Raw genomic sequence first — 53848 nt, forward strand, 5'->3', positions numbered from 1 at the left:
CTAGTCATCTCAGAATAGTTCTCCAAACTCTAAAGGATAGAGAGTTCTATGCTAAGTTTTTGAAATGTGATTTTTGGCTTAAGTTTGTGGCATTTTTAGGCCACATTGTTTCCGGTGATGGAATTAGAGTGGATACCCAGAAAATAGAGGTAGTGCAGAATTGGCCTAGACCCACATCTCCAACCGATATTAGGAGTTTCTTGGGTTTGGCTGGTTATTATAGAAGGTTCATAGATGGGTTCTCATCTATTTTCATCCCCTTTTGACCAAGTTGACTCAGAAAATAGTGAAGTTTCAATGGTCTGAAGCTTGTGAGAAAAATTGTCAGGAATTGAAAAAGAGGTTGACTACTGCCCCAGTGTTGGCCTTACCAGAAGGTACATAAGGTTTCGTCGTGTATTGTGATGCGTCCAGAGTTGGTTTGGGTTATGTATTAATGCAGAATGACAAGGTTATAGCTTATGCCTTCAGACAGTTGAAAGTTCATGAGAAGAACTACCCAACCATGATCTAGAGTTGGCTGCCGTAGTATTTGCTTTGAAAATATGGCGCCATTATCTTTATGGTGTTCATGTGGATGTGTTCACCGATCACAAGAGTCTTCAGTATGTGTTTACTCAGAAAAAGCTTAATCACAAACAAAGGAGGTGGTTAGAATTACTCAAGGATTATGACATGAGTATTCATTATCACCCAGGTTAGGCTAATATTGTTGTTGATGCCTTGATCAGGTTGTCAATGAGTAGTGCCACCCATTTTAAGGAAGATAAGAAAGAGTTGGCGAAAGATGTGCACAGACTTGCACTCTTGGGAGTTTGACTAATGGATTCCACAGAGGGAGGAGTAGTGGTGATGAATGGGGTTGATTATGGGTAACTAAACTTCACAACTAGCGTTGTGGGAACCATGATCAATTAACAAAGTATGAATAGTAAATAAGCAATTCTTGAATAGTGTGGTGCATGCATTGATAATTGCCCATGGTTCCCACAAGCCTAGTTGTGGAGTTTAGTTACGCACAATCAATTTTTGTATTGTTGATTGAATGAATTAAGAAAAGAAAATACAGTATGAAGCAACATAAGCACTTATCCAAAAACATTTTCATGTTGCGAAGAAGACTTAATTAGTTATGAATAATTTTTTTATGAGATTAATTAGTCTAGATTTTAAAAAGCAAAAAGTCATCATTGATGATTGTCTCAAATTGCTTTAATGGTGTTGATGGAGAACGAGGTGAGAATAATGAGGACAAGAAAGTGGTGAAACAACCCTTCTTCTTTTTTTGGCAATCAAATAAGAATCCTAAACAAACTCGTATAATTAATTTATAGTTCAACTTACCATATAATACCCTTTTTAATTATTTTTATTTAAATAGTAATAATTCGTAAATATATTAAGAGAATGAAGTATTTTTAAAAATAAATTGACGGTGAAATTTTCTTGTCCACCGTAAATGGAGAGAAGTTAATCTCAATAGGATATACATAAGAAGAATTCACTCATATTTTCGCTCTTAACAATGAAATTCACATGCACATATAATGAAATTTACAATTATTATGCAAATTTTTCTTTTTCATATTTTTTGTCATATCACTAAGAAGTTCATGGACTTTAATACGTAAAAAATCGAGAAAATTATCTAATTCCTATTGAATGGTCCTTAAATGCTAAAAAATGGTGTGGATCATGATGATGCTTTATGAATTGTTCTTCAATCCTTACGGATGATTCTATAAAGATTTCGAAAAATAATACTCAGAAGCCATATTACCAAAACATTTATAAACATTACACACGAATAACTGAAAAATCGTCATATCATATTGCAAGGCAACTTCAAGAAATAGGGAAATAAGATTGATTACTATTTGCATGCTACTCCCATGTAATACTCATTTTGGATCTGTACAAGTAGACACTTAAGTTTGTATAAAGTTGAATATATAAATACACATGTCCTACATGGCATCTTACATGGAAATTTTTGTCCTACATGGTGTCCTACATGTATTATGTCACGTAGGACTCATGTGTCTACTTGTTAAACTTTATACAAGTTAAGTTGTCTACTTGTGCACACCCAAAGTTGAAAGGCGTGAATTTAAAATGAGATCAAGTGAAAGGCGCACATTTATGTATTATGACTTTTGATATATTGTACACACTTTTAATTTAGGCGTAATACATGAATATGTCATTTAACTTGGTTTTAGCTGACATCGTTTATGCCCTCCAACTTTGAATATGCACAAGTAGATACTTAACTATGTATAAAATTGAACAAGTAGACACACATGTATACGTGACATAATACACGTATTAGGACGTCACATAGGACACAAATATGTCATGTAGAATGCATGCAGGACGAATGTGTCTTTTGTGCAATTTTATACAAGTTCAAGTGTCTACTTGTGCACACCCAAAGTTAGAGGGCATAATTGTTAGTTGATGCCAAAATTAAAGGGCACATTTATGTATTATGTCTTTAATTTAAGGTCACAAGATTCAATTTTTTTTTAACTTTATTAAAATTTGTGTCAAATTTAAATAGGACAAACAAATTAAAATGAAAGATTACTGTAGCATTTGTAATTAGCTCTTTCCATGCCATTTTCAATTGATGAATATGTAGACACGTAATTTTTAATTGAACATAAGATTTTACACTATTTTTTATTTCTTAAATATTTATTTTATGTTTAAGTTAGATATTTTGATTTTGTCTTATTTTAGTAAGTTTATTTTAAAATAACAAAAAAGGATATGTTTTATTTTAATATTTCTTAATTATAATTTATTACTAGCTACTTAATTTTGTTAGTTTAAAAAATAATTAAATAATATTCTTATTATTATATTATATGATATGATATATATTAATTATTAAAAAATAATAGTAATAAACAAACCCACTAACCTACCCCACACTCCCACTCCCTCACGTCCTCATCACACACCCCACACCTATATCCACCACACAACACATACCCTATCCCTACATAACTATACTTACTCTGCAACACAACTAATATAGAGCAAGAGGACAAATTCACGTAGAGACTCACTCATTTTTATGTTCGTGTTTTACTAACTTGAATAAATTCTTTGTTTAATTGGATTTAGAAAAGTGTTAAGTTATTTTTATGCTATAATATGTGTGTTGCCTTGATCTTTTAGGGGCTAACAAAAATAATAATTAGACAATTTTAATCGATTTACTAACTACTATATGCATGTTTATAATGAAATATTATTATCATTATTATTTTAAATAACGAGATATTGATAATATTATTTCGAAATAACAAAAGATCGATAAATTTTGATTGAACGATTTTAGTTCGGCACCACTTGATTCACACTTAAAAAATTAACAAACGAATTTTGATAGGCAAATAAATATTGACATACATCTTTTTTTTGAGACACTAACATAAATTCAAGGATGCACTCGAGAGAAGAAATCAGTTATGCTTCTAAGCTATTGTATGTCAAAATCGAGAATACAGTTATGCATCTGGTTTAAGACTAGTAAAATTCAACAATAAAAAATATGAGCAAACTATGGCCTACAACACAAATTATCCAAATAATATTAATAATAATATAAATCAAGTATAAGTTAATAAAAGTGATCGTGCTAAAATCACGAGACTCAAGAAATGCCTAATATCTTCCCTCAATTTCAAGTGACGACTCTGAAAAATAAAATAATTCCTAATCAATACTGTCACTTAAATTGGAAAGACCTTATCCGTGATGGAAAAAAAAGAGGTGTGACAGAATACACACAAGAACTCAATATATATGTAAAAACTGCCCTTAGTATATTGAACAATAAATTTGTTCAATATATATGTACATTATGTTTGTATGTGTTCAAGTTATATTAATATGTTTGTATTTAAGTTATGTTAAAAACTACCCTTAGTATATTGAACAATAAGTTTAATATAGAACAATATAAGGTTAGATTATCTAATAGAAATAATATCTAGACTAGAATATAAATTCGTTACACAGTTAAAATCAAGACAGAGATAATATATGAAAAAACATCCTTTTGCTAACCAACTACCACTAAGATATTGGTATTTATACAGAGAAATACAAATAAAATCAGAGTGGTTAAAATTAAGACAAGCATTAAGCTTATATTTAAAAGTACTAGAAACAAGAGACTTAGTAGACAGAATATGTAATCACGGAGGCCTATACGCATTATATAGACCAACACTAGTCAACCCAGAATTGTTAAGTGCTCTAAAGTGGGAATTACATAGCATCGATAGTGATATCCAATCCGCAAATAATAGAATAAAATTTCATAGGAAAAGTATTAGTAAAATAGATTTCCCGCTAGGCTAAAATAGCAAATATAGATCCATTAAAACAATTAGAATACTTAGACTTAAGAATTTATCCTGAAAAGAAATACAGAATATTAAAAGAAAAGTCAGTAATAAGGTGCAACTTCAGTCAAGGAGAACACCTTTTACATTCAGAAGATAAGCAATATAATACTATAATAGACCTTATAATAAACTTTAGTGAAAAAACACAGGAAAAAAGAAAAGAATATAGTAAGATTACTAGAGACATTAGAAATAACTCAAAATAAACATAAGAAGATATTAGAAAGGTTAGAACAAAACCTTGATTTCTTAAAATCACAAGAACAAGAACTAGATAGAAGAATTCAATACTTGAACAATAAGTTTAATAGAGAACAAATACCTACAAAGGTTGAAATAGGAAAGCTAATAAAGACCAAACAGAAAAGCCTAAAGAATTAGAAATAAAAACAACTGAATTAATTGAAAAAATTACAAAACAAGTAGAAACAGTAACTACCGAAGTTAGTGAATTAAAAAAGATAATACAACAACTAGAAAACAAACTCCTTTCATGAACGACTTATGCCAAGATCCATCATACACTAAAGCCTTAAAATTTACAGCAAGCATCCAACCAGATCCACAAGGACTGCCTGATCACCAACCTGCAAGTAAATCAGATCAAGTAATTATTAAACAAAACAACACTATAATAGCACTACTGTTAGAATTAAATAAAAAACTCGACAACATAATTAAAGAAAAAGAGGTTATAAAAGAACAACCTAAGCACTCTAAAATAGAAGAATTAATAACTCAATTAAAAAATATTGAAATTACTCCACCTAAAGAAAGACCAACACTAGTTAGAAAATCTCAAAAATGAACTTTCTTTCAGGTAGAAGAACAACAGTCGAAGAAAGACCACGAGTAAGTTTTTATGATAATCGAATAGGAAATAGCCTTATATCAAGAATATTAACACGAAATAAACAAGAAGATAAACAAATCCAGGAGTTAAACCAAGTAATAGATATAGATAAAGACCCAAAAATATTCCAACAGAATCAGTTGAACTTACTTAACCCAAAGATATTATATGATACAGGATATTTTGCAAGAAATAATCAACTATATAGACATTATAGAGAAGAACAAATTTCAGCAATAGGAAAAAAGAAATAGCTACTATGAATCTAGTAAACCAAGAATCCCTACGAGGAATAATACATAACATATTGACATTAATGCACATGGGTTTAATAGTAGTAGGATTAAAAGGATTAACTACAAAGAATCTAGGAACTAAAGTATTAATAGTAATATACGATGATAGGTGGTCTGAATTAAAGAAATCCATCATAGGATTAACAGAAGTAGATATGACCAATAATGGAGGAATATTTTATATTAGCCCGGATTTTATGATTAATTTAGGAAAATTTGAAAAGCATATAAAAATAGGAATAAAGACTAAAGGCTACGAAGAAATGAGTAGCGGAAATAATCTACTTATGTGTATAGGTTTCATTGGAAAAGTTGCATCTAGAAGTAATACAAGGTTTAGACTAAAAGTAGAAGATGCAGTAGAGGTAATGGGAAACAAAGGCATAAAGTTAATAAAACCAATAAAAATAAATTCAGAAGAATATACAGGATTAGAATGGACCCTAGAACAATTTAATAAAAAGAAGGTACTCACACCAGAATCTCATCTAATGTACACTAATACAAAAGGAGAAACGTCTATAAGATTCACCAATTATAATTACTCTAATCAAACTAACTTAGAAGAAGAATTAGAATTAGAAGAAGAAAAAGAGTTTACGAATGTCGAAATAATACAAGAAGGATTTGAAGTAGATGAAGCCTTGCAAGAAGCTGAAAGAAGATATAGTAATAATAATGATATAACCTTTAAATGTAAAGGATGTAAGACAGGAAATATGGGTATATTTGAGGTAGACAAACATTTTAAAACATGCAAATTCAGAACAGATAATCTAGGATATAGAGAAGAGTACAATAACCAAGAAAAATTAGAAAAGCCTTGAAAAGATAATAGAAAATATATATAGAAAGCGAAGATGAAATAGAAAGAAATTACTATAATAAGTCAAAAAGAACTAATGGAATCCACTAGTTCAAGTGCTAGTCCATTCCAACGAACTGCCCAACCACATACGATAGACACAAGTAAAGGAAATGTACTAAGAAGAAGAGTATTTAGAGTAAATCCAGACACTGTAACTGAAAATGTAAGACCAATGGGTAGAAGGATGCCTATAGAAGAACCTATTAGGTTACAAGAAAGGGGAAGTAAAGGAAAAATATTAAACATAGCGGCACATGATCCTCAAATGTGGAATGCAGTAATAGACTTATAGAAAGGAATAGTAGTAGCATACTTTATAAAAACATACCAAGATGCAGACGCAGAAACAATGTATAAATACATGGAAACCTTCCTAGGAGAATCTGCAAAAGCCTTATGGGAAGCATATAAATCTAACTTCCCACAAGAATTCCAAGCGTTGGTAAATATGAGAGCAAACTCATATAATTTTACAAATAAAATACATAGTCTAATTACAGGGGAAGACCCAAATAGTGGTTTAGTAGTACTACAAAGAAATGCTTTAATAAAACTGAAACAATTAAGCATTACATGTTGGTTCCACATAAAGAACTTTCTAAAAGATTATTATTATTACTGCACAATTAGTGGAAATTCTTTTGATGAAGAACTAGGAAAGAAGTTATTTAATAAATTACCAGGAGCTTTAGGTAGAGAAATAGAAGAAAGATGGTATAAAGGAGACGGAGTAATACAAAATCCAAACGGTAAATGGTCTATAGGACATAAAGTACAACATATAAAGGAAATATTAACAGAGAAATGTACGAATACAAAAAAAATTAAAGCAGAATGAAATGGGTTTCTGTAAAAATGTTATATATACGACCCAAAGTTATGATAAAGAACAAAGTAAATTAAAGAAAAGATACAAGAAGCATCGACCCTACTATAATCAGCAGTATAATAATAATAAAAGATAATATTTAAGAAGGTCTTCAGCCAGGAAGCCATATCTAAATAAAGATAGACATGTTAGAAAATATAGAAATGATAGGAACTATAAAAATAAGCTAGAATGCTTCACATGTGGAAGTATAGAACACTTAGCAAATGTATGTCCTAAAAGAAATAATAGTAGAACTAGAAACTCGCAACTAATAGAAGATTTTCAGGAAATGTTGATTAAAACATGTCAGATAATGAAAACATATATTCAATAGTAAGTGTAGAAATAGAAGAAACAACACGGTCTGATGAGTCAGATTCAGCTAATGAAGAACTAACAAATGAAATAGGGTTAGAATTAAAAAATATAGACTTAGAAGAATTACAAATAAGTACAATGATGAATATTTCACAAGGATGTACTCATGAGTTTGAAAGAAATAAAGGAATAGATAGTAACCAATATATTCTATGTAGATGGTATCCAAGCAGAGAAAAAAAGGGCAAAATGTAAGTTTTGCTATGCTGAAGGATGTATCACATGCATAGAAAATCTATTAAAAATAAAAGTAAAAGAAGGACGTGAAAATAGAGATATAAGTAATGATACAATAAACTTAAGAATAATAACATTAGAAAGTAGGATAAATGAACTAGAACAAAAGGTAATGTTGTTAGAAAAAGGAAAACAAAAACTTGAAGAAAATATGACGAAATTAGTACAAAGAACAGAAGAATGGGGGATGTGCAAAACATATGCCCAAGAAGCAGAATTAATGAATATAGAAACTATGGTAAATCATTATGAGAATTTAATATGTAATGAAGATAAAAAATTCACTACTGTTAAAGTACTAGCTAGACTTAGAATACAGGATATTGAGTTAGAAACCTTAGCATTAGTAGACACAAGATGTACAGGTAGTATAATAAACAAAAATATTTTACCACAAAAATTAATAAAAAACCTTAGACAAGCCAATTGCAGCAATGCAAATGGATGGAACGTATAATACATACCAACATTATATAGGAAAGATGCAGGTAAGTTTTATTAATACATGTAATGAATTTTATAAACCAATGTACACACTTGATAGGATATGGGTATGAGACCTTAACATAAATGTAGATTTTGTACTAGGATTAAAATTTATGATACAAAATAATGGAGGAACATTAATTACAAAAGACTTAATGATAAAACTAGAACATATGCATATAAATTACCAGATAAAAATGAATTAATCATTTGAATTAAAAAAAAAAGGGTATTTAGTAAATTTGATTGCAAATCAGGATATTGACAGGTAAAAATGCATGACGAAAGTATAGAATGGACATCATTCACTTGCTCTGAAGGACATTTTGAATGGTTAGCTATGCCATTTGGACTAAAAACTGCCCCGCCAATATTTCAAAGAAAAATGGATAATATATTTGGAGACTACAAACGATTTGTCTTAGTATATGTCGATGATTTCTTAGTATTTAGTAAAGATATTAAAGATCATTTAGGACATCTACAGACAGTGTTTCGATTATTTGTGAAAAATGGAATAATAGTAAGTAAAAAAAATGGAATTATGTAAGAACCATATAAATTTTTTAGGAGTAACATTAGGAGAGGAAAAAATTAAATTACAACCACATATAGCGATAAAAGTATTAGATATGCCTGATAAATTAGACAATACAAAAGATTTACAAATTTTTTTAGGATTGGTAAATTATGCTAGAAACTTTATTAAAGACTTAGGAAGATTAGTAGGACCATTATACTCAAAAACATGTAGCAAAGGGCAAAAACATTTCAACACGGAAGACAAAAAATTAGTAAAACTAATCAAAGAAAAAGTTAAAAATATTCCCGAATTAAGCATACCACTAGAAACAGATTATTTAATAATCGAAACAGATGGCAGTTTCCAAGGATGGGGAGCTGTATTAAAAGTTAGACCAAATAAATATAGTGATAAGACAGAAGAAAAGATTTGTGCTTATCAAAGTGGAAATATAAAGAGAAAGGAAATATGAGCAGTATAGATGCAGAAGTTTTGACAATAATATATGGTCTCAATAGTTTTAAGTTATACATTTTAAATAAAAATGAAATATTAGTACGTACTGACTGCGAAGCCATAGTTAAATTTCATCAAAAGATAAACCAAAAGGCTAGTAGCAAGAGATGATGGCTAAACTTTATGGATACTATATCTATTTATCCAAATGTTATCTTTGAATATATAAAAGGAAAATATAACAGTCTAGCAGATTAGTTAAGTAGACTAAATATAAAAATAACTTAACTATACATTTGTTTTCAGCATGAGACCAACCAGTTCAATAGACAAAGGCAAAGGAGTAGCATCAGACACACAGACTCTATTAGGTAATATGAAGTTTAGACCTCAGACAACATCAATAGAAATGATGGACCGTATGTACTTCGGTAAACATAATTTAATATGTTACCCAAATTCAAATTTATCTTTTAGAGAATTGCCAGAATGTGTGTTAGATAAACCTCAGAAATGTTTAGTAGATAATTTATGGATGGCATATAATAAGAAAGATAATAAATATTTTATAGCCTCATTAAATGCATTATGCCAATACTTTACTGACAAAAGTAGAGAGAACAAATTTAAATATTATGTGGTAATACATGGTAGGACTAACGGTATTTTTCAAACTTGGATAGAAGTAGTAGAATCCATAAACGGAGTTAAAACTCCTCTTTTTAAAGGTTTTAATGATTTCACTGAAGCATTAGATTATGCAAGAGGGATATTTGGTCCAAATTACTATATCTCTCCAGCCCTCAGACAAAATCCACAAAAGACCCCATAATACAATATCCAAAAAGACACAGACAAAATAATCTTCTGCGACCATTGTTCTTCAATGACCGAGGCCTTCAAAAGATTAAATGCAAAGGTAGCAACTTTACTCCAAGAAAATGCTAAACTAATGGAGCAGGTAAAGTTATTTAAAGGCAAAGACTCCATTCAGAAGATTCACACCAGTACACAGACTTCAGAATCGAGTTTTCCATCTCAAGATAAAATGGATGAGCAGGGTGTGCATTCCCCAACAAATGCAAAAAGATCCACTGTATCGGATAATAAAGATACAGCTAGTCCGGTTCAAACGGTAGCCAGTAAAGACACCTCAAACTCTTTTATGGCTGTCACTTTGCCAAAAAGTGAAGATGAAGGTTCTTCATCAAGACGAAGGTTACCCAGATCATTTACTCAGGTAGAGACAATAACAAAGAAAACTATGTTCCATAAAAAGAAAAAAAAATGATAAAATAGAGACCATAATAAAAAAGACTTTAGAAAAAATTTTCCAACAAGGACAGGATAAACATGTAATTACTACACAAAATCCAGATCCAAGTGGAGACAAACTGGTACCAGATACAGAACGTATAAATACAGAACGAGACAAAACTAATACAAGCTCAAGGAGAGACACTTCAAGTAATAATATAACCAGATCCCTAAGTTCTAGAGAAGAAGACTATGGAGAACATTCATGTTATCAAAATGCTCAAGATCCTAATGAAGATGATGATTCCAGAATGAGTTTTGATTCCATAGCTCTGCACAACCTTGATACCTGAAGACGAACAAGACAAAACAAGACAAGGACAATAAAATATAGTAGGAATAAAGTGTGCCATATGGGTATGCCCACAGTTGTCGTGTGAGTGCTTACTTTATCACTATCCTCCAAATAGGAAAAAACTAATAAGCACGCGTCAAAGTAAGTGACAATAATGCATGTGACGATGGGGCCCAAATGTGCACCTGGCATGTATTATTTGATCTTATCTTCAAAAGAGTCGGCCAAGTTTAGGCCACTACTTTTTATCCCACTATGTTAGTGCGTCGGCCACGTTTGGCCACTAGTATTCTTCCACGTTTTGCCACTAATATTTCTCAACCTCTATAAAAAGACACTACTCCACACTAAAGAGAAGTATGAAAGAAAAACCCAAAAAAAAAAAAAAAAAAAAAAAAGGCACACAACATATTCCCCTTGCCAATGTTCCGCGAAATCCTCTCCACTACCCAATCCAAATATCTCTAAAAAACCCTCTTGTAATATTTAGTGTGTAAAAGGTTTGTTTTTAAGTGTGTAAGGGTCAGTCGGGGTTCTCGAAAGGGAAACCTCTCTCCGTCCAAATCATGTAAGTCTCTTATGTTTTCCTGTATTTTTTCCTAAAAATAATTATGTAAATTATGTTTGTATGTGTTCAAGTTATATTAATATGTTTGTATTTAAGTTATGTTAAAAACTACCCTTAGTATATGGTTAGGCTTTTAACTTCTTGATAACAACGATGGATTAACCTCTAAATTCCTAGGATGTTTTAAAGGCCTTAAAAAGTCCACAGAAATCACTGGACGTTTTGTTGGCCATCTCCGGGGTGGGGTTAAAGAAGAAGTTATTAAGAATACAGGTTAAAAGAAAGAGATGAACGAGGTAGTAACATAAAAAATAAAAAAAAAGGAAAAAAAAGGATAAATACTTGAGATAAACACGATAAGACACAAAGTGAGAGAGGGAGTACTGAGTAGGATTTACAAAAAACTTGAATTTCTGCTAGCCAAAATCTGAAAATCTACTAGAAGTTATATATATAGAGAGAGAGAGAGATTGCATTTATCTTTTTAATTAGAATTTTGCACTTTTTTTCATTATTAAAATGATGAAAAAATATTCTATTTAACTCCCACACTTCGTTTACTATATATATCCACAAATATTTCAACCCGACTTGCATAACTATTTTTATTATTTCAGCCCACAAAAATTTACATATTCCTAAGTTCAAATATTTTGAATGGTTTGCAAGAAAAAGATGATCAGAATGAACCATATGTGTTAGAAATAAAACTATATAATGATTATGAAAAGAAATTAAGTTCTACGTGTTGGCGATTTATTTAAAAATCAATTTATGGTTATCTAGAAATAATGTATTGATCATTTCTCAAATTTCCTGACTTGCTCCAACGAAATAAAAATTGTAAAGATTGAAAAGCCCAATTATCAACGGGAGCATAATACGTAATATCTCTTTAAACGGTGTTTAGTTTAACTTAAACTGAATTTTAAGTTGTTTTCAGCTCTTAAAAAGAAATTGTTACATTTTATTATAAAAAAATAATCAATGATCATCCGTCAATTTTAATTTTTTACAATAACTAACAGATGAACGCCGATTTTTAAAATGCAAAATTGTTGTTGAATAACATATATACAAATAAAGAAATCATAAAATTAGTATTTTGTGTTAAATGGTACATAAAAGAAATAGAATTGAAGGGTAATCATTTATTATTTTAAAAAAAAATACTTTTTTTTGTCTTTCACACTCTGCCACATCACTTAGAAGTGCCAAAATGGAACTAAAAATTGGAGTTGAATAGCTAAAATGGAACAAGGTTGAGTTATAGTGCCAAAATGAAATTTAGGGACAAGTTTAAGGGTCTGCATATGTGTTTGGCCAAAAGAAACGTTTCAATGTCTAATTATTCTACTCCACATGATACTTTTGATCTTTGGTCCTCAACAACTTGGTAGATTTTTGCTATTTTGTTTGGTTCTGAGGCATCATAATATTTATTTTTCAAATTCAAAGTGTTAAGGAGATAAAATGAGCCTTTTTTAATTATATAATTTTTATTAACAAGTATAAAACAAAGTTAAATGACTATAAATTGCAAATTTTAAATATTAATATGATGAAAAAAATACATTGTAAAATGTTAGTCAAAATTCTTATCGATTGACACAAAAAATTAAAGGAAACTATGAAAATTAAAAATGGATCGAAGGAGTATCACGTGAAACATGAGCTGAATTTATTTGATAATTCTCCTCCACAACTTGGCACATGGGGATAATTCTCCTACACATCTCCTCTCTATATTTCAGCTATAAATTCAACACCTTAATTAATTAGTACGTATCCCAAAACAACACATACTTCCTTTAATTCCACTTCAAATAGCCCTTTTGCTTCAAATACTTTTGTGATCTCAATACAATGGAGTCGTCAAGAATTAGTTTGCGTCCATTTAGATTAACAGATGTTGATGATATATTGTTATGGGCAAGCGATAAACGTGTAACTCGTACCATCCGATGGGATACTTTGAGCACAAAAGAAGAAGTCTTGAGTTTCATCAAGAAAGTGTGTATACCTAAACCTTGGCATGTATCAATATGCATCGACGATCGTTCCATCGGATTCCTATGGGTATTCCATCCGGCCATGCCAGATGATTTTCCTGAGGAGGATATTGAAGTTGCAGAGATAGGTTACGCGATTGGAGCTGAGTATTGGGGACAGGGAATTGCTACAAAGGCACTCAAGATGGCAATCCCTCAAGTGTTCAATGACTTCCCTCAAATAGTAAAGATTATAGCGTATGCTATTTTGGAGAACAAGGCTTCTCATAGGGTTTTGGAGAAGGCTGGGTTTCAATACGAACGTTCACTAACATTGCATGGCGACTTCAAGGAATATGGAAATAAGGTTGATTTAGTAGTTTATAATTTCACAATTATTATTTAATGAGTCTTTTCATTTATGCATACGTACTATTTGCTACTCCCCTGTAATATTCATTTTCTTAGAGGATATTATATTTTCCTTCACACGGAGCACACTACCTTCATTTGGCACAAAACCAAATCTAGCATCATGTAGTGCACTACAAGAAAACTGTCCAATAACGAAGGGAAAAATGGTCTCTAAAAGTCCAATTCTGGTCTCTAAAGCACAATAGCGACAAAGTCTGGTCGCTACCTGTCCCTACAGGCTTCTTCGCTAAAGATCAATTACGACGGGATCTAACATCTGGTCGCTAAAATCTCTTTAGGAACTAGAAAAAATTGGTCGTGAAGTCACGTTTTGGGACCAGTGTTCTGGTCCTAAAAACATATACACATAATAGCTTTTAGTGGTCCTTTTTTTTGTTTTAGTGGTCCTAAAAAGTTTATAAGTACAAGAAATCTGGTCCGTTAAAATTCCATTTGTAAATCATAAAATGTGGTCCATATATTATATATAAATTTTTTTCAATCTATAGAAAGATGATCACAATCACATAAATAAAATTATTGTTAATATATATACATTTACTAATAGACAATTCGTAATGAATTGAAACCAAAAATTATAAACATTCCACTATTAATTTTATAGCCATATTTTGTTTACAGACTGTCTACATAGCAAGAAATAAAATTTTTGTCCCAAGTGTCCTAGAAAAAAGATAATCAATTTGTTATTTGTATCAACTCTTCAAAACTTGTTTCTTCACTTGCAACTTCAAGTCTTCAAGACCTGTAAAAAGTAAAAATCAAATGCTCCTTAAAAATTATAAAGACTACATAGTATTAAAGATAACTACAACAATTGCATGCTTGAATCACAAGAATAGAAACGAAAATTTTCCTCTCCTTATCGACATTTTTGTAGCAAGATACTAAACAAAGAACATGTGTGTTTTCTGCACAAAAATTACACTTTCCATAAAAATATAATACATAGAGCTATAAAGGAGTCGGTGTAGTGCAAATTTCATAACACAAAGGAAGATGCATAATGCTAACTTTGTACTATGCATGAAAACTTTTTGTGACACCATATAGAAATAAAAAACTTGTCATCCTAGCAGTTATCTCATGCAAATGATATATGTTTGAGGCTTTCATCTAAAATCATTTACTATCAATCAAATAAATTATTCCTCTTCAAAACATAGTATGTATAAATAAATATATTAAATACTTGTGTCTAACTGTAAACCCTATCACAGACTTTTAAGTGTATGTAGCATAAGATTGTGCAACAATTATGATATTGGAGCCATATATATAGGATCCTCTTTGCCACCATCGATCATTCATAATTTTAAGTAGTGAAGCTCGTTAAAAGATTCAAATAAATGAACATTGATGTTCCTTTTTGATTGATCTGGCATTAGAACTCAGATTTTTCTAAAGTAAGTAATCTTGTAGTAAATACCATATCATACTTCTAACTACTCGAAATCAAATTATTTTTTACTATAAAGATAGGTGTTTATACTCTATTTTGCACGAGATTTTTCTGAAGTAAGTAATCCTGTAGGATCCAGAGAACTTTATTGAGGAACTGCAAAAGGTATTTGAAGTTATGCACGTTGCCGATGCTGAGCGAGTAGAACTAGATGCATATCAACTGAAGAATGTTGCTAGGACTTGGTTTGACCAGTAGAAGAAAGGTAGAGCTAAGGGAGCACCACCCGCGAGTTGGGCTTATTTTGAGGAGGCCTTCTTGGGGTGTTTCTTTCCCCAAGAACTGAGAGACGCCAAGGTACGAGAGTTTCTCACTCTTAAACAGGACTCACTAAGTGTTCATGAGTACAACTTGAAGTGCACCCAACTATCCCGATATGCTCCGGAGATGGTTTTGAATATGAGAAGCAGGATGAGTCTTTTTGTTGCTGGGTTGTCCCGTCTGTCAAGCAAAGAGGGCAAGGCAACCATGCTTATTAGGGATATGGATATAGCAAGGTTGATGGTATATGTGCAGCAGGTTGAGGAACAGAAGCTGAGGGATAGGGAGGAGTTTAGAAACAAGAAGGCTAAGATAGGAAATGAGTCCGGGTAGCAGAGGAATAATGTGAACCGTTAGTCCTTTCAGCAAAACCAAAAGGGACCTGCTTCACTATCTTCTAGTGCACCTACACCCAGAAACAAAATGTTAGTATAATAGTCAGAATTCCCAGCACTTCAGAGCTAGACCTGCATAGTCTCAGGGTAGTGTGGCACACGAAGGTAACTAGGCTCATGTATGTGCTAAGTATGGTAGGACCCACCCAGGTAAATGTCATGATAATAATTATGAAATTATAAACTACTAAATCAACCTTATTTCCATATTCCTTGAAGTCGCCATGCAATGTTAGTGAACGTTCGTAGTGAAACCTAGCCTTCTCCAAAACCCTATGAGAAGCCTTGTTCTCCAAAATAGCATACTCTATAATCTTTACTATTTGAGGGAAGTCATTGAACAATTGTTGAGGGATTGCCATTTTGAGTGCCTTTTTGACCTACATGGCACTACCCTTGAAAAAATTATCAACACCCGCTGGGCCCACAATATAGTGCCACGTAGGCCGAAAAGAGGTAGAAAATTATATATAAAATAAGTTCGGGGGAGTAATAGGACCTTAGTAAAAGTCAGGTGTGTCTCAGAGATTTTGGACATAGGCTGACGGGGTACTTATGCATTTTCCCTATATATATATATATATACATACTAAGTACTTGTGTGTATTCATCAATTGAAAATGGCATGGGAAAAGTTAGTTACAAATGATAAAAATATTTTTTAATTTTATTTGTCCTATTTAGACTTGACACAAATTTTAATAAAGTAAAATAAAAATAGTGAATCTTGTGATCTTAAATTAAAAATATAATACATAAATATTCCGTTTAACTTGGCATCAACTAACAACTATGCCCTTTACTTTGGGTGTGCACAAGTAGACACTTGAACTTATATAAAATTGTACAAATAGACACATTCATCCTACATGCATCATACATGACAATTTTGTGTCCTACATGGCGTCCTATGTGTATTATGTCACGTAGAATGTGTCTACTTGTGCATATCCAAAGTTGAAGGGCATATATATGTCAGTTGAAGTCAAATTAACTGACATATTTATGTATTATGCCTAAATTAAAAGTATATAAAATATACCAAAATGTTATTTAATTATATGTCCTAAACATGTCATGTGAAAAATTGAAATTGAAGAGTTACCAAAAACAAAAATATCTTGTGGGAAAATGAGTATTACATGGGACTTGGGAGTAGCATGCAAATAGTAGCGTAAATAAATGAAAAGACTCGTTATATAATTTATGGATTGTAAGTTGTAAACTACAAAATCCCTCTTATCTCCAAATTCCTTGAAGTCGCCGTGCAATGTTAGTGAACGTTGGTAGAGAAACCCGGCCTTCTCCAAAACCCTATGAGAAGTCTTGTTCTCTAACGTAGCATACGCTATAATCTTTACTATTTGAGGGAAGTAATTAAACACTTGAGGGATTGCCATTTTAAGTGCCTTTGTAGCAATTCCCTGAAACTTAGAGTCTTGGACGAAAAGCTTGAATAAAAGCTTCAAGAGGAAACCTTAAAACTCGAACCTTGACTATATAAAATGATTTCTTTTAATGACTATATTTCTTTGGGTGGGTTATTTTGGGTGAATATTGTATTGTTGGTGGGCTCTATGTTGTTGTTGTATTGTTTGGCTATTTAGTTATGGAAAACTTTCGCAAATAGTCACTATAATAAACTTAATTATGTTTCATAGCTATAGTTTGTATATTGACGGGTTGTAGCTACAGTTTAAGCTGTCTCGTTTGTATAATTCGCGGGTATATTTGTATAATTCAGTCATTTTTGTATAAATTCGAAATAACAAATTTATACAATTACAAACATCTGACGTGTAAAAAGTTATACAAATTATATTACACAAAATTATATTATACAAAAGTTATACAAATTCCGAATTATACAAATGTGCAAATTATACAAAACTAAAAAGCAGAGCTGCATAATTATAGCTAAAAGTAGGTAGCGAATTGTAATTAAAACAAACTATAGCTATGTTAAGTAATTAACTAGTATATATTTGTTTATACGCATAATTTTCCCTTTAGTGATTTGCTGTTGGGCTGGGCTGCTGGTAAGTTGGGTCGGCTGACTGGGCTAATTGATTTGGAATTGAGTTGAAAAATAGGCCCAGCCTGGTTTCTCAAAATTGAATTAAGTGGCTAGCATTGCAATAGTAAAATAGCCACATGAGTTTAAAACTTAGCCAAATTGAGTTTAATTGGTTAATTCGGCCAAAACCAAAAGAGACGAATTTCAATAAGACCAATTAACAAGTTTCTTAAACTTAGAGATATGAATAATTAACTAAATAATTTAAAAATATAACCATAATTTAAGCTAAAGTAAATTAATAAAATAATTAACTAAATGTAAAATCTTTTGAGATGATTTTCCAATGTTTATAAAATTATACTCCCTCCGTTTCACAAAGAATGACCTGGTTTGACTTGGCACGGAGTTTAAGTAAATAAAGAAGACTTTTGAATCTTGTGGTCCTAAATTAAAGTTATGTCAAATGTACAAAATTGCCCTTAATCTTGTGGTCTTAAACATGCCACGTGGAAAGCAAAAAGTAAAATGTTACCAAAAAAGGAAAGAGGTCATTCGTTTTGAAACTGACTAAAAAGAAAAGGAGGCCATTCTTTGTGAAACGGAGGGAGTACTAATTATAGACGTAATTATATAAAATATATTTATTATTTAAAATATTATGAAAATGACTAAAATCACTTTAAAACTCAAAATTATTTGAATCTTTTTGTAAAACTAATTATTCCAGATCGTTTGAAATTAAAGAAACACGAAATTAAATGTATGTAGAATATACTAAAATGTTATTTAATCATATGTCCTAAACATATCACATAAAAAATTAAAATTGAAGAGTACCAAAAACAAAAATATCTTCTAGGAAAATGAGTATTACATGGGAGTAGCATGCAAATAGTAGTACATATATAAATGAAAAGACTCATTATATAATTGTGGATAGTAAGTTGTAAACTACAAAATTCTTCTTATCTCCATATTCCTTGAAGTCGCCGTGCAATGTTAGTGAACGTTCGTAGAGAAACCTTGCCTTCTCCAAAACCCTATGAGAAGCCTTGTTCTCCAACGTAGCATGATGAAGTGAAATAATTAGATATTAAGAGGTTTCTTTTGATGAGTAAATGAAATTTGATCTTGTTATTTTTTATCAGTGTCCTTTTTTACATATTTTCACACGTAAAGAATCTATATAAACCAATTGTTCAATTATTTTCGTGACTTTATGGACTATCTTTTAAATATTCGACAATATATACATAGTAAAATATTTTTAATCAATAATGCAATAAAAAGTGAAAATGAGAATTTCTAAATTAGAATTGTTTCTAAATAAGAAAAGATAGAGATTCTTTTTACAAATTGAAAAGTCTACTTATAGCCAATAGAACAAGATAAGAAACTACAGAGTGCTCAAAGCAAATTAATTACATTTATACTTGTTCCTATGTATATTACTAAGTTGATGATTGGGCTTTTCAATTTTTTGCAATTTTAGTTTAGTAGGAGCAAGTCAGAAAATTTGAGAAATGATCAAAACATTATTCTCAATAACCATAAAAAGATTTTAATTATTCTGATCATTTTTTCTTGAAAACCATCCATAATATTTGAATTTACGAATATGTAAATAACAACGTTTAAAAGAGGACCAAAAATATGATACACGGCAGAACGGGGTGAGTTGAAATCATAGAAAAATTAATGCAAACCGGGTTGAAATTTGTGCGGGTCATGACTTAACCAGCCCCACATCGTTTGTCATCTCTAATTGTTTCGAAACAATCTCTTAAACATAATACATAAACATAGCAACAAGCTAGCTAGCTACTCAAGAACGAATTAATAGAGTGAATTATGATGTACGTAACTTCATGATCTCTCCACAAAACCACATCCTCCTCTATAGCTACTCATCAGTAGTCATCACTTTCCTTCCATCCACCGTATTCTTCTTCCACATCATGAGTTGCCTTCTGTCAAATAATTAAACATACCATGAACCATTACATTAACATTTTAAGTGAAATTTATCCTTTTTCTAAAGTTTCATCATGAATTTTCATACATCTATTTAAAAATTACGTAAGAAGTACTATAAATCAAAATAATTAACAACTTAAAATATTTGAAAGGTATATAATGAAGTTCCGATTGAATAAAAATTTGGTTGTCCAAGATTTGCAAATTGTCATCATGCTAAGTCTTTTTTTTTTCTCAATGTGAAAGAAGTATAGACACCACCAAAGGGTGTCGTGTGATGAATAAGATCTCTACACTCTTAAGCAGAGGTCTCACGTTCGAAATTTGGAAATGTGAAATGGGCCCTATGTGGCACAAAGCAGTAGAAATAGCGCACACTGTGGCCACATTTCGGCCCCCCTTTTGAAAAATAACTATTATCATAGAGTTTCAAATTTCATAATATGAAACTTCACAACATATTCTAGAGTTTCACATTCCATGACATAAACTAAAAAGTAGCTATATTTTTAAATTTTATCCCACAAGTTATTAGGATTACTCGGATCAGTAAATTCTTGATATTGCATAATCATAAATTTTAAAAAATTAAGGTAGATGTATCAAAAGAATATATACCTTTGGAGTGAAAGTGACACCAACTTGAATTTCACCACAATAACATTGATCACTCCCCACCACACTATATTTTTTAGGATGAATTTCAGCTCTTCCATTCTCCAATCCCACTTCAAGAAATTCCTTCAGGTAGATACTACAATATGTACAAAATTTATTCAATTAATTCCTTCAAGAAATTACTGATAAAGAAACACACGGTCACTATCCTTAGGACGCGCACAAAATAAAAATTGTTCCAATATAATAGCTCAAAACCACATAAGAGAGGTAGCCTCACTAAGCAACCTCGTGCAACGAGCTTGACCAAAACACATGCAGGGGGTTTCGAGCCTGAGACAACCCAACCCCCAACCCCCACATTTAAAGAAGAATGTAACAACCATAATGCTTTACAACCTTCCTTCAACGATAAATTTTGGGCTCATTTCAATCATATTTCCTGCTTAACCAACTCGATCTTAAAATTTAAACCCCCGCTATGTTACTATGTATATTTTAATCAAAATTCAAGTTTCAACGAATAAAATTTGCTTACGTGGCTTCACCTAGATAGTCATCAGAAGAAAATGTATCATGATCCATGAGCTTAAGTATAAGCTTGTATTGTCCATCTACTGAGGGATATTCTATCTTGAATGTGAACTTCTCATTCCATTCTGGTTTACTACCTTGCCCTGCTTTTATAAGTGAAAATAATATTACATAAAAATTAGTTATGTCGTTAAAATTAAAAGCTTGATCAAATACCTTTACATTTTAAAATAAATATTATTGACTTTTTAAAAACTTGATCATCAGACTATTAGCGTGGGGCGGGCTACAAAGTCCAATGAAACTTAATCTTCATCTTTCACGGTTGATATTGCAAGGTATATATCATGGTTATGTGAGTTTGCGACATTGAATTTATTTAAACTCAGTATTTTCGATATGGAACATAAACTTCATTTTATACATAAATTCATTAAATTTGTAACAAATAGTACTAGTAGATCTGAATTCATGATTTTAAGTTGAACTCGTACTGTTTAAATTCTGAATTCCGCTTTGAAAATATGTTTACGTTATTGAGTGTTTAATTAATAACAATATACAGAAAAGGAGAATGGAGATATATAGTTTATTAACGAATACCTCGAATAGTAGAACTCTTGCGTTCTTGACCTCTATATTGAATCAAAACATATGGATCTATTCCACCACCTACAAAATTAACAACACCACATACATTTTTTTTTTTAAGAAAAAAACTAAATCATACGCGCACAAGTATAATGAAAGTAATCTAACAAGAAGGACAACAATAGTGGAGGACAGGGACGGATTCAGAATTTAAATTTAATGAATTTATCTTTTATGACTTCTAGTATTGAATTCGTTTTTAATATTAAAATTATGAGTTTATATTTAATATTGGTTGAGTATATGTCAAAAAATGTTAAATCGTGTGATCTTAAACATGTTACAAATTACATTCAAATTAAATAGTACTCATTAAAAGACACTACAATATACTAAAAAGAAAATAGTAATACACATAATTGTAATTGTGCGAGTAATATGTATAAGTAAGAAGATCCAAATATACCATCCAATAATAAAAAAGTTTTATGTGTACAACTGGCGTTACACAAATTCATATATACCATTTTTGACTGACAGAGGTAAAAAAAATAAAATTCTAGTTTTAAAATTAAAACAAAAATCAGATAGAACTAAGTATATTTAATCCTTTTGACACATGAATCTTGTTTTCTTCTTTAATTGAACGGTTAATTCGAGATTCTTTTTTCATTTGATGATTAAAATCTAATAAGCAAAAATGATGATGATCAAGACGCAGAAATTACAAATCGTGAATTCACCTCTGTCAACAAAACTAAAGAAGAAATTTAAGGAAGAGATAGGAAAAAAAAAAAAATACCCCAAAATTCGTTGTTTTTGAGACCTCTAGCGCTGACAAGATTAACCTCCATTATTCCAAAGACGGTGGTCATCGATCTATCTCAATTGTTTTCCTTCTACGAAGAACAAATAAATATTATTTGAAGAAATTTATAGAATAAGCTTTGTGTGTGATTATATGGCTGATGAAATTTGACATTCCAAAATGGTGGTGGAAGAATTCAAAGAGATTCTAGCTAGTCTTTTAAGACAATAAGTGAGTTGACTGGTATAGTGGGGAACCATCTTTTAATTCTTTGTATTTATTTATGGTTGTTACTGACATAGATAAAATTCTTTCGCTCTTAATTAAAAGTCTTAAATTTATACATTATGTTTTGTTTTTATTATTTTTTTATATACCCTTCCTTTCATATTAGTGGATCATTTTTTATTTTACATGGTATTTAAGAAATCGTAAGTAATTTAATGAATGAATATTACCTCTCGATGATCAAATTTTATTTGGTCTTGTTTCCACCTTTTGAGATACTATTTTCTTTTGATTTTCCGTCTTCGTCTTTCACCCGGGCTTATACTTCATCAATGTCATAAGTTTACTAATTCACCCTTTAAAAAATCTCTTAGGAATTTTACAAACAAATGTGAACACTTTTTAAAAAATTAATTGTAAAGGTAATAGGGAAAAAAATTAATTAATATTTTCTTAATTTAGTATGGTGATCAACTAATATAAAAATTATATTTAATAATATAATGATCAACTAATATGAAACAGGAGAAGTAATGAATATAAAAAAGCTAAATCGATAATTAAAATAAAACAGAAGGAATACGTAAATTTGAACTAATTAGGACTCTAAAATGAGAATGAGATAGAGGGTAAAAATAAAAACAAAAAATTACTTGCAATTGACAGATTGTCAAATCATACATCAACTGATTCCAGCCAGTACTTTATGTAATTATATATGATCCTTTTTCAGGGAATCTCACTCTTTTAAGCTGGATTTTTGTTATTTTTTGTTTATAAGTTTTTAAATTTTTCTTTCATAAATTAAAAAAAAAAGGAGTTAATTTAAGTAATTATAATATTGAAATATGTGTGTATTCTTCGGTTAGATTTTCTATGTTAATTACTTTCAAAAATAATTATTACTGAGATCAAAATGAGAAAAGTATACTCTATTAAATTTTATTTTTTTAAAATGATAGTAGTTATTTTGGATCATCTATTTAATAAGGCGCTAAGTAAAATTGTCTGAGGGAAGTCACTTTTCATCTTGAAATTATGTGACTTAAATATTTTGACTTTGATCGTGTAGACAACCGACTTGATCATTCACAAGTAAGACAATTGACATCGGAAAATAACAAAATATTGATCGATAAAGGTAATGGTGAAATGACAAAATTTCTCCACTTTGATCAGAATCTTAAATTCAAAAAAAAAAAAAAAAAACTAAATTATATTAGTAGAAAGCAATTTTTCTGTAAATGAGTTTTACATGATGTAAATCTAAACTAATCGGAGTTTGATAAAAACATAGAATACCGAGTAAAATATCATTTATTTTCTTTAAATGAAACCTTGTTGTCAAGAAATTGATTGGCTTGTAAACACATCATTTTGTCACTTTTAGGAAACTTCATACCTTAGAATTAAATTGAATTGAATTTGGTCAAAGAAATAGATCTCACACCTAATTAGCTTTTATCTAATGACTTATTCAACCACTACACAGCCTGGTTGATGAGGGACAAGTTAATTCGAAAGTGACAAGAATCAACATAAAATTATTTATGGATATAAGATATCATTTGAACATTTCCTAGTACCTTTTGATATTTTATAAATTTATTTTAATCTTCATGTTTTTTTTTATAAGAGATTGTCTTTTAACACATAAAAAAAGTTCTAAAAATAATATATATGAGATCAAAAATAAATAAATCAGTTTCTTCTATTTAAAATTGTAAGTGATTATAACATATCATTTCCTCGTACTACTTCATTTGTTTCGGTTTTTGTTTGTTATTTTGACTAAGCATGAAGATTTAATAAAAAATAATGATTTTTTGGATCACATAGTCTTAAGCTAAAAATGTGTTTTATGTACCAAAATGCTATTTGAATGTGGATTTAAAAGTGACATATTTTTAAAAATACTCTAAAAAGGAAAGCAAGACACTTTAATTAGATTAGAGTTGAGTACTATTAAGCATTTTAAAAACTATCTTAATTTAACTACTTTAATCATATGAATATTCAGGCTTGTTCAAATAGTTGAACACCTCCACCATAAACAGAGCGTTCGAGTCACGCTCAAAGGTAATAAGTAGGAATACTATTGATTCTCATGAGATCTATTACCCCCTGAATTATTTTAAAGTGTAATAAACGCACCCTTTCGTGCTGAGGTGGCACAGAAAGTGTGTTCACTCTCTTAGAGGCATGTGAGATACGGAAAAATGTATTAAAATCTGATTAATATGGATACGTGTTCATTTTTAATTGGACATTTTTTATAATTAATTAGTAGAGATAGTTAATTAACTTTAAAACTTAAATTGATATTTTTTTTAATTAACTTTATTTTTTTCTTTATGAAATAGAGTCAAATTTTATCATTTCCACAACATATTTAAATTGTCAAAGAATTCTTTTCAGTGTTTTTCATTAATTTGTATAGTATCGACAGAATTTTTTTTCTTTTTCATTTTTTACTCAAATACATTACTTGAAATCTGCTAATGAGAAAAAAATTGCTTATTAGGAATTTAATTTAGGCAACATAGATCATAATTTAAATTAGAGTTTTTTTAAAAAAAATGTATAAATAAATAATTTAGCTATCATCCCCTCCTCAATTATCCATGTCATACCCCTACCCCCAACCCTCACCCCGCCAACCTCCATGCCCGCTCCCCAATTTTGAATTCTTCTCGAACTAGAGTTCAAAATTTAGGTAGTTTCTTCAATGGAGATTTTGGACCATGTTTTATGAAATTTATTTGAATTATTTGGATTGAAAGAAAAATAAAATTGATAGTAGATATTGAATCCAGTGATAGTAAAGGGATAAATTTTGTGGTGGGTTATAATTTTCATGGTGATTGTTAAGAGTTTTAATGGTTAAAATAAGTGGGTTTAGTGGTTATGAAGTGAATGTTGATAATGAAGATGAAGGAATCAAATGACCTGAAATTTTATAAAAAAAATTATAGATCTAATCATTTATTGACGTGGCGCTGACATAATGATGACTTGGAAGCGAGTGTAAAACACCTCCTATCATGTGAGTGGTTATATAGGTTTTAGGTTGTGTTAAGGATGCGTTTATTACACTTAAAAATAATTCAAGGGGGTAATAGGACTCATGTATAGTTAAAGTGTGTCGTTGGGATTTCGCATATAGTTGAGGGGGTACTTGTACATTTTGCAAATGAACTTTTCTCATCTTCAAGTGAACAACATTGAAACCATTTATTGTATAGGTAAAACCCACAGAAACGTTTGCCTTTTCTTGCCAAAATCTACACTTTGATGATGAACTTATTCCAGTAAATCAAATATAGATCAAGTTTACACGTTGATCCCTCTACGATGGCGTTCTTCTTCCTCTCCAACTTTGACAATAACATAGCTTCAACAATTAAAAGAATCACCAATTACGCGATCTACTGTGGAAATATATAGATTTGGTACCTTGGAACTGGAAAATTTCAAAGGGTCCTAAATACAAACCTCTTGTGATGTGAATGATTTGTATGGAGAAAGAAAAAATCCCCTCGGAGCCATGGCAGAACGAATCTTGGTCATTTCTTATCCACATTACCAGATGGTTCCTGAGGTATGCAATCCGTGCATGCATTACTAGCTGGTGGAGGTAGGTCATCTGAAACCTTAATCCGAAAAGTTTGCTGCTTCTCTTCATTCCCCGGGACATGGACGAGAGCTTCCATAATGAGTATCTCCCAGTCGCTTGCCCGTAAAAATGACCATTTGTCCTCTGCTCCAAATATTAAACAGCAGTACTAGTTAAATATGTAGAACAAGTATGTTGAGACAATTATGAACATGTTTATGCAAACAATAAACCAGTTTTCTCTTTTAATCTTTTCTCTACAGTAAGTTGAGCTAATGAGCTAAGGTCATTGTTCGCTTTAAAATTAGAAATGGATTCTATACAATTCAACAGAATCTAAGAAATGATCAAAAATATAAATGATTTTTGAATTGGATTCTATATAAGTTCAAGTGTCATTTTTGAATGAAGTTAGACAACAATTCATAGAAAGAAAAAAAAAACACCACTTCTTGGAACATCCTCATTATTAAGGAATAGCTAGTCACATTCCAGTATCCTCATTTCTTAATGGAAAGCTAAGCAATCTAAAGACACTGTTTTTTGTTGCAAGTAAAAGACAGACGACAGTAAAAATATACTCCCTGGTTTTGACTTGGTACGAAGTTTAAGAAGTAAAGAAGGTTTTTGAATCTTGTGGTCTTAAACAAAAGATACGTAGGATGTATCAAAATGTCCTTTAATGTTGTGGTCTTAAAAATGCCACATGAAAAGTTGAAATCAAAAAGTTGTCAAAAATGGAAAAAGAGATTCTTTGTTAAATGACCTAAATAAGTAAGACAAACAAATTGAAACGGAAGGAGTAACTGTTTTACTCAATAGATTTCTCTGTTGATAATGGCATTAATTTGGATCTTTGCAGGAGCATTTTGAACTTATCACCACCATGACTAACAACTATGGCTTAAATATTCAAAACCGATATATCTGGGATTGAAAAACTAGAATAAAGGATGTCCAAATTTCAGAACGTATTTCTGAAACGAAAAAACAAGCTGGAGAATGTCTGCTCAAAGTAGTATTTAAGGAACAGCACCAACCTCCATTACGAACTGCCTTCAGCTGAAAAATTCCGGTGCCTTGGGGTCCAGAGACAGGAAATGTGCATGATACAGATTGCCTTTGGTGAGCTACTGCTAGTGATGCATTATACCAAGGACCTCTAACAATGGGCTCCCCAATGGCATCTATAATCGGCTTGTTCTTACTGGCTCTTTCCAAGGCCTTGCTGCAAGACCAAACAATGAAGGATGAAACAAGAAACTGGTATAACAATAGCCATGAAAGACACAGTTATCCCCTACCCAAGACCCTTGCTACCCCTATCCTCATTGCCACCCAAGAAAATATAGATATCAATGTGTTTTTGTATTACACACTTACTACTACAGAAGTATGTGAAACATGAAAACAAAATCAGTGTTCAGTAAAGCATCACCATTTTCCTCAACTGTAATATTTCCATATGCCTTGAGCAAGAAGGAAATTTGTAAGATCGTGGTAGCTGACATCAAATATAGGATTCCAGAAACCATTAAAAGGACAGTTATAATTAGCTCCAATATTTCAGAGAAATGAGTGTGTGGAATTACAAGATGAACAGTGAAGTTCTTGTTTTATGCAGCCATAGTACAACTGATCAGAAGTATTTTTTTTTTATTTTTTTTGAGAAAGACTGATCAGAAGTGTGTTGTTCTCAATACAAACGTTTTCGCCTCAGATCTTTATTTTACTTAAGAAGATTGTTCAACAAATTAAAGCAGTATGCAGGAGGTTCTTATGGACGGGACGTTCTGCAATATCTGCTTTTTTAGCTTGGGACAAATTCTGTGATCCAAAAATCAGCTGGTGGCTTAAATATTCTTGACATCCTAACTTGGTATAGAACAGCAATATGCAAACTATTGTGTAACCTGTGTACAAAGGACAAACTATGAGTTCAGGTTCATATATAATACGGGACGGGTAGGATGGCATGACTAAATTGTCGAATGAGTTGGCAGATTTAGTCACAATCTGCCCCATCAATGAGCTGGCAGATTTGATTGTAATTTGCTACAAATAAGCTGGCAGATTTGATTATAATCTGCTGCTGTAAATATGGATAGAATATATTATTATAGGAAAGTAGTTTAGAGGAAATCTCTTGATTCAAGGATCTCCCAGGAATTAGGGATTGATTAGTTTATTTGATCTTACTTGTTCTCCTATAAATACTGTACAAACTCTATGAATAAAAATATACGTTTGCAGTATCTAAACTTTCATAAATTAATACTAAGCAGGCTTCCTTGATGGTGCAAAAAATAATCATAAGGACCATGAAACACTTTGAAGATGTTGGTTACTTGGCCAGTGATCTATTGCAGATGCAAGCTTTCTCTATAAAAAAGGATGCATCTAAAGCTGAGAGGGATTTCCTCAAGGTGCCTAGGAAAAGATTAGTACGTAACAATCATGGATCTCCAAGGTGGATATTCATCTTTAGGCCGGTAACTTATGGTAAGTTATATACAAGAGTAAAATAGTTCTTTGGGGTATGGTGGATAATTTGATATGTTTCCGGTGTAGTGAAGATAAGTGTGAGATATCTGCTTCCATATGGAACAAAATCCTCCAGTGGCAAGGAATACACAGGAAAGCATTGGATTGGCAAGGATAGTTGCACTGTTGCGGTGGAAAAGAACACATTGTGAGGATATAAGAGCAGGTGTATAAGTTTATGGAATGGCATTAGCTGGTACCTTAGAGGCACAAATAATTGTCCTCTATTTCTGTATAGTGGATCTTCTTCTCCCTCGGACTATCTATTTCCTCCAAAGAGTTCAATTGATTACCTTTTTTTGACATTGTCAAGTATTATTGGTCCCAGTAAAACTCATCACTCAAAACCAACCTTGTTATTGTTGATAAGAACCACACTTTTTTCTTATTTTTTTGGCTTAAAACAGCAACCCTTGATATTCACATTAATCTAGTTACCCACATTAAGAGGTTTCTTTGAATAGATGGCACAAATCAAGGAAATTCAGTTGGTAAAGATTCTAGAAATATTGGTATTTGGGACCAATTACTTCTAACAAAATTCAGAATTGGTAGTCTTATAACACATATTTGTACCCTTAATGTTACCTTTTAGTCAGTTTGCACCAAATGGGCATAGTATCTCTTTGATCAAATCCAAATTTGGAGTTGTGATAAATGCTAGAGTTACCTTATCATTGACATCATAAGGCTGTAGAGTTCATTGATTTTTTCCACCCCTTGCTCCTTAACCCCACGAACCAATGCATCTTTGTTTGTCATAGATGCATTTGTAGCTATTATTTTTAGGGAAAACATGTCAATGTAAGACTAAAAGAGGGGGGGATTTGTTTAAAAAATAATTCGATTTTTAACGTTTAGATCACCAAAATTCTCTATTCTCCATCGAAATTAACATATCTCCAACCAGTTTTTTGTTTTCTCTCTACTCTCCTCTACCATGGCACAAAACTCTACTTCATCTAAGTCAACTTCATCCTAGTGACACAAGGTCTCACGCTAGTAAAACCCCAGTTGAAGGAAACGGAATGGATTTTGACCCTGAAGATGACATAGAAAATGCCTTCATCAACCATTAGAGATGGGAGGAGTTTGCAAGGAGCTAAATTTTATGGGGATTTAGTCGAGTTTTATAATAACCTAGATAAGAACACCAATGTATATACTATAATAGGCAACATTATCGACTACTCATCAGCAAAAATCAATGAACTCAACACCCTTTCAGATGTCGATGATGAGGTAACTTTAGCATTTCTCAAAATTCCAAATCTGTATTTAATGGAAAAAAGACTGCCAATTTGGTGCAAACTAGCTAAAAGGTAGAATTAAGGGTACAAATATGTGGTGCAAAGCTCGACCAACTCTAAATTTTGTTAGTACTAGATTGGTCCCAAATAACAATATGTCTAGAATCATACTAACAAAATTTCCTTGGTTCATGTCATCTATCCAAAGAAACTTCTAAATGTGGCTAATCAGATCAATGTGAATATCAGGGGTTATCATTCTAAGCCAAAAATTAGAAGAAGATGTGGTTTCCATCAACAATAGCAATGCTGATTTGGAATGCTGAAAACTACCCGGACCAATGATTCCACCGATAATGTAAAAAAAAAGATAATCAACAGAACTCTTTCGAAGACATTGGTGGAAGCGGATGGTCCAAGGAAGGAAATCGGAGAAGCAGGTCTACTATAAAGGAACAGAGGACAAGCATTTGTGCATCCAGGAACAGTGAGGTACATTGTGGAACTTTTGATACAATGATTGAAAATGTTAAAGCCAAAATGAATGAAATCTTTGAGGGAATAGACGGTAGGCTGATGAAAAAAATTGGACAGAATTGAACACATTAAAATGCGGGAAGCAATCTACTATACTACCATTCATTTGGGCACTTGCTAACTTTATGAAAGGAATGAATGCATACTGGGGATGCAAGGAACCATGTGAATTTTACTAATTGCAATTTGTAGATTCATCTGATTTTGTTACTCAAGATGAATTTCTCAAAATGGAAAATCAGTCTCTGAGGATCTATCGGAAACAGTCCCTCTACCCTGCAAAGGTAGGGGGTAAGGTATGTGTATATTCTACCTTCCCCAGAACCCGCTTGTGGGATCCTTTGGTGTGTTGTTGTTTTTGGGACATCAGCCTCCACAAACTCAAAATGCATCACCACCATCACTGACTCCGGTAGTCCCTATTTTATCTAAAACTAGTAGCAACATATTTTCAGGTCTACCGGATTTGAGTAACATTTTTGAGAGGTACACCCCTTTGTTATAACCTAGAGCAAGCAGCACCAAGAGGTAGAGAGAAAGGAAAACAAATTTTGGAGCAACAAAATGTGCCCTCTGAGACAGATTGCGGTGGAGGGTCGAGAGCATCTCAAAAGTACTTGGACTTTTAACCATCACATTAGCTAACAATTAAACTATATCATAGAAAAGCTCAACTTACTAGAGTCAAGGTTCTCTGCACGATCTAAATGTGAAGATAAGATCTATTCAAAATATAACTTTTAATAAGATCAAGTCTGGTATTTAATTGGAGAAGGGTAGAGTGAAGACCCATTATCCACCGAATTTCAAAGCTGAAAAGAGGAAAATTCTAGGAGAGTGTCATCTCAAAAAGATAACCTTTAATTTTGCTCTTTTCACCTTTGAAACTCGGTGGATTATGGGTCGTCCCTCTACCCATCTCCAATTAAATTACCAGACTTGGTTTACAGGCCGGGATTCTAACTACTGATGTGCCCCTACCACACATCACGCTATATACTGCCTTTGCAATTTAAACTAAATCATTGGGCAAGGTCTATTTTGAATGGAAGTACAGAATCAAATTAATCCTTAACTTCACAACTCTTCCCTCGTTAACACTTACAGGGAATTCCTAATTTCTACTGAAAATAATGATTTTACCACTATCTTGCCAATAAGAGCAGATAAAATACACCTAGAGAAAATAAACTCCAACTTGAAGAACCTTGAAGCGCAATATCAAATTATAGGAGAATCATAAACCACATCCTAAAAAACAAGTTCGAATATTCATTTGGCGTTCTCGAGGTCAATCTGAATCAAAAAAGCAGGAGCCTTCCCAAACAATCACTTCTCCCATATTATCAAAATCACAAGGATAAGAGGTAGCGAAAAAAGCAAACCTGCTACAGCTATGATATATGGAGAGATCATCAAGAGCACTTAGAGCAACGCCTCCAGTTAAGCAAATCAAGGTCCCTGACACTATCCTTCGCCCCCATGTCTTTGCCTTCCCTTCCTCCGCCACCACTTTTCCCGAACTACATCATATCAATCAATCAGGAAGTAAACCAAGGGCTGATGCACAATATACACTAGAGATTCAACCAAATACAGTAGCTCTAGTTAAGAAACCTATTAAGTATGTACAAATACTTAATTCCGAACCCAGTAACTCAAATGGTCAGTTGGACTCAGTAGCATCATCCCGAACCTATAAAGTTCAAATCTTGGATCTGGCTCTGCAATCAACTAACACCTCAACTCCAAATCAGTTGGGATAAGACTATATAAATCCTCTATACCCATTCCACTTTTCCCGAACTACATCATATCAATCAATCAGTCAACCAAGAGCGGATGCACAATATACACTATAGATTCAACCAAACAGTAGCTCTAGTTTACTTCAGATTCTGTATATATATATATATATATATATAGATACATATTAACTATGTACAAATATTAAATTCCGAACCCAGTAACTCAAATGGTCAGTTGGATTCAGTAGCATCAACCCGAACCCATAAAGTTCAAATCTTGGATCCGTCTCCACAATCAACTAACACCTCAACACCAAATCAATTGGGATAAACTCTATAAATCCTCTATACCCTATGAAAACCCATTTGATCCCAACACTAGATAATTCATCAAACTACAATTCACCCCACAAAAATTTTAACATTTTTTTTTATATTGACCTTAATCCCCTGTTGTATCCATTCACAATAATTAACATCTCTATACAACAGAAAATTTAACTATTATGCATTAATGGCATCAAAAAAAAAAAAAATTATCTTACGATGATGGAGTGCGACGCAAGAAGGAGATAAATCTTCTCCCCAACATTTTGCTTCTGTGAGTTTTTTCTGCTGCAAAAACCTCCCTTAAACCCCCAAAAATCAAATGGAATGTAAAAACTATTGTTTATCTGCAGCATGCCCAAAACGACGTCGTAGCTTGGACGAAAAGCAAAATGAATGATTATTTTGTACGAAAATAAACAATTTAGTTTTTTTTTTTAAAATTAAGTTGGGTAAATAAAATAAACTGAAAAAAATATGAAATGATACGACTTTCTTCAGAAATCGAACGTATGAAATTTTGTTTACTCACTTTAAATTGACTTGTCCATTTTCCTCCCTTTCTTGCAAGCACTGAAAATCCTAAATTTTACATATTCATACAACTGAGTGTAAAAGTAAAAATATGGTGATTCCAATAATAGAATTACTCAAACTAATATAAATTTCAAAATAGACATTTTTTAGCTCTCTGATTGAAAAATAATCATTAACACGCTCAAATTCTATGATAATAACTATTTTGAGGACTGTGTTTGTGAAGTGGCTAGAGGGTTCTACAATTTGGTGTAGTTGGATATTATTGGAAAAGTTTTTGTACTTATATATTTAACTTATTACTAAAGTCATGACATATAATTCAAAATTCGATGAATAATTACAATCGATCTATTCCTTATCACTTTAATGTGTGCCCTATCACATATCATGATACTTAAATTGTACCCTTTTAAAAAGTAGCATTGATATTTGACCACTCATAAAAATGATTGATTTAAAATAGACTTTATCATTTTGTGTAATACTATTTGATTGGACGTGAATCTTAAATATTTGTTTGACTTATATATTTTATCTAATTTGATTGTTGAAAAATATGAATCAATACTAAACAAAATTGGATTCTAAAACTTGTGAAACTTGTATTAGATAGCATGAATAATTGTTGTTAAATAATAATTATAGACATCACAAATCACAAAGTATAATATAAAATTGGGATATAGAGAGTACAACCAAAATTATGACAACTAATGCAACACACAGATTCTGCTAATATTCGAAATAAAAATTTTAAAACAAACTTTGCCATATTCACTGTATTTAACTTAACAATATTCCAATTCTTTTTTCTTTTCTTTTTTTGATAATCAGGAATAGTTTGTGGTGCACCTCGATTAAATTTTCTAAATAACTACAACCTATCATCACCAGCAACGAATGACTCTATCTAACCAGAAATATGACACGTGAGAAGAAATCACACAATGGTGTCTCTACTAAGATTTGAACAATATTCCAAATTCCAATCATCTGATGTGTATTACTTAATAAACTACAATTTTAGTGATCAGAATGTATATGAAGACATGTATCATTGTATTCATCGGGTTGGTGTAAATACTGACCAGAGGTAAGCTGTAAATGCTCATCAAGTTGGTGTAATTCTTTCCTTTCCTATTCCCAAAATCATATCGGATTAACTATACGTCAGTCTCAAACAAGTTGGATCGATTATATGAATTCTCACCAACCATGTTATTCCATTTAAATTCATCACAGACATGTATAAGATTCTGAAAAAGCAGTACAAAAATGTTAAAAAGTCCTTTTCTTCACATCTTTGGCTCTCAAAAGATGATCAACAACAGTCAATTTAGCATGGATGTGTGAGGAAAACATCAATGTTAAATTTCCAGCTAGATCAAAATAAGAACTGTAGATTGCTAAGATAATTGATACAAATTTACAACATAGTTCCTAGATTCCAAGATTCAGTCTAGTATCATAAGCATTTCTTCTCATAGAAATGTCCGCGAATTTGATCAATTACTCTTCGTGCTCTATCAACAGATATAGATATATGTTCACCAAGTAAGTCGTCTCATCGTTTCCTATCGGTTCAGGTAGTGTGTATATGGTTAAAGATGTTGTCATTCATTCTCCATTCATGTAACAAGGGGAGAAGCAGCTGGCCTCGGATAAGACGTAGTTTTTCTTCCTGAAGCTTCATCGGTAGAGGTTCTGTGATGCTTCCTTTGTGTAGTTTCGCGTTTGAGACTTCCTGATTCGTTTAAGTTCTGAAGTTGCTCCAATGCCTTTACGACCTCGGGCATTTTGGGCCTGAATTTGGGTTCTAATGCCAGGCATTTGACAGCAAGAAGTGCTGCTCTCAGTGCTCCTTCCACTGAGTACTGACCTTCTATACGGTGATCCATAATACGGAGGACTTTACGTTTACTAGTAAGGAAAGGCTTAGCCCATTCGATCAGATTATGTTCTCCATGGGGGCGGTTTTTGTCCATCACTCGACGACCTGTCAGCATTTCTAGAAGAACAACCCCGAAACTGTATACATCACTTCTAGCGGTTATATGACCTACACATGTGAGGTGACGATCAGAAGCTGAGAAAAAATTTACTCCAGAATATCAGAGCAGAAAGGGGAAGTTTCAAAGCCGGACATGTAAACAGAAAGACGTAAATGATTAAATAAGGGATAAAGAACAGCGATAAACTCGAGGGGATTAGATTTTTGTTGAATGAGGATATATAACAGAACAAACCAAATTACACTTCCAATTTCTTTCAAAACACATAGTATTGATATTCTCGAGTATGAAAGACTTGCAAATTAGACAAATAGACGACAATCAAGAACTAAATAGAGGAGATAACTCTTAAGAGAAACATAACCAAAATATATATATATGCCAAACGTTCAGACGAAAACAAATGTGGGTGAATAGGGCCATGTCTGGACAGAAACAGTTGAAGGAGGAAATTGAAAATACAACAACAACATACATGAAGGTAGAGAGGTTGTTTCCGATAGACCCTCGACTTAAGTAAAGCATAACAACAATTAGGAGTAAATTGAAATTGTATATTACCTGTGGCCATATACTCGGGAGCAGCATAGCCAAAGGTACCCATTACTCTAGTAGAGACATGGCTTTTACCGTCGATTGGCCCATCCTTCGCCAATCCAAAATCAGAAAGCTTTGCATTGTAATTCTGTCAATTCATGGCATGGAAAGATTGTAAGAAGACTACAGAAACATTCTTAAACCTTTAAAAGACTAAATTCTAAAGGTGTTTCACATACAGCATCAAGCAAAATGTTAGATGATTTGAAATCCCGATATATAACTTTAGCTTCTGGGCTGTGGAGATAAGTCAGTCCCTTGGCTGCCTCGAGAGCAACCTTCATCCGGAGATTCCATGATAGCGGTTGGAAATAAGTACTCCCTGTTCAAGATGTACCAAAGGTTAATACATGGACGATATTACTGGATGTCCTCAAATCAGATGCGGATTCAAGATTTCCCCATGAATCCACATATCATACTGTGGATCCACCCCTGCCTCAAATACAGAATTATGGTTTTAGACGAGCTATACTTACTTCTGAATAGATGATTTTCCAAACTTCCTCTCGGCATGAATTCGTACACCAGAAGCCTGTGTTCATCTTCTAAGCAATATCCGATCAACTTCACGAGATTAGGATGAGATAGCTGGCTCAGGTAAGTGATTTCCGCCTGTAGTTAAAGTTTACCGAGCAAACAATTAATCAACTTATCAAGATAAAGAATTATAGGAAACATGATCAGCTAACTACATTACAGAAAAATGATCTATCTTTAACAATTTCGATATGTCTTTAATATTAACGATCATCGAAAATTTTAAAGGGAAGAGTATATATACCAGCCATTCCTTGTGACCTTGAAAGCCTTCTTGATTCAATCTCTTTACAGCTATAACCAATCCAGTCCCTGGCCTTGCAGCTTTAAACGTATTCTCATCTATCCAACCCTTAAATACACAACCAAAACCACCTTCTCCCAACACACTATCTGGACGGAAGTTCCTCGTGGCTACTCGGAGTTCATTGAAACTAAAACTATTCAGATTCGACAATTCCAGAATTTCACTCTGACTACGAGGAGTCAACGGAGCCGATGAGTATGAATGCCTACTACTCAACTCTCTTCCATCACTTGCTCCTGTTAAAAAAAACTTGTTACTTATATCCAATAATATCATGTTCATTTATCGAATTAATTAAAATTTAGAATCTTGAACATAGCAATTATCTACAAGAGTGTTGAATAATGACAGCAGCCTAAGCAAAATGCTTTACTTCTTTTTTCCTCTTTCTTTTTATAACTATGGTACTCAAGCCAGCTCGAGTGCTCTAATTCAATTCCGCAAGATACCTGCTACCTCTCACTAACACAGATACCGCGAGTAATCTCACTAACATAGGCACCATCCAAAATCCAGATATAACTAAGAAATAGTTCCATAAACTTCTTACAGAATTTCTTCCAATCAATCCAATAAACACTAGAGACTATGGTTTTTACTTAACAATTAGCCAACGATTGACCATAGATTTCGGATCAGATTTTAGAATTTTTTTACAAAAAGGGCCTTAGAGGAGTGTTTGAACTTTCGGAATTTCCACTAACAAAACTTCAAAAAAAAAAATCCAACTAAAATGCATTTCGAAACACAAAGTTCAAATTCTCAAAATTCACTTCAAAAACTCAAATTTTCAAATTTCGAGTTTCAATTTCAAAATCTATAACCAAACTGGAGCTAAAAATAGAAAGAAAATTCAAGGTGATTACTCATAAGTTTCCACAAATAGCATCAAAAAAGAAATCTAAACTTTCCCAGTCCCATTAATAATTCTCTAAACATATCCTAGCTAACTGAAATCAAAAATCACATATCCAGATACACTAAACTCCCACTATAACCCAATAAAACCCAAACCACAAAAGTCTATTATACTGTTTTCCCAGCTCAAACTCGTAAGCACATATCCCGATGCACTAAACTCCGGCTATAACCCAACAAAACCCGAACCACAAAAGTAAGCACATATCCCGATGCACTAAGACTCCGGCTATGACCCAACAAAACCCAAACCACAAAAGCCTGTTATACTATTTTACAGCTCAAACTCGTAACTTTCTGATCACATGAAAGTAGAATAAAGAACTGAAAAACAAAAACAGATAAAATTACAAAAAAAAATTACCATGATGAAGAGGACTTTCTGCTTTAATTCGAACACTTAAACAAGAACCCATTAAAATTTATGAACCAAAGTTTCAATCTTTGTAAGAAAAAAAACTCTTATAAAAAATGACTAGTGATTGAACTGATTCTTTTGGGTTTACATATATAAACTCAAAAAAAGGGTGAAATGTATAAAAGCCAAAAATATGAAGTGTGAACAAAAAGAAATGTAGTTTATATATGTGTTGGAAAAAAAAAATTGGCACTTTGTTGGGTTGTCTTTCACGAGAATCTCTTGTAAGAAAAAAATAAAAATAAAATAAAAAAATCACAAAGGCCAAAATCTACAAAAGTGTACTTTGACCTTTCCTCTTGTCTTAGTCAAAATATGATTTGTTTTTCATATATTAATTTCTTTATCTCGATTTATGTGATTTGTTCGAGTGAAATTTAAAAAAGAAAAAAAGATAATAGTTTAAAATGGATATTTCTAAAATTAAATTATTATTAAATATAGAAATATATCATATTTTTAAATAGATAAAAAAGGAAAGTGTATTATATAAATTGGGACAAAAAAATGATAAAAATAATCCTTATATTTTGAGATATATATGAAATTGTCCCTTAAATATACTCTCTCGGTCTCTCTTTACCTGTCCAATTTTAATTTTTTATTTGTTTTTTTTACTCGTCACTTTTGAAAAATTAAGAAAACACAATATTTTTTTATCTATTATACTATCAATTTATTTAGAGAGTTAATGTTTTTTGAAAAAGATAGAACCTCTTTATTGAGTAAATTTATTTTGAAATTCTATTCATTAATAGAAGTAAAAATGATAAACTCACTATATTAATTACTTTTTTTTAATAGATGTCAAAAATATACAAGTAAATAGGAACCGAGGGAGTATGCTTCACTATATAATAACTTCTTTCCACTAATACATTCCCAATAAGAACTGCAAATAAATTTTATAAAAATTGTGAAGGAAATTTTTTCAACTAGAACATCATGAAAGTAAACCTCAAAAATGTTCCATCAAACTTATATAATAGATTAAAAATAGCAGAAATTTTAAGAAATTATGCGTTTCTAAATGTCAATTCATATTAAATTCTTTTTTTTTTCCATAGTTGGTGTGAAATCCTTCTTCAAACCTTTTATAAACACGAGATGTTTGATGTATCAAACTGCACTTTATTTGTGTAAAAAAATCTAACCATTAAAATTTATTAAATATTTTACCGCAATCAAATAAACCTACTTTTAGGACCAAAATTATTACAAAAAAATATATAAAGGATCATTTTAAATTGACCTCCAAATACAAGGGCCAAAGAACTATTTTTGGTTAATTTTTTCAAAAAGAAAGAGTGAAAAGGCAAATAGTGAATGGAGTGTAGGGACCAATTTAGCTTTTATTTAGAGCCTTTAAAGCTTATCTTCTTTTTTAATAAAGGTTTCTTTATTTCTTTTGGCTGCTGGCTCTGTGCAACTTGTACAAGAAGACAAACGTGTGCATTTAGTGCACCAAATTTAATCATCAACTTTCAAAAAATAATAATTAGATTAAAAAAAATAATCTAGAAGTATACTCCAGCTATCCGTCTTAATTTATGTAATATTGTTTGATGTAACATAAAATTTAAGAAATTATATGTATGCATTACCCTCCACGGACATTACTTATCATAGTTATGAGTAAAGTCTAAATATACAACGCCTTCTCTAGATCTTACTTCACAAAATACACAAAATAAGAATAGGATAAGTATATACAATCTTTCTCTAGAAAATGTTATTATTTAATTTGTGTGATTATATTTGACGAAATTATTTGTGTGTACTATCTTTCACCAATCTTACTTAAAATAATTAAGAGTAAAGTCTGAATATACAACGTCTCTTTGGATCTATCTTTCACAAAATAAGAATAAGATAGGTATGTACACCCTTCTTTTTCAAATATATTGTTGCTTTTGTTGGCATCTTCTTTGTTTTTTAATACTATATTAGTTTTGGATAAACTTAATCAAAGCTACCTAATTATGAGAATTTATGTAGTCGACTTTTATTAAGACTTTGGTATCAATCAACTTAAGAATGTAGAATACAAATTGATTTTTTTTTAATCATATGTCTTGAATTTGAATTTTGAATATTAAATATATATTTTTTATAGGTAGTGTTTTCCTATAAATAGGACTCTTATAAATTTAATTTTAATCAAAATTTAATATAAATATTAAATACTGAATTAAAAAAAAAAGGGATCATAAGTGTAACTATTGATATTGGAGACTATTTATATTTTGTGTGGACTACTAAATTTACTGGTTAACAATAAATGTAGCGCTGTATAAAAAATTAAGGTATTGTTTGGTAAGGGAATAAAATAGATAAAACTATTTTAATGAATTGTAATATTTTGTAGGATTAGTTATTTTCATAGTTTATATAAATAACTAATACATCATGTTAGTATATATAGTGAGATAAATAATTTAATACATCATGTTAATTTATATTTACTTCTCATATTTTATTTTATGAGTGCCAATTTCACTAATCGTTGGAGTCAAATCAAGTTAGACCAATTTAATACTTTAAAACTTAAATGAACGAAAAATATACTAGTAAGTTATACTCCTTCCATCCAACAATAGTTGTCCACTATAAATAGTTATCCAACAATACTTGTCTAATTTAAAAAATCAAAAGATAATTTATTTTTTGTGTCTATTTTATCCTTCATATTAAATATTATTTATCATCTAACAAATTTTTTAAAATATTAAATTTAATAAAGTCAAAGGATAAAACAGTAATATTACTCCTATTATTAATTGTTTATTAAGGAGTGTGTCAAGTCAAGAGTGGACAATTGTTGTTAGACAGAGGAAATAATATTAGGAAAAATCCTTTTGGCCAGAATGGTATTTTACCTGTGTTATTTTACTTTTTTGAATATTTTTATCTTTTTAGATTAGCTGCTTAAAGACAATTGGTTGCAAGTAAGGTAAGCACCATTAATGTTATTTCACTCCATGTGTAAAGCTTACAATTTTCAATGGAGGCAAAAATATTTGTATAAATTATATGTGGTGGGCCTTTTTATTACTAAAATTAAAAGAAAAAGGAGGAGCAGATAACACATTTATTTATTTCCATACGTAAGTCTTGACATAAGGATAACGTAATATATGAAATAAAATGTTTAAAATAATTACTACAAAAAAATTGTCTAAAATAACGAATGTCATGTAATTAACTTTAAATAAAATTGAATGAATATGGATAAAATTTACTCAAATAAAACTTTTCGGCAAGATTTTAAATACAATGAAACAATTGAAATCTCCCTATCTTAATTTAAAAAATTGAATTTAAAATTTTGAAAATAGGAGATTCTTTTTAATTATAAGCGTCACCCTCAAAATTGTATGAATCAATGGACAAATTCAAATATAATTAAATTTTAGAGATAATTTCATAAACCTCTCCTCAAATTAAGGCTAATAACACTAAAGAAGTAAAAAAAAAATCATGTGTAAAAAGATCATATATACCTATTAAAAATTAAGATAATGAATTTAAAATCATTTTTTCACTTTCATTAGATAAAAGGATATATATGAACCACTTTTATAATGATAGAAATATATGTGAGTCATTTTTATAACGATAGAGATATATATGTATCATTTTTATAACAAGAAAAAAAAGAAAATAATATATTATTGGAAAAATCTTTTTGGCCAGAATGATATTTTACCTTTTTAAATATTTTTATCCTTTTAACTTTAATACTTTTTAACCAAAAATGAAAAAATATCAGTTTATTTAAAAATATATATATATTATAATTTTTTTAATTTTCTGGCCAAATTCTAATCAAATTCTCTAGTCATTTAGCATTTCCATTATTATTATTATAAAAAGTGTCTATGTGCATGAATTTTTGAAAAGGCCAGTCAAACTGAACTGGCAAAAACAAGAAAGAGGAAAATTCATTTCCAATTTTCCAAACTAGACAACGAAAGTTCAAATAACTAGGCTGATGGGACTTACAAGTCTCCAAACAAATATATTGTCGGGTAATGTTAAATGGTCAAAAAATTTGGTTAGAAATTTAAAAAGTTAATAATTTTTTTTTTATTTTAAGATAAACTGATATTTTTTTCATTTTTTAGTTAAAAGGTATTAAAGGTAAAAGGGTAAAATGTTTTAAAATGTAAAATACCATTCTGGCCAAATTTTCTGGCAAAAAGGATTTTTCCTGTATTATCTATTTTAATATGCTTGTCTGATTTTAATTTAACATGAAATTTAAGAAAATATTTTCTCTATTCATTTTTATTTTATATTAAAATATAAGTATTAACTTTTACTTGGTTCATTTTTAAAAATAAAAAATAATTCATTAGTTACTTCATAATTTACTCTTATTATAAATTATAGTTATTTTTCAAAGCATTGAATTTGTTATATTTAAATAATAAAGTAATAAGATTAACATTTTATTCATCGTTCTTTAAATGATATGTCAAATTAATATTTGGACAAGTAGAAATGGACGGAATTCTTTTGAGGTGGTTATAAGTTTGGTTCTATATAGTACAAAGTATTGGAACACAATTACAACCAATTTTACAATATATGGAGTTGACCCTAACTATCTCTTTATGTCATTCACAGGCCAAAAAAATCAAATTTTAGATTTGACATGTGAATACTCTACACTCCAATCAAACTATATATTATTAATTGACATATCCTTATTTTATTTGGTTTTCAATTTATTTTTTTAAAAATAATTCTTGACTTTATCCTATTGGTAGCCTAGCAATGACAATCTTTTTTTTGTCTGTTCATTAATTCTATCATTTTTATTTTAAAAAAATACTCTATTTTATTGGAAGAGAACCTCTTTATAGCAGCTAGAAAGGTAACTTTAATATGAAGAAAAAGTTGTAAACGTCCACATTGCATAAAATGTTATTTAACCTTAATCTAATTCTACCTTTTTGTACATGTGGAATATTAAATACTCTTAAAAGATAGTAGCAACTCAATATCTAACTATAATAATTTTTCATACTAGAAACTTTTGACTTTGATAAGAAAACAATTAAATTAAACAGGGACAATAGTCTTGTTAACAATAGGACCCTTTTTGTTACTATAGCAAACTAAGCAAGACAACAAGTTCATTTGACTTTCTTACATCCAAGAAATATTCTTGTTTTCCACTCGGTATTCGTATTTATATTAAAGTTTGATTAATTTAAATTTACACTATATATTTCCTCCGTTCCTATTTATATGTCATCATTTTAGATTTCACGTGCATTAAGAAACTAAGTAAGTTTACTATTCTACCCTTATTTAAATCAATGAATATGAATTAATTTATTTTGATTGATTAATTTAACCAATGGACATGAATCATTTACTTAGCTTTTCTAAGTTGGTCAAATGTATATTTTCAAGGTTAATAACTCACAAGGGTAAAAAAGGAATAATATGGTAATTTATGCATTGATTTTTAAAAAGGACAAGTATTATGAATCAACTATTTATAGAAAGGAATGACATATAAAAAAGAACGAAGAAAGTATTTTATACCCAGAACTCAAAATTGACTACCTCATCTACTATACCACATCATTTAACGGTCATTCCAGAGATATTCATGCAAACCTCAAAAGTGGTTCTCTTGCCTTTTCAATTTTTATGTAGTTTAAATGGATACTCCTAGAAGTTTAAAAAATAAAGTAAGCTCTTTGAAGTTTTTTCAACCCAAAAATTAACTCACGTGAATTTTTTTTACCCGTATAATAAGATCACAAAGCCATTCCCGCTATCAATACACATAGAATATAACACTCTTCCACACATCATGGTCGTCAACTGAAGCATAAATAATATAATATGTAGCCTAATATTAATAAACATAGTAACAAGGATCGATGAGTATGTATGGCTTTTATATCATGTGAAGAAATAAACATTCGATCTAACTCAATCCTAAAAATTAGTTTAGGAGAAAAAAGAGTGTTCAAGACGACAACTCATTCCCTCAATCATATGGATCGGATCGTAACCATTATCAACATGTCATGAGATTTTCGTGGGCGATAGAAAAGTATGCCGCTAAGGGTAAAATAAAAGATTAAAAGGTAAAACAAAAGATTAAAAATCAAATTATTTTTATTATTTCTTTTCTAAACGAAAACTAATAAGAAAATAGTGTCACATAATTCGCGACAAACTATTTAAAACACCAATTTAGGACCATATATATGTTTGTGAAGGAAAATGAAGTCAACTGCCATGTGAATTGATAATACATACACCTTTGTCGTAATGAAAAATAGAAACATCATCAATTGACTTGCAGGTCTCATGTTCCTTGTTTTTGAGGAATCAACTTTTCAAGATATTGGAAATCTTCATTTTCAAACTATAGCATTTAATTCATTCATTGAACATATATAATAATGTTGGGTTGGATATATATATGTTCTGTCACTATAAATATAGAAAATTTCCATAATAGTCATCACGTATACGTTTACCAAGAGGGAAAAAGACTTGTCGTCGTATCAAATGTAATTCCATAAGTAAAATTTGAAAAAGATAGTCTATGCAAATTTCACCTTTTACCTTCGAAAATTGAGAAGTTTATTGTCTAAGATAAATCGTCAGCTCAAAAAAAATATGGCAAAAAAAAAAGACATATAGGCATAAGTCACAAATATTTTTAAGCTGAATATCTATCAAAAACAATTTTTCTATACCTTTGCGATATTATTATTGATATCACATTCAAGATTCAACTAAAGTCTCTTAAGTTCCTTTTAGATCACCTCATATTGGGATGTCTGCGCTAGGGGTGGATGAAGCTATTTAGCTTAAGGTTATCTAAATCTACTATTTTCTACGTAAAATCTACAATAACTAGTAGATTGAACACATGATATAAAAAATATACTTAATAGATTCAATGCTAAAAATACTAAAAGTTTGAACCCCAAAATTCAAATCCATCATCATTTGCATCTCTCATATCCTCTGCCCAATCGACAACCACTCTAATCTTATCCTAAGAAAATAGCTGGTAAAAGGAATATTCGTAGGGTAACATATCCATATAACAAAACTTCTCCACTAGGTCAATGCTTAATAATATATACTCCTTCCATTTCAAATTACTTGTCACTGACATTTTTAAGATGTATTTTCTCAATAATATGATTTATTATAAGTTATAGTACTTTTCATATAATATTTAAATATCTAGATTTAATTTTATATTATCAATTAACCTAATCTAATGCAGCATTAAAAATTAGTCAAAGATTATTTTGAAATGGAGGGAGTAATAAGAAAAAGATAGAAGAAACTAGTGGTTGCAAAATTGCATAATATATCGTCACAAATTAGTGAACCAGGGTAGCTAGAACCAAAACCAAATACTAGTATTATTTGATCTAAGATCTTGTGTGTGACATGACTGTAAAATGTTCACACAAATACCAAGGGAAAAAAAGTTCCCAAACATTAGAAAATGACAAATAAGCATTTTTATGGAGAGTGACTTTGAACGCACCAAACACACAAATACTCCATTCACTTGCAGAAAAATAAAGGACACCTAAATAAATAGATCACAAGAGATTTTCCACAAAAAGAATACTAGTCATAGGGTAGGTATGTCATTAGATGCACATTTCAATTTTATTAAACAATTTTGTTGCAGCCAAAAAAAGAAGTAAGGTAGAGCAATGTATATCAATTTTATTGTACATGTTATGTAAATTTCAAACTGCAACAAAGAGTACACAAGACATTGACTTGATACAAGTCTACTGCATTGGAAGTCCTAGATCAAAAACTGCAAAATTCCAATCGCGTGCAAGACCTTAGGCGCTTTTCTTCACCTCAGCAGCCTTGATGATGTCAATGAACTCCGGCTATAAAATACACAAAAAGGAAATGTTAAGCATAAGCTACTCACTATTCTTTTAGAGCAACCATTTATCAACCCTTATTCATTGTTTATTAAGCCAAGAACTAGAATATTTTTCACATACCTTCAAAGAAGCTCCACCTACAAGAAAACCGTCAACATCTGGCTGTCCAGCCAACTCCTTGCAGTTTCCACCGCTTACAGATCCTGCACGGAGCATTTAGTACAATTCAGTTACTTGGTAAAAGCAAATGGGAAAATGATTTGTCTTGTTTATAAAGTGAATTAACGAGGAATTGAAATATGCCAAACAAGTTTAGCATGTGACTAGCTGACTATTAGTCATTTTGCAGCCAAGTTATGGTTACAAAAGCTAGTGTTTAGTTACGTCTTTGACTATACACCAAATACTTCAAGTCTGCTTCATTAAATTCTGGCTATATGCTTGCTATCCATTACTGTTAAACATGTATCAGAGTTACTTTGCTTGAGAAGCCAGTATAATGTGTCCAACAAGAAATGGAGCTAATCTTATCTCCCACAAACGTGTGGAGTGTTGGGAAGAACTTCTCAGAAATTTTAATGCTGACACATGGATGAAGAATGAACAGAGAGAAGCATCACATTATTTGGATAAAATGCATAGCGGTCAAAGAACATTACCTCCATAGATGATCCTGGTTGAAGCAGCAACTTCAGCGCTAACATTTGCTTGAAGCCATTTCCTCAATTCAGCATGTACCTGGAATGCACAAAACAACCTTAAAACAAAAGTGCATAAATTTGTACCAAATAAATGATCTGGGTGTGCTTTCATTATCTTACATCAATGTAATAACATAGTCTATTAACTGGAAAGAGACTAGGAGAAACATGCAATTCTATCTTGAAATTACTACTCAATAGGTTGATGTAGAAGTAAAGAACAGTTAAGATAATTGTTTAACACATTGGTTTCTTCATTCCTTTTCCAGACCACCAAGAGATCCCAGGACAAAGCCTAGAAAGAATATGAAAATAGATCTTTGAAATCTAGTGTTAAAATAATTGGAAAAAAAAACATGAAAAATATCACCTGATGTGATCAGTATTTAATCACTGATACTAACATTCCAAGTATAGTTGAAATTCAATATAGATCTCGAGGAACTTGACTGAGTAAATGAAACAAGCTGGTCAAATTAACTTACTTCCTGGGCTTGTGCAGGGGTTGCAACCTTTCCAGTACCAATAGCCCAAACAGGCTCATAAGCTACCACCACATTTGACCAATCTTTTACTCGTTCTGCAGTAAGATGAACCGGAAACAATTAGATGAAGGACTATGAAAGATGGTCAAAAGTGGCGCAAAAAGAAAGCGCCAACGTCTGTTGGAGCTCTAAGTGCAATTAAAGCGAGGGATTTTAGCAAAGCAAAGCCCCAAGAAAGAAAAAACTAAAAACAAAATTGTAGCTCGAAAAGTGTAACTATAAACACAAAATATAATTAATTCAGTAACAGAATAAAAAATACTACTAAGCTATATATATGTTGTTGTGCCCTTAAAGGTCAAGCCCTACGTTACAAGTCCACAACCTGGGCTCTGTGAGCTTCAAGGCTTAAGCACGCTTTAAGCAAAGCCTTTAACAACATTCCAGTGAAAGTTGCATAAAAATAGAATGATGTTAAACATTATGGAATGCCCAAAAAAGGAAAGCTTATTATGTAAATTTCAAATGGTACAAATTGACATCCCATGCATAAACGCCGATACCAAATTGTCACTCCTAACGTACACTAGGAAGCCCCGTAAGCACTCACAAAAACAAATAAGAAGATCTGCTAGTTCCAGTTTCTTTCCTTGTTATCTTCCACCACTTTACGTACAAATAAGAAGATCTGCTAGTTCCAGTTTCTTTCCTTGTTATCTTCAATCGCTTTACTTTAGTCTTTTTCATTTTACCTTTTAGTTTCTGAAAAACCTCATCAATCCATTTATTTCTTCATGCATCCCATTTTCATGCTGATATTATCACATTAAAGTGGACGGAATACTAATCAACATAATATCATCGAGTCACATTCTAGCTAAAAAATAATAGTCCATTAACTAAGAAAGCATTTTGATAGGTCTACCTGCAATAGCCTTTGTTTGTGCTGCAACAACATCCATGGTAGATCCTGATTCTCTTTGCTCAAGAGTCTCCCCAACACATGCAATTACCTTCAAACCTTGTGAAAGAGCATATGCTACCTTGTCTCCAACAAACTGCAATCAACGGTTAACAAGTTATAAAATTGTAAAGCTAACCCTCTTTCAGTTCAGTAATTAATAACTACATTGAGGATATAACAGAAATCAGCAGATTTATATGAAATAGCTTACCTCATTTGATTCACCTAAAATGGCTCTTCTTTCAGAATGACCCAAAATGACCCACGGAATGCCCAGATTAACAAGCATATCGGCACTGCACATAGAATAACAATTAGCTTAGAATAAATTATGATACTCAAATTCTACAGACTAGATCCTCTCAACTATGAACAAGACTGCAAAAAGATAGCGCGAAACATCCATGGTCAAAATAAAAATCCAAGACTTGCAGCCTGAAGAAACAATACATGAGCCTAGAACACAATAATTACCTAACTATCACCTCTTTCCTCAAGATGCAGGTCTCAAACACTTAGCAGCTAGATATATCGTCTTCCCCTAAGCAGTGGCGGATCCAGGATTTAGACTCCGTGGGTGCCAAATAGACTTATCGATTAAATTAATTTTATATTTGATTAAATTATTCATCTTTTCGATATAAATTAATTTTAGTTCTCTAATTTTTCTTAAAAGAACGTGTGCAGCAATTTCCTTTTTCTTAAAAAAATGTCTTTCTCAAAAAAATAGGTACAAATGGGATTCGAACCCGCAACATCAGCCTTCTAAAGTTGCCCTCCTACCGTGGCACCACAAGCCAATTTTGTTCTGTGGGTGGCACGCTTTATATAAATATAAATATTATATATATATACCTATGTATATATAGAGTTTCCGTCGAAGTTCGGGGGTGGCGTGGCACCCCCAGATGCCTTAATAGATCCACCACTGCCCCTAAGTACAACATGGTACACAAGTAGAATAGTAACGTACCTAACTTCACCGGTGAAAGCACCCCCCTTCTTAACCCAACAATTTTGGGCAGCAACATGAAAATCAGATCGCAGCTCATTCTTGACCAGAGGAAGAAATACATATGGAGGGCTCACAACAACCTCTGCAAGAGAAGAAAGTTGCCAAATGTGTTAAGCACACTAAGATCTTATCCAACCATATCAAATTATCAATGGCCCACATAAAAGCAAGTTAAGAACTTGAAGGATGATTCAACTACACTGTTGTCTCACAACTGTTTAAGCATTATCCTCATCTGTCCAAGTCCAGTTTGAGTGAAATTGAGAGCAACAATATATTGGCAAATGATTATATATTTCAGAAAGACCTAATTTGTTTGAAATTGAGAGCAAAAATATATTGGCAAATGATTATATATTTCAGAAAGACCTAATTTGTTTTCCATCAAATAAAGTGACTGAGTCTTCAAATTAGGAGACAACGTTAAAAAGCTCTATGCAATATTCTCCACCAACTATTCACATATATGATATAATAAGTAGAAAGATGATTCTTTTGTTCCTTCAGTCAGTTAACTAATCAGATGGGAAGCGTAAACATATCTCTGGAGTCCACACTGATCAAGTTGTCTGTCTGATATATATATCATGTTTAGAAAATCAGATACCTTCAAATTTTACAGCTTTGATACAGATATCATTTTACTAAAACATTAGGGTATGTTACAACCAGAAATTTAAATATATTACATTTGCTTGTCTTATGGGCTTAGAGGAGTGGATATTGACATCCTAAAATCATTATCCAGATATTTTTACACACCAATTTCTAACCAATCCACCCAAAACTATATATTAAAAACATCACTCATACGGAAAATTTACTTACCAACAACATCTTGTGATGGCACTTGACCAGCATTGAGTGTCGCTACTATCTTCTTGATCTCCTCACTGGTTCCATTCTGCATTGCATTCATTATTAGAGCTAAATCATCTATCAATTACCAAATATTATAAAGGCTTCTACCAAGCAACACTTGATCACTGGTGGATCTACTCATGAACCATAACATAGTTGAAAAAGTTTTTGTAAGATATATATTGTTTTAATTTAAAATCATAGCTACACCTCTAAGCTTGACTAATACATAACACTTGGATATGAAACAGTAAATTTAAACAACTAATCTTCCATGCCGTGACCAGGGGTAGAGCTACCTATATAGCCATATATTACTACACACACAGTGAGTGACCTTTCAGCTGTTTTTTTTTGTTTTATTTTGCTCTTTTTTTGTGAGTTCTTATTGATAAACTACTGAAAAATATTCAATACACAGTATACTCCTAAACAAACGGATCCAATTTCATACAGATCGATTTACTCTTATTCCTCCACTTTAAGACAATCCATAGAAAGAGAATGATTGAGATCCAAAAAATAAGAACAAAAAAGCTTATTTCCAGCACAATACACGTTTTCACTGAGAAAAACATAAGATCGAGATCAAAATCGTTAAACTAACAATTGTAATCAGATCGGTAAGCCAAAAAACTGTACTACTAACTTAATAGATTGAATATAACGCAATTAGAACCTCTTCTCAAGCTTGAAAATACTATATATTCAGAAAAAAAACGAGATTATGACAAAAAATGTCAGAAAATAGATCGATTAATATTGAACGACGGAGAAACAAAAGTACTAAGTCGAGATATGGTAGATTCGGAAGCTTACGCATTTCCAGTTGCCGCCGACGAAGAAAGTTCTGCCCATTTTTACGATGAACTCAAAGGATTCACGAGAATTGTACAGCAAGAAAGGAGATCTAAAGTTTCTCTGTTTGTGTGTGGTACTGAGATGAGGAAGCCAGGATTTTATATAATGGGCATGTCAGCCTTGGAGTTGTCACTCACGCCTGTGAATGTAATGACTAAACTACCCCTAATCTAATTTGTGTGACTTAACTATTCATGAAAATTTAACTACCAAGAGGATTTATTTATTTTGGTTTTCCCCTTATTTGGGTTTGAGTAATTTGAATTTAAAGATTTTTTTAGGGAGAATTATACGAATTGAATTCATTAGGTTAGAGCTGTCAAAAAGGATCGACCTAGTCCCACCCAGCCCAAGCCTCGCGGGTCAAGGAATTTGAAGGGCTAGGGCGGGGTGGCCCTTCATTTGGTAGGGCTTGAAAATGCTCAACCCAACCCAACCCTAGAAGGACCGAGGGCTGGGGTGGACTAGCCCTTCTTTTTATTTTTATTTTTTATATTTTTTCTTTTCGAACTTGTAATTCTATAACATCAAGAAAATGAGAAGATTTTCAAATCAAATATGACAAACAATGGTGTTGTTTCAATAACACTAGCAAAAATTTAGTGTAATTAACATGTATCTCGCATACCAGATATGCGAGTGAGATAAGAGAGTGACAAGCAAGATGGGAGGGAGGCGACGGCCCGAGATTTGTATATGTATCCTAGATACATGCGAATCTACTTTGATAGAGTGTATCTAGAACAAATAATTAACCTAATTTTGAGTCCATATATTTTGAGATACATGTATCTGGGTACGAAGATTCATAATATTACAACATAACGTGTATTCAAATTATTAGATTATATACTAATGAGATTATTGTAAATTACTCTTGAATAAAAAGTTTTGGCCCATGGGCTGACCCCGACCCAGCTCTGATCAAACCTCAAGGGTCAAGGGCTTATATGGGCCGGACTTATAAGCCCTAGTTTTAAATGGGCTTGAAAAATCTTATCTCAACCCTACCCCAATAACGGATAGGGTTAGGCTGGCCCTATGGGCTAAGCCCATTTTGACGGCTCTATATTAGGCAAAACATTTATCCAAATTAAACCTAACTCAATATATTTATCTGATTGAACCCACATCCCAAACTATTTACCTGACTGCCCCCCCCCCCCCCAATTCTATTAGAGTATATATATACTCCAATGGTATCTATATACTCATGATATCAAGCGGTAAACATGAATTAGTAGTTAACAACATGGGAGGTATGAAAGTAAGAGGGTAGCTACTTGTAAATAGTTTTCCTTTTTTAGGTACAAGTGTTTTTTTCCCTTTTTCTTTTCATATCCAGGGATCAAACCTGAGACATATGGACAAAGGAGGAGTAGCCTCATCTGCTGCACCACTAAAAGGATTTAGTGCAACATATGTCGGATGAGGATGTTTCTTTGTTGACTAGAGGTTTCAATTTTGAGCTTTGAGTATGGAAAGATTATTGGTAAAGGAGCGTTTCACTTGAATAAATTTTATAGTATTTGAATTAATCAGATATAAAAACACTATATTAACATCAGATTTTAAAAAAAAAAAAATTAAAAATATCAAAAAGGTCATTTTTTGGATAAATTATAAAAAAAATATCACATAAAATGTATATTTTAATGTTATAAATATGTTTGTGTTGTCTTCTTTTCATGTAAATAAGATATACTTATTTATTTTGTGTAAATATCAAATATAATTAAAGTAAATATTTGAGAGAGTGACTACTCACTTGTGACTCAACCAACACCAAAGAACCATTTGAAAATGATTATTGATTATAGTGGTGGAGCCACTCTTATCTAATTAAAATATTCTTTATCTCAAAATTTACACTATTTAAATAAGGTAACAAATATATTTTATGAATATTCTATTATTTTTAAAAAAATTATTTATCTTTTTAACTTTTCTCAGTGAGAAGTTATACTATTTGTATTATGTTTTCTAAAAAACATTGAAACACAAATTTATAGACATTTTCAAAGAAAAAATATTTGAAACGAAATTATTAAAGGTGAATATTCGAAGAGCATATACTTTGTAGGATATCCAGGGTTATATTAGTCATTTAGAAAGCTGGTGAACCATTTTTTATTTTTTACCTTGTGCTAAAAGGAGGTCATAGTTTTTACAGTACACAGAAATCCTAGGCATCACAAAAAGTGGGTGGAAACCAGCAGATTGCATCCACAATTTTATTTTATTTTATATATTACTATATATAATAAGTGAGAATATCTATTACTTAGCACATGACAGGTGTTGGATGATATGTGCTTCATAGTGTTGTACATTCTTCTTTTATGGTTATACTTTTAAAATTTATATTATTGGACAATTTAATACCATTAATTACATACTACTTTATTAGCCAAAAAGTTTGACCTCATTTGGCCCATTTATTATTTATATGTTTTCAATTTTCAATATATGTTGTCTATCTAATTCTTTTTTTCAACCTTTTATTTTAAACTTCTTGAAATTTAATTACCTATTTATTACTCTCTCTATGCACTTTTAATTGTTATGATTTCCTTTTTAGAGTCAAACTATAAGAATTTTAACTAATATTTTACAATGTGTTTTTTCATCATATTCATAGGCAAAAAATTACAATTTATAGTACTTTCTGTATAGATTTTATTTAACTTTGAAAATTAGTCAAATGGACTTTCAAAAAGCGCAACATGACAAATACAAGTGGACGGAGAGAGTATATTTTAGCTACAAAATATATTAGAGGTACAACTTTTTAAAAAA

The 53848-nt window shown here is 31.3% G+C and overlaps 5 protein-coding genes across 7 annotated transcripts; 1 reads left to right on the forward strand and 4 right to left on the reverse strand.

Moving 5' to 3' along the window:
* The first annotated feature begins 13373 nt into the window (after window positions 1-13373).
* LOC102593455 (uncharacterized) lies at window positions 13374-15661 on the forward strand. The gene is made up of 2 exons (XM_006365658.2): window positions 13374-13933; window positions 15536-15661. Exons 1-2 carry the CDS (start codon window positions 13442-13444, stop codon window positions 15659-15661), a joined length of 618 nt encoding a protein of 205 aa, XP_006365720.1. The 5' UTR covers window positions 13374-13441.
* A 4137-nt stretch (window positions 15662-19798) lies between these two features.
* On the reverse strand, window positions 19799-22921 carry LOC102586035 (elicitor-responsive protein 1). 2 transcript variants are annotated; one of them, XM_006365636.2, is made up of 5 exons: window positions 22662-22921; window positions 21872-21940; window positions 21273-21411; window positions 20735-20870; window positions 19799-20109 (listed from the first exon to the last, which is right to left on the reverse strand). In XM_006365636.2, exons 1-5 carry the CDS (start codon window positions 22732-22734, stop codon window positions 20050-20052), a joined length of 477 nt encoding a protein of 158 aa, XP_006365698.1. In that variant the 5' UTR covers window positions 22735-22921; the 3' UTR covers window positions 19799-20049. The 2 variants fall into 2 exon arrangements, with proteins under 2 accessions (XP_006365698.1, XP_006365697.1); XM_006365635.2 differs by having other exon boundaries at window positions 21273-21414.
* A 3183-nt stretch (window positions 22922-26104) lies between these two features.
* Window positions 26105-33239, reverse strand: LOC102586584 (uncharacterized). Of its 2 annotated transcripts, XR_001472178.1 has the most exons (5): window positions 33136-33239; window positions 32228-32365; window positions 27552-27739; window positions 26391-26655; window positions 26105-26289 (listed from the first exon to the last, which is right to left on the reverse strand). XR_001472178.1 is itself a non-coding variant. In XM_006365637.2 (4 exons), the coding sequence occupies exons 1-4, from the start codon at window positions 33180-33182 to the stop codon at window positions 26462-26464; spliced, it is 567 nt and encodes a 188-aa protein (XP_006365699.1). In that variant the 5' UTR covers window positions 33183-33239; the 3' UTR covers window positions 26105-26461. The 2 variants fall into 2 exon arrangements, 1 of the variants encoding a protein (XP_006365699.1); XM_006365637.2 differs by having other exon boundaries at window positions 26105-26655.
* A 1454-nt stretch (window positions 33240-34693) lies between these two features.
* Window positions 34694-38381, reverse strand: LOC102586923 (protein kinase APK1A, chloroplastic). Its single transcript, XM_006365638.2, has 6 exons — window positions 38196-38381; window positions 36851-37149; window positions 36546-36681; window positions 36246-36388; window positions 36031-36154; window positions 34694-35516 (listed from the first exon to the last, which is right to left on the reverse strand). Exons 1-6 carry the CDS (start codon window positions 38245-38247, stop codon window positions 35086-35088), a joined length of 1185 nt encoding a protein of 394 aa, XP_006365700.1. The 5' UTR covers window positions 38248-38381; the 3' UTR covers window positions 34694-35085.
* Window positions 38382-45964: 7583 nt separating this feature from the next.
* Window positions 45965-51046, reverse strand: LOC102587260 (triosephosphate isomerase, cytosolic). The gene is given in 9 exon segments (NM_001318582.1): window positions 45965-46162; window positions 46283-46365; window positions 46822-46900; window positions 47349-47443; window positions 48274-48406; window positions 48524-48608; window positions 49286-49409; window positions 50156-50231; window positions 51008-51046. Coding segments are annotated over 9 exon segments (765 nt in total). The 3' UTR covers window positions 45965-46111.
* Between the last annotated feature and the right edge of the window lie 2802 nt (window positions 51047-53848).

This window comes from Solanum tuberosum, unplaced genomic scaffold, assembly GCF_000226075.1.
Source record: "Solanum tuberosum cultivar DM 1-3 516 R44 unplaced genomic scaffold, SolTub_3.0 scf00577, whole genome shotgun sequence".
NCBI classification, from domain to species: Eukaryota; Viridiplantae; Streptophyta; class Magnoliopsida; order Solanales; family Solanaceae; genus Solanum; species Solanum tuberosum.

Excerpts from the sequence above, each read along its gene's own strand:
- LOC102593455 (XM_006365658.2), top strand. The coding sequence starts at position 13,442 with ATGGAGTCGTCAAGAATTAGTTTGCGTCCATTTAGATTAACAGATGTT. Across the intron at positions 13,934-15,535 it reads TCAAGGAATATGGAAATAAG|GATCCAGAGAACTTTATTGA; the intron begins GTTGATTTAGTA and ends GTAATCCTGTAG.
- LOC102586035 (XM_006365635.2), bottom strand. The coding sequence starts at position 22,734 with ATGACCACCGTCTTTGGAATAATGGAGGTTAATCTTGTCAGCGCTAGA. Across the intron at positions 21,415-21,871 it reads CAAGAGTTCTACTATTCGAG|CAGGGCAAGGTAGTAAACCA; the intron begins GTATTCGTTAAT and ends CACTTATAAAAG. Across the intron at positions 20,110-20,734 it reads GTGTCACTTTCACTCCAAAG|AAGGCAACTCATGATGTGGA; the intron begins GTATATATTCTT and ends ATTATTTGACAG.
- LOC102586584 (XM_006365637.2), bottom strand. The coding sequence starts at position 33,182 with ATGTTGGGGAGAAGATTTATCTCCTTCTTGCGTCGCACTCCATCATC. Across the intron at positions 27,740-32,227 it reads ATATATCATAGCTGTAGCAG|CAAGGCCTTGGAAAGAGCCA; the intron begins GTTTGCTTTTTT and ends TTGGTCTTGCAG. Across the intron at positions 26,656-27,551 it reads GAAGGCAGTTCGTAATGGAG|AGGACAAATGGTCATTTTTA; the intron begins GTTGGTGCTGTT and ends TATTTGGAGCAG.
- LOC102586923 (XM_006365638.2), bottom strand. The coding sequence starts at position 38,247 with ATGGGTTCTTGTTTAAGTGTTCGAATTAAAGCAGAAAGTCCTCTTCAT. Across the intron at positions 36,389-36,545 it reads GGAAAATCATCTATTCAGAA|GGAGTACTTATTTCCAACCG; the intron begins GTAAGTATAGCT and ends CATCTTGAACAG. Across the intron at positions 35,517-36,030 it reads TCCCGAGTATATGGCCACAG|GTCATATAACCGCTAGAAGT; the intron begins GTAATATACAAT and ends TCACATGTGTAG.